This window comes from Lytechinus variegatus, chromosome 7, assembly GCF_018143015.1.
Source record: "Lytechinus variegatus isolate NC3 chromosome 7, Lvar_3.0, whole genome shotgun sequence".
Classification (NCBI taxonomy): Eukaryota; Metazoa; Echinodermata; class Echinoidea; order Temnopleuroida; family Toxopneustidae; genus Lytechinus; species Lytechinus variegatus.
In genome coordinates, this window is record NC_054746.1 from 33,297,966 (window position 1) to 33,370,054 (window position 72,089).

At 36.4% G+C, this 72,089-nt stretch overlaps 3 protein-coding genes across 3 annotated transcripts in view; all 3 read right to left on the reverse strand.

Annotated features, from left to right (window-relative positions):
- Positions 1 to 4,979: 4,979 nt before the first annotated feature.
- Positions 4,980 to 43,519, reverse strand: LOC121418006 (putative methyltransferase DDB_G0268948). Its single transcript, XM_041611711.1, has 6 exons — positions 43,296 to 43,519; positions 17,665 to 17,825; positions 16,233 to 16,461; positions 12,117 to 12,214; positions 10,685 to 10,813; positions 4,980 to 5,669 (listed from the first exon to the last, which is right to left on the reverse strand). Exons 1-6 carry the CDS (start codon positions 43,401 to 43,403, stop codon positions 5,570 to 5,572), a joined length of 825 nt encoding a protein of 274 aa, XP_041467645.1. The 5' UTR covers positions 43,404 to 43,519; the 3' UTR covers positions 4,980 to 5,569.
- A 27,607-nt stretch (positions 43,520 to 71,126) lies between these two features.
- The window catches only part of LOC121418111 (annexin A7-like), a 1,224-nt gene continuing 261 nt past the window's right edge, over positions 71,127 to 72,089 (reverse strand). The window contains exon 2 of the mRNA XM_041611814.1: positions 71,127 to 71,455. Within this exon, the coding sequence (XP_041467748.1) occupies positions 71,127 to 71,455 (329 nt within the window). The remainder of the gene's footprint in view (positions 71,456 to 72,089) is intronic.
- Positions 71,666 to 72,089, reverse strand: part of LOC121419062 (protein SPEC3-like) — a 6,817-nt gene continuing 6,393 nt past the window's right edge. Inside the window, exon 3 of the mRNA XM_041613354.1 lies at positions 71,666 to 72,089. This exon is cut by the window's right edge and continues 604 nt beyond it. The gene's annotated coding sequence lies outside the window, so the exon portion shown is untranslated.

Below are 72,089 nucleotides of genomic sequence, written 5' to 3' on the forward strand. Positions count from 1 at the left end.
TATTGTATTATGAATTTACAAAAACATGAAACAGAAAATACTTTTTAGCCGTATATCAAAACCCTAATTCACGGCCGTACGCAGCAGGGGGAGGGAGGGGGCAGTTGCCCCCCAGAAATTGTGAAAACTTACATTTTTTTTACTGAAAATTTTCACAGAAGTCACCAAAAATATGCACAAAATCCTTCAATTTCACTTGACAGAATGTAATAAGCCCCAATGACAAGCTCGGTCGCTTCGCTCAATCGCTTTGAGCTTTGTCCGAAATTTCAAATTCAACTTATTAGATGCATGGTATCTGTGGTTCAAAATAAAAGTATCAATAAAGATATGATTTGCACTTTCGTTTCTAGTAAAAATAAATTGTAATATCCATTGTTTTTTTATTTTATCCGTCGAATTACCTTTGTTTTAATACGTATTATGCAACTTTGCAACTATGCACAGTTAGCTTCCTCCATCTATTCATAGAATTACTACGCACGTAATATATCCTAAATTTTGACAAACTATGGCTTAAATCTACTTGCAACACTCAAACAGCACGCCCGGCTAACATCACTTTATGTGCGGTCATCCTACCCATGCTGTTAGTGACTGAGTTGTTTAGGAAAATGTTAACGCTAACAGAGCTCTCACTAACCGGCCGGTACAGCAAAGGTTGCCGGTCTTACAACCGGTTACACTTCGTAATTCCGAAACACGTAAATTGCCTGTACCTCGATGTTCGTTAATCCGAAAACGTAAAAGGGTTCGTTAATCCGAACATTTGTGGCGTTATTCCGAATGTTCTTTATTTCGAAGGTTCGATATTCCAAAAACGAAATAAGTTTCGATGTTCCGAAGGTTCGTTAATCCGAGAACGAAATAAGGTTCGTTGTTCCGAAGGTTCATTTATCCAAAAACGAAATAAGGTTCCTTGTTCCGAAGGTCGTCAGTCCAAAAACGAAATAACGTTCTTTAATCATCTCGTTTTCGGACTAACGAACCTTCGGAATTATGAACCTCATTTCGTTTTCGGATTAACGAACCTTCGGAATTACGAACCTCATTTTTTTCCGGACTAACGAACCTTCGGAATTACGAACCTTATTTTGTTTTCAGGTTAACGAACCTTCGGATTTACGAACCTTCGGAAATACAAACCTTCGGAATAACCGAACCTTCCGAATAACGAAGCTTCGGAATTTTGTATGCGCTTACAACCAAGATGATGCTCCCATAGACTTTCGATATACAGCATGGGGAAAGTACTCGCCATACCCCAACTCCTTGAAGAACGGGGAAGGAGGAACCTACTTCATGCTCCCAGAGCACCATGCTTGAGCATTTTTTAGGAAATCTGCAGTAGCATCACAGGAAATGGACGAGTCGCTGCTATCTTGGACAGGAGACTGTCTTGTCAAACCATGTCGAATGCTTTCTGGGCACTCAGAAGAGCTGTGTACAGCTTGGTTGTTTTACTTTAGTGCAGGATTTTCCTTGTTGGAATCCCAATTGCAGAGGATTTGGAATTTGGTGATCTTGCAGGTATTGAACAAGTTTCGACTTGACCAGTAACTTTAACATATTCAGGCAGGAATCAGAGTGATGCCTCAATAATTTCCTGCGTCTGTTGGATCCTTATTCCCATCTTTTAAAAGAGGCATAATAAGAGAGATTGAGACCATCTTTGAGACTGGAAGGAATGTACTTCGGAAGTACCACCCAGTACTTCACGATAAGGATGGGAATCCTAATAGTATTGCAAGTGTATTATTCAGGTGTCCTGGAGATTTATTGTCTGGACCACTACCATTGCCAGTGACAAAATGGCTGAAGACAAATTATTTGGGGTAAAGAGATATTCAAAGCCTTGTGAATGGTATTGCTCACGGGAGAGCAGGTTCTCAGGATGAGCTGGATTCAGAGCTTGTGCAGATCCATTATCAGAGGTGTGGCAAGATCCTCGATGTAATTAGTTCATTCCTGGATGATATCGGACCCAGAATAGAAGAGAGCTCCAAAATTGAGTAGGTGCCAGTGTTGTAGTGCCTTGATGCTCGGCCTTGGAATTATAAGGTGCCTTAATGGCTACTTTTTCAAAGCCTTGGCCTTGAGGATTTTGAGCCTTGAACTCTCAAGGCATTTTTAAGGCATTCTCAAGGCTTTTACAAGGTATTTTGTATTTTGTACTTTCATTTGTTTTTATATAATTATAAATGTTTCAGTTGTTCCGTATATTGAATGACACTAATGGCCAATACTACCAGTCAGCAGTAGCAGAAGCAGCAGTAGTAAGTGTACTAGCATTGCCATCAACTGAAATTATCACCATTATCAAAAATAATCATCACATAATTATGTAACAAAGAAAACAGCAGTAATGAAAAATAAACATTATTTATTGTTAATATGTTGTAATCATGAATAATGATGATAATGACAATAATAATAATGATGATAATGACAATAATAATAATGATGATAATGATAAAGGCTATAGGGATTTTTATGAAAGGAATAATTCTGACAAATCTGACTGCAATTTTGACAACGATTTTCATACTTTGAAAAATAGCTAACTCTTCACAATGATAACAAGGTTAATTTCTAATCCATTAGGATTTTCCTTGTATTATTTTCTTTGGCTGCCAAGCATGTTTTAGTCTTAACGATATTCTAAAAAGATTTTGTGAACGTGAACACAGTCTTTAATATTGTCATATATCCAAATGGGCTATGTCAATGGCATGATGAGCTAAAAATTTGGAGGGGCCAAGCATGGCATATAGAGCTTAATTTTTGCCAAAAAAAGTTGAAAGTGATTGAAGCGAGCAAGTGAGCAAAAGTTTTCACCCTCTTACTCTTAAGGGGCTAATTTTGTGATAGATTGGGACGATATGTTTAGAAAATAATATCACATTTACTCCTTTTCCTTTTCCTTTTCTAAGCTTATTCTTGGTGGTGGAACTTCTATTATCTCTCTTATTTATTAATTTAATTTTTTTATCTTTATTTTGTTTATATTGTTGCATAAAGGGTCGTGATACAATGTCGCCTGGGTTTAACCGGCCATATAGACGATTAATAGCTCTTCACTCACCTCCGTGCATGAATGAACATTACGCACGGCGCGCCCGCAATACCCCCAGATATGTACCCCAATGACCAATTAAGAGTCAGTCAGTGTCAAGGTTAACCAGTGAGAGTTCTGTGTCTGGAGAATGAAGGTCAAGTCAAGTACGTGTTCAGCCGCAACAAACAGGACCTCTAGACCTTCGCTGGACTCTGACACCACGTACTACCGAGGGATAATATACACCTTGGAGCTAGGGGCATGAATTCAATAAGTGCCTCAATTACACTTAATTAATACATTAATATGTTATATACATTTTTTTTTTTTTGGGGGGGGGGGGTTCTGACATATTTTAAACAGGCGAGAAAGAGGAATGGGAAGAGAGAGAGAGAGAGGAGAAGGGGAGAAACATATGATGGCGTAAGAAAGATGGGTGTGACACATTAACTGGTTAGGCAGAATATACTGCAAATTCAATTAATATGTTGATAGGCAGTACATCTTTTCTAAATTTTATATATTTTTTGTGGGGTCTAGTGTCTCAGATTGACATAACAAAGTAAAACAAAATGTTTACTCCTTTTTAATCATATGGTTCGACAGGGAATATAATTTCACTATAATTTCAAGGACATAACATTTGTTTTGTGTCAATATGGTTTAATAGAGAACTCTATTTTACTGTTTCAAGGAATAAGACCCCCCCCCCCACTTAGGGTAAGGGGTGCGCCCCGTTTATTTCATTTCCTTTTGAATAAACTTTATTTTGTATGCCTCTGAAAAATCAGCCTTCTTCTTACCTCATCATAAAGGTTTGAACAAGGGCTGACTGTTTGCTGGCTGTGATTTAGTCAAGATTTTCCTTTATCATAATAGATCCCTGGCACTCCATTTGTCCGAAAACAAAATAAAGTTCGGAAATCCGAATTCCCTAGTCCATCTACAGTGCGTATGAAAAAAGTTTACACTTAGAAAAAATCCTGTAAAATTATAAGATTGTATTATCTTGAAGATTTTTCCACATTTTAACCTTGGTACACATCCATTTAAGCAAATAATGACATTTCTGCATGAGTAAGCACCACGTACTTTTGTAAATGTAGTGAAAAATGATTTGCGCATAACTTTGTAATAGTTATGCAAATAAAAGTAAACCTTAATCATGAATAACACGTGGAATTTAGCTAGTAAAGTTGATTTGAAGATACCTTTTACCTTTTCTAACTTGTTTCCTTGCCTAAAACACTTCAGAGAGTGCATTGTGCCCCACCCCACTCCCCAATACACCGAAGACATCGTGAAGATATTTGCTTTGCACTGATCTGCGATTTACATGAAATTGCTTAGGCTTGATTTTCATTTTGTTAATCATTGTAAAGCTTGGGAAAAGTGCAGAGAAATAAGTATTAAATGAAAAATGAGAGACTCTACTACTCATCATCTCTACTCGCCGACTCAAGCCAGCATCTCCTCATCAGCTCTACTACTCAAGCTGTTCTCACTCAACATTCCTTCTGGTTTACAGTCCTTTTCAGGACTATTTTCAAGAAAGAATACTCTACTCTCAAATCTCCACTTTCTCGCCTATCCACTTCTTCTCTTCTTCTATCCACTGTTTCTATAACACTCCACATGGTGTACCGTAAACCACATCAGCAAATTATCAAAAGTAGGAATTAGATCTACATTTCGAATTACTATAAATTTTCCATTTTTTACGACCTAGTTTATAAATTAATACTATCAGATATTGTTGGTATAAATGATTTAGATAATTATACTAAGATTGGTTTTTGCAATAAAAATTGATTAAAAATGTGATTTTTTAACAATATATCAGAGATTACGCTTTTTCATGTTAGCAATTAGAAATCAAACAAGTTCTTCCCCGAGCTGATTGAAAAAAACCTTTATATTTGAACTATAAATGTTCGATCGTTTCATTTTCTACAATACAGAAAGGAACATAAAGGTATAATTCAGGTTCAAAATATCGTTTAATACTTTGAAATGGAATACTCTGAAGTGTATCTGAATTGTTTTAGATACAATAAACTGACGAGCCAATTCCAAACCTTTATCTGAAAAATCATATCCATTTTCAAGTCAAAACGCTTTCATTAAATCTCATATTTATCTGCATCCTATATAGATAATAAAATGTTTACTTTTTATTTTGTTTAGCTATATCAATTCAACAGGGAAAATGATATTTAAAATAATAGGTTTCCAAATAAGTTGGCATATGATATTTTAGGAAAATTTGTCTTAAAAAACGTAAAGTGTGGTCTTGACAAACATAGAAACGTGACAATTCCCGATCTTAATTTGAAAAGATGGTAAAATTTGAGAAATCCTACGATGCACTGCGTTTCAGGCAAACATGGCTGTCGCTATTTTATAAAGGTGCACATAGTGAATACGTATCATAATTAATTAGAGTGCAGTTAAATGGCCTCGACGGCTGGAATTTAGAGCTTGCACTCATTTTCAAATTGAGATGTTGAATTAATGTTTGTCAGGTTTTCTCGCGAGTCTCAAAAAGACAGGCATTCGAGACTTCACCATGGTGACATCGGGTTCTTCGGCGCCAAGAATGGACATGATGCTGTAAAGAGAGACAGAGAGAGAGAGAGAGATCTGCTGGGGTGTTACACCACAAATTGTCACCCCGCGACAATTTGTGCAAAACCGACACCACAGATTATTACCCACGCATAAATTGTCACCTAATTTAGGGGGAAATTTGCACGATTTGTGGAGGAAGGGACACCAAAAAATTGTCACACACACACCCCCATTAAAAACAAACAAACAAAATAGGTCATGTCCAGTTCGCAAAAAAACTGTGTTTGTTTCTCTCGGTGTGAGTGTGTTCGTACGTGTGTGTACAAGTCTTTGAGTGAAACTGATGGTAGTATCTCACGTTTGAGATTGATTTTTGACTACTTTTAAACGGTTTTGAGATGATTTTGAAACTTGTCGCAGAGACATCTTCTGAGGACCCACGACGTTCCATTAGTCCCGGGAATTTACAAAACCGTCTCAAAATAGTTCAAAATCCGTCTCAGAGACGTCTCCAATACCTTTTTCCCGTCACGAATAGGATACTTTTCGTTTCCGTCGCAGAGACGTTTCCAATATTTTTCCATCGCGAGGACGTCTTTGAAACAGATTTGAGACTACTTTGAGACGGTTTTGAGAATATTTTGAAACTTGTCGTGGAGAAGTCTCCTTAATCCCCGCGACGTTTCATTAGTCTCGAAAAATCTCAAAACAGTCTCAAAATTGTCCCAAATCCGTATCAAAGAGTCTCCAATCCCCTTTTTTTTCATCGGGATACGATACCATATCTTTTACGTCGCAGAGACGTATATGGGACGTATTTTGGATTCAGAAGACGTCTCGGGGTGAATGTTTAATGCGTACAGACGCTCTGCTTCCATTTTTAGTTAAGTTTAGCAAAGAAAAAAAGGGCAGAGGTAGTTAACAAGGTTCTCGATTTGTATATGATTTGTCAATTTCCCTTTTGGTCCAGTCTGGGTCTTTAATGGATATTTAACATAATCTATTTCGGGTTAGAATGTACTAAATTGTACCCTGGGCAATCCATGATTGTTTGTTCGTCTTTTATTTGAATTAGCTCTGATAAATGACACATTTTTATCATGATAACAAAGAGGTTTGTGTACGAAATCATTGTAATTATAACCCCTCTAGTATACCTGGCAAATCCAAGATGGCACCCAAAATGGCTGCCGTAGATTGAAAATCCACAATTCATCTATGTGACTTTAATTTTTTTTTTTTATTCAATGGTTTCTATGGTGATGTAGTACATTGGAGCAAGTTACAAGAACAACCAGTGGTCTGGTGTGTCAAAAAAATCCAACATAGCTTCCAAAAATGGACTTTAAAATAGCTGTTGATAATTAAAATGGACAAGTTCATTTCATATCCGCCTGGGACATAATAATTTTGGTGTCTATACCATGTTTTCAATGGCCAAATAAGACATAGGGCAAATTACAAGACGGTCAGTGGTCCAGTATGTTAAAAAATCCAAAAAATTCTCCCCAAAATGGAGTCTAAAATTGCTGTTACTGCTTTAAAAAACACGACATAGTTTGTTCAATATCCAGAAATATGATTTTTGTATCTATGCCATAGTTAAATGGGTCAAATAATACATTGGGACAAGTTACAAGGAAAGTCAGTGGTCTGGTATTTGCAAAAATCAGCAATTTGTTCCAAAAATTTATTCTGAAATGGCTGCTAATACTTGAAGCGGATATAACTCATTTCATTTTGGCCTGGGAGATGTGACTTCAATGTCTAAACCACTGGTTTCAATGGTCAAACAGTACACTAATTACAGTCAGTGACCTGATATGTCTAAAAATCGAAGAAGGCTTCTAAAAATTGATCTTAAAAAGAGGCTGCTTATTCTTAAAGTGGACATAGCTCATTTCGTATCGGCCTGGGAGGTGTGATTTTGGTATCTAAACCACTGGTTTCAAGGGCCAATTAATCATGTAGAGCAAGTTACAAGGACAGTCAGTGGCCTGGTTTGTCAAAAAATCTTATCTTGGTTTCCAAAAAATGATTCTAAATTGACTGCTGTTACTTAAAGCGGACATAGCTTATTTCATATCGTCCTGGAAGATTCGATTTTGGTGTCTAAGCCACTGGTTTCAAGGGTCAAAATAATTCATTAGGACAAGTCTTAAGAACAGTCAGTGGTCTGGTGTGACCAAAAATCCAATATGGCTTCCAAAATTGATTCTAAAATGGCTGCTGATACTCAATAGCGGCATAGCTCATTTTATATCCGCCTGTGATTTTATTGCGGTGTCTAAACTATGGTTTTAAGGGTCAAATCATATACTAGTTTTAGGACAAGTTAGTATAGTGGTCTAGTGTGTCAAAATTTCCAAGATGGCTTCAAAAATGCCTGATTTTACTTATAAAAGGACATAGTTGGTTCAATATATGTATGGGGAATATGAGTTTGGTGTCTTAACCATGGTTTAAAGGGTCGAATGATACAATAGGATAAGTTACAAGAGACCATTCAATTGTTTGTATGTTTAAAAAAAATCTAAGATGACTTAAAAAATGGGGTGTAATTTGACCGTTGTTACTTTAAATTACACAAATTTTATTAGAAATACACCTCAGAGGTATGATTTTACTGTCTGCACAAGAGTTTAAAGGGTCAAGTAACGGACAGTCAGATATTAGGTATGTCCGAAAATTGAAGATGGCTTAAAAAATGGGGGTCTTAAATGACTGTTGTTACTTAGAATTGGATAAAGAACATTACAAATACACAGTCGGGATATTATTTTGGTATCTACACTAGGGTTTTAAGGGTAAAACATACTATGGGACTGGTTACCATGATATGCAGTTATTCATTTTGCCTTAAAATCCAAGTTGGCTGTCAAAAAAAAAATGGTTTTAAAGTGACTGCTGTTACTTCAAAATTGACATAGTTCATACAATATCCACCTGTGGGGAATAATCTCAGTGCCTATACTTAAATGCATGGGGATAAATTATATTGCTTCTTTAAATGGTAACAGCACCCATTTTGATGAAATTTTAGAATCCGCCATGGACTTTTGGACAAAATGGAATACTGACCATCCTAATTGTTACTTGTCTGAATGTATTATTTGACCTTTCATACCAAAATTCAAACACCAACGTTATTTCTTACAGATAGCCTTTGTAGAAATCTGACCATTATTGAGTGATATGAGTCGTTTTAGATGCCTTTAAAAAAAAACATCTTGGATTTTTAGGCAAACTGGACAACTGCATATCCACGTAACCAGTCCAGACGTATTATTTCAACCATGAAACCATAGTGTGGATACCGAAATCATATCTCCTTGTTGGAATTTCAAATGAACTATTTTAATTTGTAAAGTAACAGCAGTCACTTTAAACTCCGATTTTTAGAAACCATCTTGGAATTTCGAAATAATTGACGACTGACTGTCCTTGTAACTAATTTTCTGACTTTTAAAACCATGGTAAAGACATGAAGATCATATACCCTTGATGGATAGTACATGAGTTATATCCATTTGTAAATACCAGCGTCTAATTTATATTATATTTTAGCCACTGTGGACTTTTGGGCATACTTGACCACCCATCGTCCTTAACTTATCATTTGACCCATTTAACCTCAGTATAGGCAAACACATCATATTCCCGGATATTGAACAAACTATGTTGTTGTTTTATGAAGTAGAAACAGCATTTTTTAAATCATTTTTTTTTAAGCCATCTTGGATTTTTTTAACAAACAGGACCACTGACAATCCCTGTGACTTGTCCAATGTATTATTCGATAATTGAAAGCATGGTCTAGACACCGAAATCATATTTCCCAGGTGGATGTTCGATAAGCTATGTCAATTTTAAGTATTAACAGCCATTTTAAAATCAATTTATGGATTTTTGGACACACCAGACCACTGGCTGTCCTTGGAACTTGTACCTATCTACAACTTCACCATAAAAAACATTTAATAAAAACTTAAATAAGTAATAGATGGATTTGGGGTTTTAGGCCTCTGGCAGCCATTTTGGTCGCCATTTTGGAATTTCTTGGTACCCTGGAGTGCTAATATTGACGCTAACTTGTATCAATAAATTCGTTTACACACTGGACCATGGAATATGAACCCAAATAGGATTCTAGGGTGGATAATGAGTGAATTATAGCTATTTTCAGTGAATGGCGGCCATCTTGGACCCAATCTTGAAAAAAGCTACTTTCCCATATGCGGATTCTGGTAGATTTTTAGTATGTTATTTCTGAGGTCAAAAAGTACAAAAACCCGTTGAAAAATCATTTGTTGCTATTTGTTCCGGGTCAAACCATATATTGACCAGTCTAAATATAAATATTGACACCCCCAGCAATTTCACCATTGATATCAGACACCAAGAAAGTTGCAATTATCGATATTGAAAATAGGTGTGGAGGTCGAATATAGCAGGGTTCCGTAACACAAAGTTTAGCGATTGATTGTACTCTTGATTTTCTCGATTGACAATTTACATTGTAATCATTACAATCAATCGTTTAAAAAAGGCTCTACGATGATTGCTAACCTTTTGTTACGGGTCCCAAGTCTCTGTGAGGCCATTAACAAGAACATGGGAATGTGCTTAATATGGAAAAAAATTCGCAAAGCATATCAAGATGATTTTGTAAGCATTTTATATTTATGTGCATTAAACTCAAGTAGTCGGGAATAAACAGTTTTTAATGTCTTTTATCAAAAGCATTATCAAATTAATGAGCTTATAGTACTTGGGTGAAATGGTTTCACGACAATATAATCAAAATTATGTTTTCTATTCGTTGGAGAAGTGCTTGGTACATGTAAGTGCAAGAGAAGGTGTAGGGTATTAGCATTGAACAAAGTTTTTCATATACGTGAAGAGAGAAGGAATAAAAGAATTGAAGATTGGGTTACGTATAGGCAATGACAGTGACACCTTTACGCTTGATGTTCAATTGGGAGCAGAATGGTTCGTTATACCCCTCCCCCAATATACCTTAGTGCAGCACTTCTGCCAGATTTGCTCACTTACCTGTGTTTAAAGTCAGTAAAATACGAAGTTCCTGGGTTGTCCTTTATGAATTGGACAGCAACGGCAAAAGTTTTAATACACTCAATGAAATTGGTAACCGACAAATCATATTGCAGGTTTACGTTAACACTGAAAGATAAAACATAAGAAATAAACAGGAACATTGTTGCTGTTGATAGAAAAAAGGCATCAAAGATGTTATTGATCCTGTCAAAGTTGATCAACAGTAACCCATATAATTTAAATGTAAAAGAATGTAAATTAAGAACTTCAAAGAATAAGGAAAAAATAAGGTGATTTTGGGAGTTCACTCTAACTTGAGATGTGCACTTTGTGTAATACTGGTGATTTGTCTACGCAAGCAGTCCGGAAAACATGGTGCCAAAAAACTCTTTTATGTCGTTTTTTATGATTCAATTTTACTCTCGCGTTACTCTGCTGAAAGAAGCCTAATGGACATGATGGAATACATTCTAGCATGATATCCAAATTTCCAGTCCCAGAAAATCTGGGAAGGGGAGGGCTGGTTCAATCAATTTGATTGACATTAATTATTTGAAGTAGCAACATCAATTATTTAACATAAGCACCCTCATTCTACGCAGAGTAATTCTTCTTTAGGTCATGTTACTATTCAAATTTGAACATGTCATTATTTTGATAGGTCATGCAGCAATTCAAATTACCAGCTCAAGTAAACGATTACAATTGTAATATCCCGCAAAAGGAGTTAGCTGTACATGACATTGACATAATTCTGTTTTTCATGGGCTTATGCTCCCATATGTAAGTAAATAGCTTGAATTCTTAATGATTATCCAAAATACATATACATAAAATAAACCAATATGAAGAGCATCATATCCAAAGTGATCACTATTTCACCCATTGTTACAGTATAAAAATAGAAAGTTGAATTTGTACAATGTATGTCATTTGACCATGGTAAATTTATTATTCTTTCAGATTACTAATCTGGCAGACAATAGAAATGACAAGCAGTGAGCCCTACATGTAGCTGCATGGTTTGCATACTTTACTGTTATATGAATTTGAACCATGGCCATGTTCGGCTCATACACTAAATAGAGGGATCTTGTCAAAATGTCATCTCAATTGAAAACTGAATAAATCACAATTATTCCTGAATAGGCCCCCTCAACGATTCGCGCAATATTTTCGCCGCGCGAATTTTTTGAGACCAGTTTTGCGTCACCCGGTTACGCGGTTCTGAAATTACGTAACATTATGTAAGTGCATGTCGCACCCAAAATTGCTCAAAAACGTGATTTCGTGTACAAAGTCAATGCAAATTGTGTTTTCAACCAAAAATCATAAATGTATTATTATTATTTGATGAAATGTTCAGTGTCTTCTCTGATTACGTTTCATCTAATAAAAAAAAACCCTACGTTATTCAAGATTTATTTACCATTTTTGGTCATCAAACGGAACTTGTAAAGTTCTGTATCCTTCTTTTAAATGCTGATACTGGATTGGTGTATAGTCCTTCAAGCGTACTTTGTTCTCCTGTACAGAATTAAAGGTACAAACCGATTACCAATTAAGACTGCAATTTCGCATAAATCATAATCATTTCACGCCTATAGCGCTTGCGCACAGATGGGAGAGGGGTAATTTTTTTGGCTCCTTCGAAAAATTTTGGTTCATTACGCTACGGTATTTTTTAACACTTAAAATAAAACTTTTATTGCGGCTTGATGTGTTATTCATCACGCACAAATAATATTGAATAGCAAGAAATTATGACCACATAGAATTTAATTTTAATATTGAAGAAAGAAATCAGTATACATTGTTATAAAACAGACATAGGCCTATACATGTATGTGAATGTGAACGTAATTTAAAAGCTATGTAATTCTGTAGTAATCATGTGAAAGAAAAAAATTATAACTATTGCGATTGGCTGATGCATTATAAAAACTGCCGTCGCGTACTTTGGCTTGTGAGAATGAAAGGCCGTGTACAGGTTTATAAGTTGCGGGTAAGTTTCTTTTATGGGGAGCCGTAAGGGCAAAAATTAAACGACTGGTTTAGAGGAAAATAAGGTAGCTAATAGCCGGCCATTATTTTTACTAGTCTTAAAAAACCCCCAAAGCTTCCACGAAATTACACGAGTGATAAAGATCACCAAATATGCAATGTACCAAAATGTGCCGAAACAGGACCGCGGGTAAAGCATGTAGATCTCATCCCAACTTTTACGCACCAATTGCACTGCACATGGCTTTATAGGAAGACAGCATTAGAATACACGACCATACACACGTATATACCACGGGTGTCGCTATGGGGGTGCCTCATAAAGTAGTGAGGACAAATAACAGAGAAGAAAACGATGAAAGAAAAGAAGAGAAGGGAAGAAAGAAAACAAAAAGACAAAGCCTTATCAAGAAGTCAAATGCATCGTGCTACTCTATTTAATTCTTATATTCAATGGAAAAAAATCAGATATTACTTTCATTTTTATCTCATTTTGAATAGATGATTGATTTAAATGTATTTATGAATTCAATGCCAGGACCATGATGTAAAACAGTTTTTTAGCTGATCTTGTCATCCCGATTAGATATATTTGAATGAATAAATATATAAATAAACAAACATTTGTTGTGTTACTTGTTATGAAAAATAACCTAGAACAAGAGTGTCGTTGCGGCGAACACAATAATACATCTGTCTGTAACGCGGAAAAATCGAGCTATTGGTCAAGCAAGACAAGTTGAAGATGGCGAATTCACCTTTAACATTCTGACCTCAAAATCATTTGAATTGCTAGGATCTATGATAGCATCATACACATCAAATTATATGAGCCTAGATTAAGTTAAACTTAAGTTATAATGTTAACAAGTACTTCAGAAGGGGAAGATGAAAACATATGACTGTGATCGTGACCTATCATACACAGCAGCATGCACACAAAATTAGATGAGCCTAGGTTAAGTTAATTTAAAGTTGTCGCGTTTACAAGGACTGCAGAAGGGTAAGAGGAAAACATGTCAGTGCGACCCTGACCTTTGACCTTTTTACCTCAAAATCGATAGGCTCAGTGTAAAAATGGCAGAGGCAAAAATGGCAGAGGCAAAAATAGCAGAGGCAAAAATAGCAGAGGTAAAAATGGCAGAGAAAAAAAAGGCAGAGGTAAAAATGGCAGAGGTAAAAATGGCAAAGGTAAAAATGGCAAATGTAAAAAAAAAATCCCTCCATGCATACAGTAGATCAAATATGAAAGGTTCTGAGAATAAAATTAGAATTATAATGTTTGACTAATGGAAAGGGTAATATTTTCAAATGATATTGTAGATCTTCTGCACCAAATTGATAACACTTGAGCTGGCATTTCTTATTTTTCCTGGACTTACATCATGCACGGCCTTCTCATGTCAAATCGTTCTTCTTATATTCAAATTTGAAGCACACTTTGGATAATAATAATGATAATAATATAGGTATATTAACCCAGGGTAGCCACTTCATTTTCGAAAACTGTTCTCCCAGCGGGCCCTGCTATTATTATTACCCCGACTTTAGCTGGGCTGCATTGGCGCTCAAGCATTCAAGGAATTTCTTCCTATACCGGGTACCCATTCACCTCACCTGGGTTGAGTGCACCACAATGTGGATTAGTTTCTTGCTGAAGAAAATTACGACATGGCTGGGATTTGAACCCACGACCCTCTGTTTCAAAGTCAGAAGACTAATCCACTGGGCCACATTACTCCACACCATCCTCAGATCCCAAGTATTATCCTTAATTCATTACAGGGGAAATTCACACTGACACAAAGTTTATTGTAGAAATAGAAGAAAATAATTAAAATGATATTGGTGGGGGGATTTAGGGAATCCATCAAAAATTTAAAAAGCTATTAGAATCTTAAATTTGCACGGTGATGTCGTTTCCGAGCAGTTTTTCCCACATATGGTGTAATAAAAAATATATATGAAATGTCACTTAAAAAGAAAATGAAAATGGTTTATATTGTACATTAAGTATATCAACATAAAAATATTTTACATCCGCTCCTGAAAGATTTTTTTTGGCAATCATGAATCACTGATTAGAAAACTGAAATGTATATATTTTGGTGCATAAGATACGGGGCAGTTGCGAGTATATGACGTCACAGATCAAAAACTGAAACTTCCTATAACTTTCTTAATCTTTGATCGACTTTCCGCAAACCACCAATTATTTTTCTGCTAGTTTTACAATTAACCATTTGTCAGGGTGAATTTCCACTTAAAATTAGGTCGATTGAATTGTACCTACGAAACACCTATGAATCTAAATCCCTGAATCGCTACACAATTCAAAATTCATGCGATAACTGTTACCATAGAAACTAGTTAAGGAACCTGACATCCACTTGGACTAGATGCCATGAGGTATTGCTCTGAAAAACTGAAAACTAGTTGCTATTATTTTTTCATTTACATTAAACTTCATTCGTATCATATCAATATCTATTCGGATCAATTATGATGTTGAAATATAAAAATTACATTTATTACAGAGTTTTTTGTTATTTCTCGGTTATCCAAGTTATGCAAGTGGTTCAAAGAAATCCCAAACTTGTCTATTTCAGTGTGTTAATGGTAACGCACATTGGTGTTAACATTAAAATTTGTTGGGTATGTATGGGATGAAGTGCTGTTCCATTATACAAACTAGCCAAGATAAATCCTTTCATCAATCACTAATTAAAATCATTTTGGCATGAAAATGTTTGAGTTTAATCATATCAACGATAAAGTATAGACCTAAAATGATGACAAAAATCCATATAATATCTAATCAGTTCATAATACCCGTTTCGTCGAGAGGGTCGAGTCAATTCAAGTTCAATAATTATGACTGATATTAACCGAAAAGGTTCTGTCTTCCTTGTTGATGTAGCATGTCATGATCTTTATTTCTGTCATTTATGCGTCTGCCATTTTTACCTCTGCCATTTTTTACCTACGCCATTTTTACCTGCCATTTTTACCTCTGCCATTATTTCCTCTGCAATTTTTACCTCTGCCATTTTTCCCTCTGCCATTTTCACCTCTGCCATTTTCACCTCTGCCATTATTACCTCTGCCATTTTTACCTCTGCCATTTTTACCTCTGCCATTATTACCTCTGCCATTTTTACCCGGCACCCTAGTATCATACACACCAAATTATATGAGCCTAGGTTAAGTTAAACTGAAGTTATCATATTTACAACGACTGCAGAAGGGTAATATAAAATGTCAGTGTGAACTTGACCTTTGATCTTTTGACCTCAAAAACATTGTACTTCCTGGGAATCATGTTAGTTACATTCAAACCAAATTATATGAGCCTAGGTTAAGTTAAACTGAACTTATTGCGTTTACAAGGAAAAGTTAACGGACAGGCAGACAGACGGATGGACGCACGCCGAGCGTAAAACCACTCCAGCTTACACTCCAGTTACCCGGCCGTTTAGTGCTATTGATTTGTGTAATCTATATTGAACTTAATAATGACAAAATTGTGTAAAAAACTTACATAGTCTAAATATGACTCAATACAATCTTCCAGTTTCTTCCTTATCGCTTCATTTGGATGGTCGATGTAAAGATTGTCATATCCTAAGACAGCAAGGCATCCGTTAGGTTTAAGGACCCGATCAACCTCCTTGGGAAATATTGACCAGTCAAAGTAATGGCTTGCAGTGGCCGATGTAATGAGATCCAATGAGGAGTCGGCAACAGGTAAATCTTCTGCTTTGCCAACACTTAAAAAGAAATATGAATTTGTTGAATGTTTGCCTTTGTCCTTTGATGAGACTATTTTGTATATTATTTGCCAGAGTGAGTCTCCAACCAGGCTTTTCAAAGAGTTTATACTAGGTGATAAACCATGCCCAATTGCCTAACAAGATATTTCTGTTTCATTAATAAATGTTCGAAAAATGAAAATTACCGTGTTGATAACTATCAGAAGGCAAACGTAATTATGATTAAAGTTACCCAAAATAGTCCAGGCTAGAAGAGGCATAACCTTGTTTTTTTTATATGTACAATATTTCTTGATGGTTTCTTGTCAATTCGAGGGTGCTGATTACGAATCTGAATGATGCCACTCGTGTAACCTTGAGCATTTTCCGCAAATTGGCAAAATCCAATATGGCTGCCAAAATATGCAAATTACCCATGAAACTCATGAACGCTGTGAAATGCATGAAATTGTATGGCAGGAGTGAAATACAATCATAAAACATAATTTTTTGGACAAAAAAATTATTTTCCTGATATTCAAATTGGCCGCCATAGGCCATTGTATAGTCAGTATTCCACTCGTTTATAATAATATACATTTTAATGCTCAATCTTGTCATTTTTTTGGCCCCGGCCATTACCATTGTACATAATACTCTTTGGGCCAGTGGCGGCTATTTTTGATATAAATATATCTCATTAGTAATGATGATATGCATATATTACTTCGTTCATACATCGCGATTTTTGCAGTTTAGTGCTCATTTTTGTGAAAATTAGTTTTACCTATTCGTATTATACATGATGCTGTATACAATGGCCTATGGCGGCCATTTTGAATATCAGGAAAATAAATATTTTGTCAAAAATTATTTTTTAAGATCGTATTTCACTCCTGCCATACAATTTCATGCATTTCATAGCCAATGTAGACAATTTTATGCGTTTCATGGGTAATTTGCATATTTTGGCGGCCATATCGGATTTTGCCAATTTGCGGAAAATGCTCAAGGTTACACGAGTGGCATCATTCAGATTCGTAATCAGCACCCTCGAATTGACAAGAAACCATAAAAAAATATTGTATATATAAAAAAACAAGGTTTGGTCAATTTTCTATGGGGCCTATCCCGGACTAAAATACTGGTGTAAATAAACAAAAAATAAAGACAGCATGACCGTCGACCTCCGACAAATATGCGCCCGAAATGTAAAATTACCTGAAAGACACATTCTGGGGGTTTTGAGCTGTCTTGGCAACACCTATCTGCGCAGGACTAATGTCAACTCCCAATACATCATTGAAGTAAGGTGACAAGGACCGTGTTAATTGGCCAGACCCACAGCCGATATCAAGGGCAGTCTCAAATGGCTTCTTTCTCTGTGAAAATATCGAAAGAAAGATTTTTGTTTTCCAAAATTAAAATGGTATATATCATTAGAGCTAGAGCAGTAGCGTACAGTGCCTAGGATCTTCCACAGGGAGGGGGGGGGGCAAAATTTGACACCCCCCCAAAAAAAACAAAGGTCTTTCGTACCAGAAAAAAAAATTGCCAAGCAAAAAAAAGAGGTCCTCAACAGGATATTAAGGACATTTCACAACCAGAAAAAAAATTGACAAGCCCCCCCCCCAAAAAAAAAGTCTTCACTTTCAAACTCGTCAGGGGTGGGGCAGAGATATGTCCCTTACATGGGTTGTGACTTGTTGGGGGGCAGTCTGTCCCTCTGCCCCCCATAGGTACGCTAGTGAGCCAGAGGTATAATCGTGAAAATGGTCGGTAGTACAGTTATGCTCAAAAGTTAGTGAACCTACCACGAAATATACTTTTTTCATGCTGAGTGATGAATGTAGACAAGGTGAATTATCGGATGGTCTAATACCACTTGATCTACTTATCAGTTTGTCCAACTTCCCGCATAGTCTGAACCCATTTTGTCTACAACCAGTTCGTCCAATATCCAATTCGTCTAATTCCCACTTGATCTGATTTCCATTTCGTCTACTAGTATTTCACTTTTGGTCTAATGACCAGTTGGGCTAATTCTCACTCGGTCTAATATCAAATTCGTCTATAGTGAGCAGTTGGGCTGAATTTAGTCTAATTTCTAATTGGTCTAACACCACCTGGTATAATTTCCACTTCGGATAATTTCCACTTGGTCTAATTTTTATTTCGTCTAATTCTCATATGGTCTAATGACCATTTAGTCTAAATTTCCACTTGGTCTAATATCAATTGGTCTAATGACCACTTGGTCTAATAGTCAAATGGTCTATTGACCAGTTGGAATAATCGTCAATCTGTTAAATTTTCATTTCCTCTCATTGTCATATGGTCTAAGGATCGTTTGGTCTCATTCACCCTTGGTTTAATGTCCACTTTAGATCAAAGAAATCATTCATTATGTTGTATCTGATCTAAAATTAGCAAATATGGTCATGAATAAATAAGTACATCATGCATCAGTTGATATATGTCGCAAGGGTCCGGAGGGGTAGAGCCGGGGTAGGGCTGGTGGCCATTGTGGCGGGCGCGAAACCTCTCCGTGAAGGACTATCGATGACGAGATGATCGCTCATAGTCGCTCATGAATTATTCTACTCAAAAATAATTCTTATAGTTAGGCCCATGTCGATTATATCTATGAAGCTGAAAATTATATAAAACTCATAATCATTACATCGATTCTAAAATATTGGGTGAACAATAAGTTGGGGACCTTGTAGCTTATAATGGCCGAATAGTGGGGGTTGTAGCCATCAGAACAACATTATTATAAAGAAAGGAACGAAAATATAATGTAATTGATGGTGTGGATACGTATCTGGTAAACATGTTTATTCATCTTTTATAATTGTCATGCAGCATTACGGCCGATACTTGAACTTGACGGAAAATAAGCAAATAGTTCGTCGCTGAATTCACGAAGTGGCACAACGTCCCAAAATCACGTGAAAGTCAATGTTTACTTTCTTTCAGTTTTAGTATTCTTTAGTCATGGTCTATTATTTCACCGAAATTTAGGACCCAATTCTCTCTAATTAATGAGATAATTAAAGTGAAAAGGCGACAGAAGCCCTTAAATCCACGAAGTGGCACACAGGTGCGCGCCGTCTCTACGCACAAAACGACACTTGTGTTTAAATCACTGCTTTGTCAAGATTTGATGCTCATTTGATACATTTTCGTTAACATGGAATGCAGCAGTAGATACCTGGATTTTGGTGTGTGCATTCTTCATTCCGATAAACTTCACAATCATAAAACAATGGGCAGTTGAAAAATGTGAAAATGTTTATTCGCGTTTATCTCGATTATTGATTACGCGCATCAACTATTAGTCTGGTCAGTTAGCGAAATTATGTGGACACGGTGGACAAAAGCATGATTTTTTCTCCAGACCTTTATTTATGTATAAGAATTAAGAATGGGGTATGCTCCAAAAAATCTGGCTGCAGGAACAGTGAAAAAATGGGTGAAAATGTCAGAATTTATGAGTTCAGATTTGTCTGATATATAGACTAGCGCTAGTGCAAAACTCAATAGCAGTGCATTATTTTGCATTGGATTAGTTCTTGAATTCAGACCCATTTTGAACAGATCTTCTGTTTGTCCTTGCATCTCAATGCACTAAATATTTAAAGCAGATGCTAAACAAGCCGAAGGGTGACGGTGGAGGGGGTTGAATGTCGATGTGTATGTACATATTTTGGTCTCTGGAAGATTTGCAACACACATTTTTTGCATGTGTTGGAAATTGTGTTGCCATGGTAACAGTGTATTGCAAAAATAAGGTAAAAATCTTGCAGTTAGAACCACTTCCTCTGTTTTTAAACGATTCTCATGAAATTTGGCACACACATTGTTCTTGAGGTGAAGATGTCTAAGACACACTTTTGTGTGTCTTTCAGAAATCTTGTTGCCATGGTAACAACATATTATATGGTCAAAATTGAGAAAAAACTTACAATTCAAACTGCTTCATCAGTTTTCAATCAATTTTCATGAAATTTGGCACACACATTGGTATTGAAGTAAAGATCATGTACTAGGCACTTTTTTAGGGTGCTTCAGAAACTGTGTTGTCATTGTAACAAAATATCATGTGGCAAAATTTAGGTAAAAAACTTGCAATTTGAACTACTTCATCAGTTTTGAACCAATTCTCGTGAAATTTGGCTCACACATTGGCCTTGGGCTAAAGATTTGCAAGAACTTTTTTTTTGCATTTGTCAGAGAGTGCATTACCAGGGTAGCCACATATGATAGCCAGAAATGTAGGAAAACTTATTGTAGATCAAACTTCTCCCCCTGTTTTTAGTCAGTGCTTATAAAAATTGGAAGAAATATTCATCTTGGGGTAAAGATTCATATTAAATTCTAAATGTCTTCTCTGCATTAAAATGTGGGGGTATTAATCACCTTCATTAATATTTCAGGGTTTGGGGGAAGGGGCAGGATTAGTCCTTTAAATCTGACATCAAAGAAGGTTAAAGGCAGTGGCCATTAGAAACATAAAAATGATAAACACTCTTAAAAACGCATCCCCTTAAGGGCATATAGACTGGAGGTACACTGGGTGAATATGAAACCTTCCGCTGAAGCAGGGGAGTTCCAACACTGGCAAGCAAAACAAAATGTGTACCCCTTCTACTTTCAACAGCTGATTTTCCAAACCTTAGTTCCACCTCTCCAAGATGTGCACCCCTCCCCATACCACTTTTAGTTCTACTTCCCCATGCTCAAACCAGTCTACACCTTTGTCCCTCAGGGGTCAATGCATTTTTAAAGCTAGACATTACTCTTTTTTTTTTTTGGGGGGGGGGGGGTCTTTAGAAAATGGCCTCATAAAAATTACAGTTAAAGGATTATGACTAGGAACTTAACCCCCTCCCCGAAAAAATAGGGGGCTGATATACTTTTTAGCAGAAAATGCCCCCCCCCCTCAAAGGTAAGAAGAGTCCTTTGCACTTCAGACCATTCATTTGAAGTTTAATGCATTCAGATTTGATAAAAAAATTGTTTACAGTACCCAATTAACCATTGTTTATTTATATTCTCCTACTCAGTCTTTTATTCATATTCATATTCCGTTCCTACTCTTTCTTTTTAACTTTCACATCACTCTTGATTTTGAGCTTCACCATGCCATCTCCTGTTTCCTGTCTCTCTCTAAGTATATTTTTCTGACATATTTTAAAGTGTACCATTAATCATGCAACTAATTATAGAAATATAAATATATACAAAAATCTACTTGTTTTAGAAATTCACTTGCAATCCATGACTCAGTAACATACCATATCAAAAATATACCTATGTGCACAATAGATTTTAGCCTTATATTTTCTTTCATTTAATTTTTTCAGTATATTTCTGTGTCAGCCCCTGCTTCATGCTTCAAATTAAACATTGATTAATTGGACACCGGAAACATTTTTTTTTTTCAAAGCAGAATGTTTGAGGCTTTAAATTAATATGCTGAAGTGTAAAGGATTCCCCCCCTTTTTTTTGGGGGGGGGGATAAGTTCCTAGTCGTTATAATTTCCTTTTACTCTTTATGTGGCAATTTTCTAAAGCCCCCCCCAAATAAAAAAATGTAAGGTTTTTTTTTAAGAGTGTTTAAGTTCCTCATGGTCATGGCCTTTAACCTTCTATATTTTTATGTTGCCAGTTTTTAAGGACCTTCTCCGCCCCCCCAAAAAAGCCTATAAATATTATTGAAGGTGATTAATATATATATGACGTTATAAAGGGGAATCAAACCCAAATAAACACTTGCTTTTAGAGGAAAATGAAAAATCAGACAAGTTTATAGGTCAAAGTTTGAACAATATCGGACAAACCATAACAAAGTTGTGAACATATTAAAGTTATAAACATTGGTAATCACTATACCCATGAAGACTTCAAATTGACCGCATATGTGATGTCATAGTGATATAAGAAGGCAAGGACCACTCTTCCATGTACTGGAATAATTAATTAGCTAAAAAAAATTTTTCAAAAGTTTTACTTCAAATTATATCTTTCTTTCATGAGGACATAAAACATACTACCGGCTTTATATTACGGCCCCAATGGAATAGGGATTTAGGAGAAAACCAAAAATCCTGATAACTAGTGTTATGGGAACGTTGTCCTTGCGGCCTCACCCCTTGTCATAATTTACTTGAACCCAGTTGCCAATTTGAATTCTACATATACAAGTAGCCTTAGGGATCTTAATTTTATAGCATCCATAGCTTTATTTTGCTTGTCCGATTTCTTTAAAACTTTCACCATTCTTATTTTTCTCCTTTTCCATGCACACAACATTATGACCAATTAGGCTTGATTCCCTTTTAATACTGAATATGAATCTTTACCCAACATGAACATTTGTGTCAACTTCTATGAGCACAGGCTGAAAACTGAGAAGTAGACTGATCCACAATGAGTTTTCCCCATATTTCTGGCCAAATGTGGTTACCAAGGCAATGCACTCTCTGACAAAGGATCTTGCACATCTTTACCTCAAGGCCAATGTGTGAGCCATAATTATTTCACGAGAATTGGTTCAAAACAACAACAAAAAAAAAACTGATGAAAAAAGTAGTTCAAATTGCAAGGTTTTTTTTCCCCTAAATTTTGCCATATAATATATGTTGTTCCCATGGCAACACGATTTTGGAAACACACACAAAAAGTGCCTTGTACATCTTTACTTCAATACCAATGTGTGTGCCAAATTTCATGAAAATTGATTGAAAACTGATGAAACAGTTTGAATTGTAAGGTTTTTCCCCCCATTTTCACCAGATAATATGTTGTTGCCATGGCAACAAGATTTCTGAAAGACACACAAATATAAGTCTTGGACATCTTCACCTCAAGATCAATGTGTGTGCCAAATTTCATGAGAATTGGATGAAAACAGAGGAAGAAGTTCCAACTGCAAGATTTTTACCTTATTTTTGCAATGGTACACTGTTACCATGGCAACACAATTTCCAACACATGCAAAAAATGTGTCTTGCAAATCTTTCCCCCAAGACCAAAATATGTACATACACATCAACATTCAACCCCCTCCACCGTCACCCTTCAGCTTGTTTAGCATCTGCTTTAAATATTTGGTGCATTGAGATGCAAGGACTTGAAAGATCTATTCAAAATGGGTCTGAATTCAAGAACTAATCCAATGCAAAATAATGCACTGCTATTGAGTTTTGCACTAGCGCTAGTCTATATCAGACAAATCTGAACTCATAAATTCTGACATTTTCACCCATTTTTTCACTGTTCCTGCAGCCAGATTTTTTGGAGCATACCCCATTCTTAATTCTTATACATAAATAAAGGTCTGGAGAAAAAATCATGCTTTTGTCCACCGTGTCCACAAGTAGGGCATTTTTGACGCTAACAGACCAGACTATATTGGGTGATCCACTTCGTGGATTCTTTGACGTCGCTGAATCCACAAAGTGGCACAACGTCCCAAAATCACGTGCGCGCCGTTTCTACGCAAGCCGCTGAAGTAATAGTTTCCACAAAACGACACTTGTTATGCTTGTGTTTGAATCACTGCTATGTCAAGATTGTTCATTCGATAAAATTTTGGGGAAACAGGAGTAAATACCTGGCTAGTGGTATGTGCATTCTTTATTCTGTTAAACTTTACAATCATATAGCAACTGGCAATTGAAAATATAAAAAATATTAAAAAAAAAAAAAGTGATTTCGCGCATCAACGGTCGCGTGTGCCACTTCGTGGAATCAGCGACGAGTTATGCAGTTTGTGGAATTCCAAAATATACAATGCCATATTAAATCAAGTCATTTCGTTTTGAATAGTTTGATAATAGTCATTCATCTTATCTTATCTTCTCATTCTTTTTTTTCTGTTACTCCTTCTTCGCCCCTCCTTAAAATGGGAGGGGGTCAATGGCACGCGCCGATATTGTTGTCTCCAACAAAACCAAAAGAAATTCCAGTTTTGTACGTGGTAGCAAGATCTATTTTTTTTTCCTTTCCCTCTATTTTTTGGTTTTCTTTCTCCTCCTACCATTTTCCTTCCTTTCCTACCCCTCTCTTTCGATTTCTTTCTCATTTCCCCCTCTCATTTTTGTATTCTTTCCTTCATTTTTTAAAATCTTTCTCCAATTCCCTTTTTTCTTTCTCTCTTTTTCCCTTCCTTTTCTTTCTCCTCTCCTCTCTTTTTTGCTATTACCTTTTCTTTATTTCTTTCTTCCTTTCTTTCTTTCTTTCTTTCTTCCCTTTTTCGTCCTTTCTTTCGTTTTCTTTCTTTTTTCTTAGAAATATAGAAATAAAGAAGAAACGAAGGAAGGAAGGAAGAAAAGAAATAAAGGGAAAAACAAAGAAAGGAAAGTGGTTCATTACTCCACTTCGTTGAAGTAATATTTTGTGTATAACCTGTACCCGTGATTTGATTAAAAATAGAAGCCATCTTTGGGTTTAAAATGGCTGAATCTTGAGGGGCTCCGGACCCCACCCGCATTAATTGGCATACTGATTAAATGGTTTAGGACCATGATCCAAAAAGTACTTCAACCAAGAACCAAAAAGGAGAGAAGAAAGAAAAACTGACCGATCAGTATACAGAAAATAAAGAGGATACAAGAATATGCTCTGCTCTAGCTGCTCTGAACTTGCTCTTAACCTTCTTGTTAATTTGTGATTTTATCTCCCTTTTACATCACCTGAACATGCTATAACTTACTTCGTGTACTTTCTCCGTTCTAGAGGAATATTTGGATCACCATGCTGCTTTTAAAGCTGTATATTTAATGCCATATTATGACATGCTGAACTAGACTTCAAGCTTTTTCTGTCTACAGTCCCACAGCCTTGATTCTTACGTAAGTTCAACTCTGATTTTGCACAGTTGTGGTATGCTGATTTGACTTAGCTTATACCTTATTACCTGTCCAGTAATCTCTATTCATCGAGCTTACAACTAATCTGCTTATTGTTAATGACAAAGACTGAGGTGTAGTACTAACAATGCCTGATACTAGAAGTACAAAGCCCCATTCCCAGGTGCCTGTAAAGGAAATTATAAGAGATGCAGATTTTCGGGAGATTTTCTAGCTGCTGTGAAAGAAGCAGTCATACAGACATTAAATGATAAATTCAAAAACTCTGAGAAGCTTATAAATAGAGTAGAGCAACAAGAAGGAAAGATTCATGAACTTGAAAATCAAGTGGATAGAGTAGAACATGAAATAAAGAATCTCAGAGCGCAGGCAGAATGTCAAAATGAATGCATAAAAAATTTGCAAATGGCCCTGAATGACCAGGAACAGTACTCGAGAAGGAACTGCAGTCAGTAGGCAGGTAAAAAACGTGGCTTCTTTCATCCAAATGATATTCATGACTTGAGAGGTTTTGCATACTTAATGAGCTTGATGCGGACCAAAACATCTCTTTTCAGTCGGTCATTGCTGCTCTAATTGGGCATCGAATTTCATATTGGTAAATTTGTAAAGAAGAAGAATCATTCTTTCAGGTCATGTGTTTGAATTTATTCAAAGATTTTGTAATATAGGTTAAAATTTTGATCTAAAATATACTACAAAATAATTATTTTCACCTGACAAAAGCTGTTATTTTCACACATTACTTTTGTTTGAGCCCAAATGATTTTTAGATCATGATAAAGCTGAATATGTATGCTTTAAAATTATATAGGTTTCAAAATAAGAATTGGTTTAATCGGGTCAAGATCACACTTTTCATTTGCCAAGTACATAAAGCAGCTTGAAAACAAGAATACTGCACTCTAATTGGTCAAAGAGACCACACAGTAGCAAATTCTAACGGTTCCAGTGCCTGGGTTCATGGGAAGGTCACACTTCCCACGTGGTAATTTCCTCAAATACCCCGTGCCTGTTGTTCTGTGGAATCCATGACACATGTTCCGGCGACGATTGCTCCTCGACATTTGCTCCGCCGAAATTTGCTCCGCCGACATTTGCTCCGCCGATATTTGCTCCGCCGAAATTTGCTCCGCCGAAATTTGCTCCGCCGAAATTTGCTCCACCGGCAGTTGCTCCGCCGACAGTTACTCCGCCGACAGTTGCTCCACCGACAATTGCTCCACATTTAGCGACAAATGCTCCGGCGACAAATGCTACCCGAACGACACATGCTCCGGCGACAATTGCTCCGCCAATATTTGCTCTGCATGTAGGGACAGTTGCTCCACCGACATTTGATCCTCATGTAGAGACAAATGCTCCGCCAATGGTTGCTCCGTCCACAATTGCTCCATCGACAATTTCTCGGCATGTTGCTTTAAAAAATAAATATAAGACCTACATAAAATACCTGCGACAAATGCTCCTCGAATAACAATTGCTTTGTTCACAATTGCTCTACTTACTGTTACAAGGCCTAAAAGAAAACAAGACACTTGCTCTGACGAAAATATTTGTTATATCCTTTTGCGTTACATACTTTTTGTATTGTTTTGTTTTACCATTCAAATTGTTGTACCACTTTATATCATAGGCAAATCCAGGGGGCGAGAGGCCCGGGTCCCCCCTCCCCTTATTGGCGGAGCAAAAAAAAGATAAAAAATGGGGACAGGGGGAAAAAGAAAAAAAACAGGGAAAAGAGAGAAAAAAGAAGAGGAAGACAGGTGAAAGACTTGGAAATAAAAATTAATCTCTCATATTTCACTATATAAAATTTTCGCTCGCACTTCGTGCTCGCATTGCCTGTTAGTTGATTACATATCTTGTTTAATATGGAGCTTAAATATCAGTTTGGAAATCAATATGCAAAAGATATTTCGCCGCGGAAATCGAACTTTCATTATTTTGTTTCATTTACAAATTGATTGCTTTAATTTGATTTTTAAAAATGTTAGTTTTACGATCTGAACATTAATATTTTCTGCTGGTGCTACACGCTTGCAAATGTTAACTTACCTTTATTATTTTCGTGTATTCCATAAAGTTTTCAAAATATTCCTTTGCAGATCTGATTGTTAAAACGTATTAGCTAGCGACATGCTCGCATTTTGATTGGCAAGTAATGTATGTACCAATATTGATTATGCATCAAACTTCTTAAAATTCCACATTTCGTGACAGTCTATCAAAAGTTTCGGCTCGTGATTTGCGCTTGCATTAATTGTTAAAAATGTATTTACTCATGCATCTCATTCATAATTACCAAAGTTCTTAAAATGTCCAGTTTTCAGGCCATAATTTCGTGCCCTACTCAGGCATATTAGCTTAATGAATAAGATAAATAATTTTATAATTAAATTGTCCCTTTTGTTTCATCTCGCACTTAGCAAGAGGAATAGGTAGATCATGTGATGACTTGTCCTAATGACGTCCCGGTCTCTTGTCAAAACCTAAAGTAATAATAATGAAAAATATTAGCTGTTTTTTAAGTACGATCCATATCCACCTCACAATTTTCCTACAAATTGCTTGAAATATAGAGCTGAAATACACTCTTTTTTATTGATTTTCATGATAAAAGATATATTTAGAATGCCTAGTTTCTAGGTCTAAATATGAAACACACGCGAGCATGTTTCATCAGATACGCAACTTGTTCTCTATTTAAATCATTTTCCAGTTTCAGATTAAAATATCAACAATTTTCCGCTCGTGCTCTGTTCTTCCATTATTAATACAGGAAGATCCCCTATTACTCATCCTATTCATGATTTACAAAACATGAATAGAGTGTCCCGTTTTTGTCTCACCTGCGAAGCAGAGTGAGACTATAGGCGCCGCTTTTCCGACGGCGACGGCGGCGGCAGCGGCGGCGGCGTCAACATCAAATCTTAACCTGAGGTTAAGTTTTTGAAATGACATCATAACTTAGAAAGTATATGGACCTAGTTCATGAAACTTGGCCATAAGGTTAATCAAGTATTACTGAACATCCTATTAAAGTTTTATGTCACATGACCAAGGTCAAAGGTCATTTAGGGTCAATGAACTTAGACCATGTTGGAGGAATCAACATTGAAATTTTAACCTGAGGTTAAGTTTTTGAAATGTCATCATAACTTAGAAAATATATGGACCTAGTTCATGAAACTTGGACATAAGGTTAATCAAGTATCACTGAACATCCTGCATGAGTTTCACGTCACATGACCAAGGTCAAAGGTCATTTAGGGTCAATGAACTTTGGCCGAATTGGGGATATCTGTTGAATTCCCATCATAACTTTGAAAGTTTATGGATCTGATTCATGAAACTTGAACATAATAGTAATCAAGCATCACTGAATATTTTGTGCAAGTTTCAGGTCTCATGATTAAGGTCAAAGGTCATTTAGGGTCAATGAACTTTGGCCAAATCGAGGGTATCTGTTGAATTACCATCATAACTTTGAAAGTTTATTAGTCTAGTTCATTAAACTTGGACATATGAGTAATCAAATATCACTGAACATCCTGTGCGCATTTCAGGTCACATGACCAAGGTCAAAGGTCAATGAACTTTGGCCGAAGTGGGTGTATCAGTTGAATTACCATCAAAACTTTGAAAGTTTATGGATCTGATTCATGAAACTTGTACATAAGAGTAATCAAGTATCACTGAACATCCTGTGCGAGTTTCAGGTCACATGATCAAGGTCAAAGGTCATGTAAGGTCAATGAACTTTGGCCATGTTGGGGTTTTTTGTTGAATAACCATCATATCTCTGTAAGTTTATTGGTCTAGTTCATAAAAAGTGGACATAAGAGTAACCATGTATCACTGAACATCTTGTGCGAGTTAGAGTAGTATTCAAAGTCAGCACTGCTGCTATATTGAACCGCGTGATGCAGGTGAGACGGCCAGAGGCATTCCACTTGTTAGGACTAAATTTCGAATTTTTTCGCTCGCATCAATCGTTTAGTTATATAGCTATCCTTTTCATGATTAAAGAAATTGATTTAATTTTTTCATTCTTTATGTAGAAAGGTAAAAATGTTTAGCTTGCGCTTCGCGCTCGCATTATTTCATCGCTTAAATATGTAGTGTCTTCATGGCTAACTGCAAGCAGTCCTTAACAGGTACCTTTTCGATCAGTTCAAAACGTATATATGAAAAAATTGCTTGCGTTTTGCGCTCGCATTATTACTGTTAGGAAGATCCCCAATTACTCATCCTTTACATAATTTACAAAACGTGAATAGAGTAGGCTATGTCGTTTTAGGTCTTAATCTCGAAATTTTCCGCTTGCGTTTGGCGCTCGCATCAATCGTTTAGTTGTATACCTATCCTGTTGAAATCACAAAAAGTGTTAGAATTTCCATTTTTAGAAATGTCAAACAAATTCAGCTCGCATTTCGCGGTCGCATTATTTGATTGTTAAAATATGTAACTCCTTCATGGCTAACTGCAGGCAAACTTAGGTACCTTTTTGATCAGTTCGAAGCGCGTATTAACAATTTCTGCTCGCGCTTCTCATTTGTAGTTTTTATCCAGTTGCATACACATCTTTTCATGATATCATTGTCCAGAATGTTCAAATTTTAGGACAAAACACATACAATGAAAAAGAAATTGTTCGCGCTCGCGATTGCATTATTCAAATAAGGATTATGATATCATATATTTATGTTGATTTATAAGAATAAAGCTAAGAAATGACTATTAGGACTACCCCTTCAAAGAAATGTTAAACAATGATAATTCCACATGTTCAAGGAGAAATACGACTTTTTTTCACAGGAAAATGAGGAGAAAATTTGAATATTGTATATTTCTTATAATAAAATACAAAAGAAATAGTGAGTGAGTGATGTCATCATTTCTCTCATTTGAATACCAACCAGGATGTGCATGTAACTATTTTGTGAAATTAAGCGAAACTTAAAAATATCATAGCTTTCTTATTGTACATCCAATTTCGATGAATTTTCATTGTTACGCTTGTTTGATTTTTCTCTTTTATTCAAATCAACTTTTTATTGGGGTGGACATGTCCTTCAAGAAGAGAGTTGTCTTCACACTGCACGTAATTGAAGGGAAAAAGTAATGAAAAAAATGGAGTGAAAGTGACAGGAAACACCTTTCTAACAAGATTGTAAAACTTTATTAGTTTTCAATACCATTAGAGGGGGTAGGAAAAAGTTTTTAAAAAATAAAGAGTGAAAACAGACGAAAATAGCATTAGAGCGAGAAAGGAGAAGGGAGAGGTTGTAAAAGAAATAGTAATAGAAGTTACTAGGAATCCAGAGAGAGAAAAATAAAATAAAACAGGAGAGAGGGACGGGGGAGAAGGTTGTTTTCAAGGAAAGAAAGGGAGAAATAATCGAAATAAAAGCGCTGATGGGAAATTTAATTTGAGCCAAACTATTTCTTTCCGCTGAACAATTCAATTAGGAATGTTAAAAATATATAGAATAATGATAATGACCATACAGCTTTGGAGAAGAAGCGTTGTTAGTTTTACAAAAAAAATAATTTTTCGGTGGATGGCATTTTCGGCGGAGCTATTATCAGCGGAGCATTTGTCCGTACATGCGGAGCAAATTTCAGCGGAGCAAATATTGGCGGAGCAATTGTCGCCGGAGCATGTGTCGTTCGGGTAGCATTTGTCGCTAAATGTGGAGCAATTGTCGGTGGAGCAACTGTCGGCGGAGTAACTGTCGGCGGAGCAAATATCGGCGGAGCAAATGTCGGCGGAGCAAATGTCGGCGGAGCAAATGTCGGCGGAGCAAATGTCGAGGAGCAAATGTCGCATTTTGGGGGGCATTTGTCACCGGAGCAATCGTCGCCGGAGCATTTGTCGGGTTACCGTTCTGTGAACCTTATCCAGCCAATCAGAACTCTGGGTTTCATGCAAGTACAAAATTTCAGAAATCTCGTCTTGTACCTTTGTTTGAAAAGTGTAATCTTGACCCGATTAAAAGGTGCCGCATATCAAGAGTGGCATTGTGAGAAAGTACAGAAGTTCTGCTTTATAGTGATATTAATAGATATCATTCAGGCTCAAAATAAACAGATTTGCACAATGTGCAAAAGAAAACAGAGGAAGAAAATTCAGTTTTGAGGCACATTTTCAGCCCAGAAATTTACTTATTTAACAAAATATTGCATACAAAATAAATGACCAATATGAAAGAGTAACATTTACTCTATCTGATGGTGCGATAATTTTTCATTTAACTTGACGTTAAAACAGGTAAATTCTTAGAGAAAGATAATCTCATGAATCACGAGATTTTGCAAGGAGGAGGATTCAGCCACGAGATGATTTGGATGAATCTGGCCTTTTTGCTCATTAGCATAGTATAGGGACCTGCGGTCTGTGTCAGGATTTTTGGCGTTAAAGAACCCCTAAGTGAAACTACAGCTATGTGTACTGCTTCTATGTCAGTTAGCAAGAGATAGATTGGGCTATGATCTGAAATCTGAGCACATCGACAGATGTCATCGGGTAAGACGGCGATTAACATCTACTAACCAAGATGGTGCAGCTACATGTACATCAAAAGACATCAAACCTAGACCGATCATCGTGAAGCTGACTTCCTACCAACATCGACAGTCACTCATTCTAAATAGAAGGAAACTGAAGCATAGTGGAATCAATATAAGGAGGATCTTACCAGAACATATCGCAATCTTCTGAACAGTGCTTACATGGCCAGTAAACAACAAACAGTAAGATTTTGGCAGCATGGTCATCTGACGGACGCATTCTCATTTCTCTGTAAGCAACAGATGGTAGGACAGTGAGGAAACAAATAACAACAAAATTGGACTATGATGGATACTTTGACTCTTCTTACATGTACCTACCTGAAAGTTAACTGAGAGGGGTTGATGAATTCTTACTTCGTGATTGCTCTCTTGTATGTCATATTTGTATACTACAAACCTATTTATATTCACATGTACTCAATTCTATATTTAATTTATCTGAATATGAAATGAAAGGGGCTGATTTAATATTATTTCATGGAGGGATTTCTCTTAAAGATTATATTACTCTTTAGGAGACCCCTGTTTGATTTTGAATGCGTATTGAAAATATTTGTAGAACATTCGTGATTTTTTTCTCTCTCTTCTCTCTGAATTCTTTCATATAAAAAAATGTAGTAATAATAGATAAGAGACATATAAAGAAATCACGAATGCTCCCTATACTTATATATCATGTTGGTATAAACTTATTTAAATTAACTTACTCAATGTATATAGTCTCTAGACGTTTATGTAAATACGGTGACTTATTACTCTTTATTTTCTCTTTGTCACAATCTTTGTTGTTGTTGATGCTATATATCTAATTGAATGCATGGGGCGTGTGCAATCAGTGGTGAATGTATGAGATGTGCAAACCCTACACAAGATATGTTACATTATGATATGCGGAACTTGTATAGACATTTTTCCTTTTAATCATTACAAATGTGATGATGATTACATATTGAATATGCATGCTTTTTTTCCATTTGAATATTGACATTGATTCTAACCACTTTGAAAATATGAAAATCAATCCATTTTTATTATGTGAAACTGATGATAATGTTAAATATATAAATGAAAATTTGCATTTAAATACTGACTTTGAATCTCCTTGTGATATCGAACCAAGGAAATGCTCATATACTGTTTGCGAAGAATTCAGTGCCAATTATAAAAAAAATATAATAGTTTTTCACTACTCCATGTCATTTGTAGGAGTTTATGCCAGAATTTTGATGCATTTTGTTCAATGTTAGCTTGAATATACATGTATCATAAATTTACAGCCATTTGTGTGACAGAGACCTGGTTTCAATCAAGTAAAAGAACTGAGATGTATAATATAGATGGTTATAATCCTGTATATATAAACAGACAACATAAATTAGGAGGTGGTGTTGCCATTTATATAGATGAAAGGTATGATTTTATTATACGATCAGATCTGAATTGTAGCATGCCTGAATGTGATATGTTGTTTTTTTAAATTAAAATGTAAGAATTATAAACCAACTGTGATCGGATGTGTGTTTAATTGTATGATTGTTACTATGTTTTTATATCAATATTCCACTCAATTTATGATACATGTTTTCCAGAATTGAAGTCAAAATCAAACGCGAAAGTTACTTTTAAGAAATCTTGGCTATCAAATGGCCTCATGAAATCCATAAATAAGAAGAATAAAATGTATAAAAAGTTACTGAACAAATATTCTGACAAGCAAAAGAAAAGTTACATTAAGTACAAAAACAAATTGATAAACTTATTACGCAGTACTAAATCTGAATATTATTCTAAACTCTTTAATCAAATTAGAGGAAACACACAAAAGATTTGGAATAAAATAAATAATATACTGGGTAATAAACGCTTTAAGAAGTTACCATCAGTTATGCATTGCAATGATTCAAAGTTAAATTCATCAAAAGATATAGTAGAACATTTTGATTCTTACTTTTTGAATATTGGTAAGAATATTGCTGACAGAATTCCTCCTGTGCGTGTGTCATCATTATGATTCATTCTTAACCGGAAACAAATCACCGAACTCTGTTTTTCAGACCTACTTCTCCAAATGAAATATTAAAGATTGTCCTTTCTTTAGATTCTTCAAAAGCAAGCGGCCCTAATGGTACAGGCCCTAAAGTTATAAAGAAATCTGTACATTATTTCATTGAAACACTATGTTTTATATTCAATACATCAATTTCTACAGGAATAGTGCCTAATCATCTGAAATTTGCCAAGGTAGTACCAGTTTTCAAAAAAGGAAATGCAAACGATTTAACTTATTACAGGCCAATTGCTATCCTTCCTCTTTTTGCAAAGATTCTTGAAAAAATCATTCATGAACGTTTTACAGATGAATATTTTTTTTAACTGATGCTCAACATGGTTTCAGGAAAAAAATTCTCGACTTCATTAGCTGTCTCTAATTTATGTACTTATATTCAAAATGAACTTTAAAATGATAATTTTTGCATTGGACTTTTTATGGACTTGTCAAAGGCATTTGACACCATTGACCATCACATACTGCAAAAAAAAATTGACTCTTGTGGTGTCAGAGGCCTTGCCCTTAAACGGTTTAAAGATTATCTATCTAACAGAAGTCAATATGTGATGGTCAATGGTGTCAAATCCTCAATACAGCATCTCAACTGTGGTATCCCTCAAGGATCTGTCTTGGGCCCTCTCTTTTTCCTTATATATATGTCAATGATATCATAAAATCTTCTTCTCTTCCTCAAGTTTTCCTTGTTTGCCGACGATACTTGTGCACTCATGAGTAGCAGTAACATTAAAACACTTGTCTTGTCGGTGAACAGGGAAATAGCAAAAGTATCTACATGGTTCAAAGCAAATAAATTATCTCTGAATATAGCCAAAACAAACAACATTATATCTAGATCAAGGAACAAGAGAGTGCCCCATGACCTACCACATATTATAACTGATAATCTTGTAATTTCTAAATTGAAGAATATAAAGTTTCTTGGAGTTACTTTTAATGAGCTCATGGATTGGAGCATGCACAAATCAGAAATTTGTAAATCTCTATCTAAATATGCTGGTATCTTATATAAATTGAAATTCATATTACCTTCTAATGTTTTAAATATCCTGTATAGTCGCCTTATCTCGCCACATCTGAATTATTGTAATTGTATTTGGGGTGATACATACAAATTACGCCTTCTAAAGCCATATATCCTACAGAAAAATCAATCCGGTTAATTACAAAGTCCCATATGCAAAGTGCTAGTAAACCCCTTTTCAAAAAGATGAATATTTTACCTCTCCATGAACTAATTACTTTAAATACTAAAATCTTTATGTACTCAGTTAAAAATCACATTTTTCCATTGAAGTATTGCAATATGTTTTCACTCAATTTAAATGTTCATTCTTATGCTACTAGACAAAAAAATAATTTCCATGTTCCGAAAGTGAGACTTTCTTCTTCTTTAAATTCACTAGCTTTAGTCGGTATAAAAAAATGGAATCAACTCCCAACTTCACTTAAGGATTGTTCAACTGTATCCCGTTTCAAAAAAATGTGTAGGGCCTACTTAAAGGAAAGTCTATTAAAACACCAGGATCTGTGTGTGTGTGTGGGTGTGTGTATGTGTGTATGTTTATACATTTATATATCTGCTGATAAAATTTTGTGTTTTCTTAGTTTTCTGTTTCTGATTGTAAATTATGTCAATGCTATTGTTTTGGGGGCCATTCTCTACATGCAGTTTGCTTTTTTATGGTCCTAGCCATATTTTGTTGCATAATTATGTATGATTTTATATACACATTTTTATGGTTGAATAAACCTGAATTGAATTGAATGCTTTTCCTGCATAAAGCTTCGCGTTATCGATGGCGTACAATCCAGTGTTGTAGTCAAGGCTCAACCCTCAAAGGTCAAGGCCAAGGCATGGAAACCCAATGCCAAGGCCTGAAAGCCTCAAGGTCAAGGTATTTCAAACTTTCGATGTAATGGAACAATGAGCCAACAATGCTTAGACGCCGGCAGACATGCATGACATGGCACACAGGGCAAAATGTATAAAAGGTGTGAGCGGGCAAAATGAGCGAGCAAAAATTTCGGCCCCTGTACATGTAAAACAAAAATAAATTTATGATAGATCTCGACATAATGTCAAAATTATAATATAATTACCTTTGTAGATTTTAATACATTATTTTCTACGCGATTTACATTGCAATAATTGGTATTACCACAATTGGCAGGCCCATTTTCAACGTACTTTTATCTACTCCATGGGACAGGGGCGGCAGAACGTATTTTTGTTTGGGGGGGTATTCAAAGAAAAAAGAGCGCTTATGTCAAAATGGATATTTTGGTAAAAACAGATATTTTCAAAATGTGATTATCAACTATGTGAAGTAGTTGTGTTTTGTAGAATCAAGTTGAGCAAAGCCTTTATTAAGTGATTTCTAATTGATAAGATAGATATTTTGAATTAGACTTTGATTTTCCGCGAAAAAGCGTAGCGAGCAATCGGATTTGGAAAAAATCAATTCTGGAGACTGACTGAAGTTGTAAAACTTGATTTTGGGTCAAATGTGGCGCTAGTAACTGTTAAAAGGGCTTCTTTTGTGAGATGTTGTCAGCGGGAATCATGAGCTCATACTTCAAGACATTTCGTGTAAAAAGACATGAAAATTAAATATTTCGAGCTAGCTGAAAATTTTAACACAATGACCAGAAAAGGAAGCTGTTAAGGACTGCATTTAGCGACTCATATAGTAGGATACATAACTCACTAATCAAATAATGCGAGCGCAAAGCGCGCGCTTAAAATCTTGTGGTATTACAACCTGAAAAACTGGACATTCTAAACATTTTTGTAACCATGAACACGATTTGTAACGTACTAAAAAATAATTGATGCGAGTGCAATCCAAAATTGGGTGATTTTCGAATCTAAAATGTATTATGTTTTAATATAAATTTCATTTTAAAAAATGTATATTTCATTTGGAAAAAAGGGCATTTTCAATTTTGGGAAAGGGGCATTTTTACTGTACAGGTAATTTTTCGGGAAGGGGGGCCAAAAGAGCACAAAGCGCAAATTAAAATTTTCAAATACTGACCTGAAATGAGTCATTTTTAGGACTCTGGTCAGTTTTCATGCTTCTTTTTCTGCTTATTTCAATTCTCATTTTTTGTATCTTCTACAATTATTTTACCTCAAAAACCAGAATAAAGAATACTAACAAATACAGTTAGGTTCAAAAGGATATTAAATAACGGGGTGCCACCATATCCTTAGTTGGCGGAGGGTAAATACTAATCATTTCTGGAAACAGTTAAATAGAGTTCTCTATTGAACCATTCCGTAAAATTGTAGTGAAATGAAATTCACTGTCGAACCATATGATTAAAAAGAAGTAAACTTTTTTTTACTTTGTTTTGTCAATCTGAGACACTAAACCCAAAACACAATATGTAAAATTTAGAAAAGATGTACTGCCTATCATAGTCTGGTCTGTTAGCGTCAAAAATGCCCTACTTGTGGACACGGTGGACAAAAGCGTGATTTTGTCTCCAGACCTTTGTTTATGTATAAGAATTAAGAATGGGGTATGCTCCAAAAAATCTGGCTGCAGGAACAGTGAAAAAATGGGTGAAAATGTCAGAATTTATGAGTTCAGATTTGTCTGATATATAGACTAGCGCTAGTGCAAAACTCAATAGCAGTGTATTATTTTGCATTGGATTAGTTCTTGAATTCAGACCCTTTTTGAGCAGATCTTCTGTTTGTCCTCGCATCTTAATGCACCAAATATCTGAATGAAGATGCTAACCAAGCCGAAGGGTGACGGTGGAGGGGGTTGAATGTTGGTGTGTGTGTACATATTTTGGTCTTGGGGTAAAGGCGTGCAAGACACATTTTTTGCATGTGTTGGAAATTGTGTTGCCATGGTAACAGTGTATTATTTCAAAAATAAGGTAAAAATCTTGCAGTTAGAACCACTTCCTCTGTTTTTAACCGAATCTCGTGAAATTTGGCACACACATTGGTCTTGAGGTGAAGATGTCTAAGACACACTTTTGTGTGTCTTTCAGAAATCTTGTTGCCATGGTAACAACATATTATCTGGTGAAAATTGGGAAAAAATCTTACAATTCAAACTGCTTCATCAGTTTTCAATCAATTCTAATGAAATTTGGCACACACATTGGTATTGAAGTAAAGATGTACAAGGCACTTTTTGTGTGTGTTTCCAAAATTGTGTTGCCATGGGAACAACATATTATATGGCAAAATTTAGGTAAAAACCTTGCAATTTGAACTACTTCATCAGTTTTTTTTTTGTTTTGAACCAATTCTCATGAAATAATTATGGCTCACACATTGGCCTTGAGGTAAAGATGTGCAAGAACCTTTTGCCAGAGAGTGCATTGCCTTGGTAACCACATTTAGCCTGAAATATGGGGAAAACTCATTGTGGATCAGTCTACTTCTCAGTTTTCAGCCTGTGCTCATAAAAGTTGACACAAATATTCATTTTGGGTAAAGATTCATATTCAGTATTAAAAGGGAATCAAGCCTTGGTCATAATGTTGTGTGCATGGAAAAGGAGAAAAATAAGAATGGTGAAAGTTTTAAAGAAATCGGACAAGCAAAATATAGTTATGGCTGCTTTAAAATTAAGATCCCTAAGGCTACTAGTATGTAGAATTCAAATTGGCAACTGGGTAAGTAAATTATGACAAGGGGTGGGGCCGCAAGGACAACTTTTCCATAAGACTAGTAGTTTTCAGGATTTTTGGTTTTCTCCTAAATCCCTATTTTATTGGGGCCGTAATATAAACCCGGTAGTATGTTTTATTTCCTCATGAAAGAAAGATATAATTTGAAGTAAAACTTTTGAATTTTTTTTTAGCTAATTAATTATTCCAGTACATGGAAGAGTGGTCCTTGCCTTCTTAAATCACTGTGACATCACATATGCGGTCAATTTGAAGTCTTTATGGGTGTAGTGATTACGAATGTTTATAACTTTAATATGTTCACAACTTTGTTATGGTTTGTCCGATATTGTTCAAACTTTGACCTATAAACTTGTCTGATTTTTCATTTTCCTCTAAAAACAAGTGTTTATTTGGGTTTGATTCCCCTTTATAACGTCATATAATAGCACAGGGTATTAATCACCTTCAATAATATTTATAGGCCTTTTTTTTTTGGGGGGGGGGGCCGAGAAGGTCCTTAAAAACTGACAACATAAAATATAGAAGGTTAAAGGCCATGACCATGAGGAACTTAAACACTCTTAAAATACACCCCTTACATTGTTTATTTGGGGGGGGGGGCTTTAGAAAATTGCCACATAAAGATTAAAATGAAATTATAACGACTAGGAACTTACCCCCCCCCCCCCCAAAAAAAAAAGGGGGAAATCCTTTACACTTCAGCATATTGATTTAAAGCCTCAACCATTCTGCTTTGAAAAAAAGTTTCCGGTGTCCAATTAATCAATTTGAAGCATGAAGCAGGTGCTGTCACAGAAATATACTGAAAAAATTGAATGAAAGAAAATATAAGGCTAAAATCTATTGTGCACATAGGTATATTTTTGATATGGTATGTTACTGAGTCATGGATTTGCAAGTGAATTTCTAAAACAAGTGCAGATATTTTTGTATATATTTATATTTCTATAATAATTAGTTGCATGATTAAAGGTACACTTTAAAATATGTCAGAAAAAATATACTTAGAGAGAGAGACAGGAAACAGAAGGAGATGGCATGGTGAAGCTCAAAATCAAGAGTGGTGTGAAAGTTAAAAAGAAAGAGTAGGAACGAAGTATGAATATGAATAAAAGACTGAGTAGGAGAATATAAATAAACAATGGTTAATTGGGTACTGTAAACAATTTTTTTATCAAATCAGAATGCATTAAGCTTCAAATGAATGGTCTGAAGTGCAAATGACTCTTCTTACCTTTGAAGGGGGGGGGGCATTTTCTGCTAAAAAGTATTATCAGGGGGTAAGTTCCTAGTCATAATCCTTTAACTGTAATTTTAATGAGGTCATTTTCTAAAGACCCACCCCCCCAAAAAAGAGTAATGTCTAGCTTTAAAAAATGCATTGACCCCTGAGGGACAAAGGTGTAGACTGGTTTGAGCATGGGGAAGTAGAACTAAAAAGTGGTATGGGGAGGGGTGCACATCTTGTGGAGGTGGAACTAAGGTTTGGAAAATCAGCTGTTGAAAGTAGAAGGGGTACACATTTTGTTTTGCTTGCCAGTGTTGGAACTCCTCTGCTTCAGCAGAGGATATCATATTCACCCAGTGTACCTCCAGCCGATATGCCCTTAAGGGGATGCGTTTTTTTAAGAGTGTTTATCATTTTTATGTTTCTAATGGCCACTGCCTTTAACTTTCTTTGATGTCAGATTTAAAGGACTAATCCTGCCCCTTCCCCTCAAACCAAGAAATATTAATGAAGGTGATTAATACCCCCACATTTTAATGCAGAGAAGACATTTAGAATTTAATATGAATCTTTAGCCTATGGGCTATTCCACGGTTACTCACGTTACATTTGGAGACACCTTGACTCATACTTGGAGCTGTAACTCCATTATTATTGATAGGAACTAAACATCTCCTTATCACAACAAAGTACACAGTCTGACTATCCTTTGTATAAAAACAAAACTTGGGAAATTCTATTATGCTCCTGGCAAATCTTTGGAATGTGTCGGTTACTCACGTTACATGATTTGTCCCAACCTGTGGAATTGCTGCTATGATGAATATTTCTTCCAATTTTTATGAGCACTGACTAAAAACAGGGGAAGAAGTTTGATCCACAAGTTTTCCTACATTTCTGGCTATCATATGTGGCTACCCTGGTAATGCACTCTCTGACAAATGCAAAAAAAAAGGTTCTTGCACATCTTTACCCCAAGGCCAATGTGTGAGCCAAATTTCACGAGAATTGGTTCAAAACTGATGAAGTAGTTCAAAAATTGCAAGTTTTTTACCTAAATTTTGCCATATGATATTTTGTTACCATGACAACACAGTTTCTGAAACACACACAAAAAGTGCCTAGTACATCTTTACTTCAATACCAATGTGTGTGCCAAATTTCATTAGAATTGATTGAAAACTGATGAAGCAGTTTGAATTGTAAGATTTTTTCCCAATTTTCACCAGATAATATGTTGTTACCATGGCAACAAGATTTCTGGAAGACACACAAGTGTGTCTTAGACATCTTCACCTCAAGACCAATGTGTGTGCCAAATTTCATGAGAATCGGTTAAAAACAGAGGAAGTGGTTCTAACTGCAAGATTTTTACCTTATTTTTGCAATAATACACTGTTACCATGGCAACACAATTTCCAACACATGCAAAAAATGTGTCTTGCACACCTTTACCCCAAGACCAAAATATGTACACACACACCAACATTCAACCCCCTCCACCGTCACCCTTCGGCTTGGTTAGCATCTTCATTCAGATATTTGGTGCATTAAGATGCGAGGACAAACAGAAGATCTGCTCAAAAAGGGTCTGAATTCAAGAACTAATCCAATGCAAAATAATACACTGCTATTGAGTTTTGCACTAGCGCTAGTCTATATATCAGACAAATCTGAACTCATAAATTCTGACATTTTCACCCATTTTTTCACTGTTCCTGCAGCCAGATTTTTTGGAGCATACCCCATTCTTAATTCTCATACATAAACAAAGGTCTGGAGAAAAAATCACGCTTTTGTCCACCGTGTCCACATAATTCCGCTAACTGACCAGACTAATTAACTGATTTTGCAGTATATTCTGCTTTACCAGCCAAAATATGTCGCCCCCATCTTTCTTAAGCCCGCACATTTTTCCCCCTTCTCCTCTCCCCTCTCTCTATCTTCCCATTCCTCTTTCTCGCCTGTTTAAAAATTTCAGAACCCCCCCTCAAAAGAGAGAGAGAGAGTTCCACTACCAAGAATAAACTTAGATAAGGAGAAGGTGTAGATATCATATCGATTTTTATACATATTGTCACAAAATTTGCTTTTGCTATAGTAAGAGGGTGAAATCTTTTGCTTGCTTGCTTCAATCGCTTTTCAACTTTTTTTGTAGAAATTTAGCTCTATATGGCATGCATGGCCCCTAAAATTCTTTGGCTCATCATGCCATTGACATTGCCCATTTGGATATGACAAAATTGAACATTATGTTCAAGTTTACCAAATCTTTTCAAAATAAAGAAAACAATAGAAGGAAAATCCTACTAGAATAGAAATCAACCTTGTTCATTCATTGGAGTTTCAGTTAGCTGTATTTAAAGTGTGAAAACTGTTGTCGAAATTCAGATCTGTCAGAATTATTCCCGTCATCAAATCACTATTATCTTTATCATAATCATTATTAAAACCATTATTATCATTATGATTAACATTGTTATTATCACCATTATTCATGATTACAACTTACCAATATGTTATTTTTCATCACTGCTGTTTCCTGTATTACATATATGATAATTCTTGATTATGGTGATAATTACTATTATTTATGGCACTGCTAGTACACTTACTACTGCTGCTGCTACTGCTGACTGGTAGTATATTGACCATTAGTGTCATTAAATATACAGAATAATAATATTAGATATTTGTAATTACTTATGTAAAAACAAATGAATGTATTAAATACAAAATGCCTTGAAAAAGCCTTGAAAATGCTTTGAGATTTCAAGCCTCAAATTCCTCAAGGCCAAAACCAAGGCACTCTCAAGTTCAAGGTATGAATGTTCAAGGCCAAGGCTTTAAAAAAGTAGGCCTTAAGGCCAAGGCCGAGCACCAAGGCACTACAACACTGGTACATTCATGAAAAGTCCTGTTTACATCATGATGTGACGGGGAAATTTTGGGCTCTTGTCAACCAACCCCTCCCCCCCCCCGTCCTCTATTATGCCCTCGGAAAATTACAACATTAAGTGTAGCCATGAGGACTTATTTTGATTTCAAGCCCGAGTCTGTGAGGCAGTATTCATGTTTGATCAGTACCCAGTTTACCAAAGTTTTGAAAAAAGTGAAATCTGCATGTGACCTTGTTTTCATATGAATATACATGCGACTGTTGACAACCAAGAACAACTGAAAGGAAAGTAGTTTCCCTGAAATCACATGAAATAAGGCAAAATTCATGACATTTATTTGTATCAAGGCTGAATATCAGACAAAAAAAAACGCATTACATTTTCGATATGCACATTGTCACAGTATAGGCCAGCATGATCAATGCTCTTGACTTTGAACTTTCTCTTTGATGGAACGCAATGCGCGAGAGAAAATACTACCCTATAACACTAAACGGGTACCTTTAGCCAAAATTAACTGTACTCACATATTCAGCGAGGTAGTTTACGATTGCTTCAGCAACCTCCGTGGAATAATGTGGTCGATATTGGAGATAGTTGATAGCGACCTCTTTGTCTTCAAAGAAACGACTCATACTGGAAACAATACTGCGACAATAAGGATAACACAACGATCACAATAATTACATTTGCGCCTACCATATACTGAGGAAGCAATGTCTTTCACAAGGCGCCGAAAGTGACGAGAATAATATTTTGGCAATGATCTAGCTAGCGTCGCGTCACAAGGCGGCGCGATAACACATCATACAATGGCGCAATACAGTGTGTCCCACAAAAAAAAACGAAATCGAGATTTAGCGATGACTTATCATAACTTAATCATAAATACATTAGACAAATGGCCTATCATTGTAAAGCTTAGAGTCCTTTCCTTTCATCTGGTTTAACAAAGAAGATTTCATATTCACGCATGAGTGAGCAAAAACAACGTGAATAAAGGATACTAAAAATTATTTGGCGGGCGTATATCGGTTTCAAAAAGATAATTACATTTTTTTTACCGTTCACTTTAATTTAATACCTCAATCACAGAAAATGGTCAAGGAATAACAAACTTCTGTTTGTATGAAATATGGCTTGAATTTAGAAAATTTCATAAAACGAAGAGGATTTACTCCGTTTTGTTGACGATCAACCATGCATAAAGTCTTTTGTTTACCACCATACTTGGAAATTGATGAAATGACGTTTGTTTAAGGAAATTATGGCAATACAAACATTATTTCGAAGGAACAGGACCTTGTTATTTCTTTACCACTCCATCTCATTGAGGCATTAAAATAAAGAGCAGATATTAAAAATTTTAAGCATGTGATTTTCTTTTTGAAATTCAGATACCCCCCCCCCGCCAAATGGCTTTTTGGTATCATTTCTTGAAATTAGTTTTACTCATTTCATGCGAGAATGAGAAATGTTTCATGTTGGACGAGATTAGTTTTACAATGATATTCTATTGCACTCATGATCAAGTTATGATAAATCATCGCTAAATCTCGCGGTTTTGTATTTTGTGGGACGCACTGTATAAAACAAATCTGATCACATATATTTATAACCCTGGGAGTGGGTCAGAAGGCGTATTGCAACAATTATTCAGTTAACTATTTCTGCTCCTGGCATTCAAGTGAATATCTATTCATATTATTCATTCTTTGATCCATGAATCGTACGTTTTTCTTTAGGTTATTTCAATTTTGCCAGATAAATAATAATTAATACAGTGCATATCAAAAAAAGTTTACACTTGGAAAAAACCCTGGGAATAAAAAAATATACAACTTGTGGGTATTTTTTTGACATATAATATTGGGTTTGGGTCTCATCCAATGAAAGTAAAAGTTTTGACAGAATGTTACACTTGAGTAAGCACTGTCCATTTTTGTAAAGCTCGCAGAAATCTCGTTTTCACGATGTGTCAAGGGGAAAGGCCGAAACAAAACTTACCCTGCGAAACATTTGTCATACATTTCCCTTGCACTTTTAGACAATTGAAATAAAACGGATACATTCAAGCATTTTGTAACAAATTTGCCACCCAAATTGAAATTCCAACACTTAGTAAGCACAACCTTTACCCTTTTTGTGCCAGCTGAATCTGAGGACATAACTGAATATGAACAAAAGTTTTAATCAGACATCTCTAGCATTTTTTTCACTTAGTTTTTATTACTTAAAGTGGGTTTACATTTCATTTTCATTTAATACCTGTTTCTCCACATTTTTTCCAAGCTTGAAAATGATTAACGAAATGAAAATTAAACCTAATCCATTTCATGTAAATCACAGATCAGTGTAAAGCAAATATCGTCACGATGGCCTAGGTAAGTGGGGGAGTGGGGTGGGGTGCAATGCACTCTTCAAAGTGTTTTGGGTAAGGAAACAGGTTTAAAAAAAGAAAAGACATCTTCAAATCTATTTTACTAGCTAAATTCCACGTGTTCTTCATGATTGAGATCTACTTTTATTCGAATAACTATTTCAAAGTTCTGCAAAAATCATTTTTCACTAACTATTCAAAAGTAAGTGGTGCTCACTCAAGCGGAGATATTTTTTTTACAGTTATATCGTCATTTGCTAAAATGGATATGTACCAATGTTAAAGTTTCGAAAAACCTTCAAGATATTATAAATGTATAATTTTACAGGATTTTTTCTAAGTGTAAACTTTTTTTTTTGATACGCACTGTATAAATAATGCAGCAATGAAATCATAACATTGGCTTATTGCTTTTATGTCCAGACATTCCAGAGAAACTATTCAACATGCGAACAAAAGAATATGCGTATGGCTGTGAACTGTGATATAGGTGAACAGTACAAAAATGCATATAATAATAACACAAACCAGGCTTTGAGCAAGAATAACGGGAATTATTTGTCCGAGGTTGGACTGGTATTACTATCTTTCCCGGGGGGGGGGGGCGAAGCCCCAAGGAAAAAAATTGTCCGGGGAGGGCAGTCAAATGTATAGCTGTACACACGCGTGGCCAAATTATATCCAAACACCCTCTAAACGATTTTTTTTTCGCGGGCTTTATTTATATATTTTGGCCCCTAAACAAGTTGTCGCCAGAATATGACCCACATACGATCCCGGGGAAAAAGCTTGGGGGAAATGGTTCAGTTAGTCTTCAACCGGGGTGCGGCCGTAGAATCGGTCGAGTACAATATCAGTTCCTTTGATCTAACTTCGTTGGGGATAAACCGGATTATGACAGTGTATTTCCTGATTCAGTTCCCATCCCAGGTGCTTACGCGTTATACCCCCTTTACATGCACCAGATAAAGTTCAGTAGAATCCCAGTGGCGCCAGTTACATGCATGTACGACTGGTCATCATAACGTATGCCCACCTGAGCCCGCGGCGGGCCAGTACTTTGGCAGATAGCTGGAGATATGCGAAACGTAGATTTTGACATGGATAAGAAAGTGTTTTTCAAACAAATCGATTACGTATTGAGTGAGGAAAACCTTACTGAATTCAGGCTTAGATATAAATCATTACAGTCCATCGAATCGATGTTGCATCTAATGTGGATTATTGATGGATCACTGGCAATTGATTCCATGGATCAGATCACCTCTCCAGCTAAACCATTTCGCATGCGTTGATATGTACATATAGCAATAGTAATAGGCCTATCCATCTGAAAACCATCCGAATTTGCATTTTTTTTCTTTTGCTTTCTCCTTCACAAACAGTAAGCCATCTAGCACACATTGTGATGGGCATTATGTTTTACTTTCCCCCGAAATGGAGGATTAGATTCGAATTCCCTGGGGACCACTTTCATTGTCGAGTGGATATCAGGCGCGACCATGGGGTTTCGAAAAGCACCCAAAACAGGGGAAGTAAGTCTTTTCCAGATTACGAAAATGCATCCCTTAAGAAGTATTGGGCGTGTGAAACCCTACCCTTAACAAGTACTGAAAAATATATTTTTTTTTTCAGGATTTTAGCATAATTTTTGACACACTCATAACGTTATATAGGTGTATACGTAACGTGCCATCTCTGTCCCTTTTGACGCGTGGTCGCGCCTGGTATCTACTCGTCAATGGAAATGTCCCCCCCCCCCCCCCGGCGGCCTTTCGAGCTCTGGGAGGAACAAAATATGGCTCTGGAAACTCGTCCTTAATCTGATGTATCGCTGCTATCATAGTGCCAGCCAGAATTTTGCACACACAGCGTCAGTTGAATGTTTCCGTTGCGGGTGCAAAACGTAAAACACTTCTTGTCGCTCAACTTGCATTGCAGGGCGGGCCCAAAATTATCTACCAAAATCAATAAACCGTGGAAATTAAAGTCCGTCCGCGTTGCACAGCGCCGTCTGAACAGTGCGTAATGTCGCAGTAAGCACCTTCTAACAACTCGGCTGACGTAGCATTAACGTTGGTTGAAGACGTTTGTACTGGCAAATTACTATAATAATAATAATAATATTGATAATAAGTTTAATGATAATAATAATAATAATAACAGGCATTTATAAAGCGCCATCTATCTAGATATATTCTATTCCAAGACGTGTTATTATTATTATTATTATTACCCCGGCTTTAGCTCGTGCTGCCTTTCAGCGCTCGTGCATTCTAGGAAGTAATCCTGCCAGGTACCAATTCGCCTTACCTGGGTTGAGTGCAGCACAATGTGGATACATTTCTTGCTGAAGGAAATGACGCCATGGCTGGGATTCGAACCCACGACCCCCTGTTTCAAAGTCAGAAGACTATTCCACTGGGCCATAACGCTCCACGTGTAGTAATGCCAGTCCAACCTTTGGGTTTCACTGGCCTAATACAATTGACAGGCAAAAGATATTCATTCGAGCCAACCCATTCTCGATTTTTAAATTTGATATTGCTGATTGACCAAAATGAATGAATATGATTGACAATCTAACACTGATTCTTTATAAATGCCGATTTATTTTTAAAATGAGCCGGTCAAGGTACCTCTTTTGGTCAGGTATGGAATGTCAGACACATCTTATCCACTGGTAGTAAACATTCAACCCTCGAATTTCATCCTTATTTTCCATGATTTTTTTTAAGTGCCACTTTAACACACGAGTCTATGGGAAATGTTTTTAGGCATGTGATACCTTCGATGAATAATTCCCGCTATATTTGTATTTCATTGGCATTTTTGTACTGTTCACCCAGAAAATACCACAGTTCACACAGCTATTGTACTATTTTGTTCGCATGATGAATCATGTTTTCATTTAGTGAGATAGCAATCAGTCATGGTATGATTTCTTTGCTGTATTATTATTATATTTGGCAAAATGAGAATTACATAAAGAAAACGTACATTCAAGTATTAAAGAATCATTGTCAGCCATGTTCAGCCCACTGCAAGGCGACGGCCTCCTCAAATTGGTGCCAAAAGTGATTGTCTTGTGCTGCTGATGCAATCCAATTTATGCCAATGAACTTCTTGAGCTCGTCCCTCCATCTCATTTTTGTGATCCTAGCCATGGTGTTAATTTTGTGATGCGTTTGGCCCATCTATTGTCATGTGATCTTGCCAGGTGGCCTGCCCATCTCCATTTCATTGATTTAATTGATTTATGTCTATATTATTCTATTCTGGCTCCTAATCCATAATATGATTTTCTTGTCATGTTTTGATTTCCGTAGCATTATACGTTCTATTTTTAATTTCTGTTCCATTTTCTTTGTTACAGACCAGGTTTCAGAATCATAGGTCATTGCCGGTATAACACATTGCTTAAAGATAAGGAAAATTGGCATATTCCCTCTTCATAATGTCATTAAAATTCCCCAAAAGCGATCCATCCAGCTCTTGTCCTCCTTTTAACTTCTTCCAGTCGTTCATGATCCATTTTAAAGTGTTGCCCAACGTAGATTTAGTGATCTACTCTCTCAATTTCAGAATTATCCAATATGATTCTTTGCTCCGTAGCAAATTTGCTGAACATTACTTTTGTCTTTTTCATGTTTGATGTTTAGGCCTACTTTGTTACTTTCAGTGTTGAAATCGTTGAGTATATTTTCTAGCTTGAGGCCATCATCGGTGATGAGAATGATATCATAGGAAAATCTCAGGTGGTGGAGACACTCACCTTCAATGTTTAGCCCCGTAGTTTCCCTGTACTGGACATATTACTGTTTAACTCTTCCAAATAAAGTGATACATACTAAATGTGCTTTCTAAGGACTACATTCAATATACTGATAACTGTTTTCATTAGAATACAATGGGCACGAAACATTTCCTGTACGTGCTATAGTTCAAATTTGTTGCTTGGTGAGATGTCCGCTCTTTATGAATTCCTAAAATCAGTTCTTAAAATGTCCATATTTCTGATCTCAATATAAAACATTTTCAGCTCGCGCTTCGCATCACTTGGTTAGTGAAATACGTACGGTCTAATTAAATTCCTGCAAACATGCCTTAGAATGCCCCCCTTCGGGTTTGAATTTCCTAAATTTTCAGTTCGCGCGTCGTGCTCGCAGTATTTGATTAGTGAGATGCGTATGATTATCATGATTACAATGACTACAAAAAGTGCTTAATGTGTTTAGATGTAAATCCTAACAAAATCAGAAAGTGCTTGGCACTCGCATTAGGTAACTATGGTGAGATACCTAAAAAATAGTCCTTAAAATTTCCCCGTTTGGAGTCAATATATACAAAAAAAAAATCAGCTGGCGCTACGCGCTCGCATCATTTGGTTACAGAATCTATTAAAGTACACATCTTCCCATTGTACAAGTAACTTTCGAACTAGTGTAAGGCATCCGCCGAAACACCAATTCTTGACATTTTTCTAATAAGTATTGTAGTATCTGTCACAGCCATGGGGAGGTTGTGATGACTTGTTGGTCCAGTGGCAACTTCTTAAATACAGAACTCAGACAAAGTAACAATGGAGACAATATTTTAAGGAAATTAAATTTAATTTCAATCTTCAAGTTCAAGTGTTCCTTGAAACAACAATGACGATACTTCGATACATGAAATAAGGACAATTTTTCAATATAAAACAATCAAATTAAACAGAGATCATACCTTGCAATACAATCCAGTAATGCAACCATTAACTATTCCTGATCAATTCATTACATAAATGATCAATGTATCCAAATTATAACCAAACAGTTTACTTTGTCACTGCTTAAAGTCCAAAAGTTCTTTTATTTCTATATCTTCATTTCTTTAAAATGTGGAACCTGATCTGAAGAACTTCTTGGGAAGATTTGAATCAACTCGTTGATCGTCTAACATGGCCAAAGTCCTTCGACGTTCGCCATGCATGCCATGACTGGCTCAACTTGACTAGTGTAGACTTTACATCATACTGTAGTTTACATCGGGTTTACACCTCTATGCTTGAGAAACGCCTTCATTCAATGGACATCATAACGTCGTCCTTAAAATTGTCGACATCAACGTCAACGTGGTCAACGTCTACGGGGTTAACGCCATCTACAGATAATAAAACACCAAGGCATAAAAACTACCTTTCCCTAACAAAACATAAGCTTCACCTTTATACCATAAATATCTCAAATCACAAGAACAATCAAGAATATTCAGGCTCATGCTATTTCTATAAAACTTCTGACTCCTAGTAACATGACAAGCAAATGTTTATACTAAGCAACATCCATCTTGGAAAAGAACAATTAATATCTTTAACTTAAAAGAATTTATTGTTTAAAATGTTTGAAATAATATACCTCAGCTTGAAGTTAAATGACCTTTTAGTTATCTATAATCTCTTTATTCCACTTTGGGAGAGCATACATATGTTATACTACAAATTCAAATCAATCATTAATGATTTGAATGATTGCAATGATGCCAAAATCTTGATTTCTTTCTTCATAAATACATGTGTCTCTCAACAATCTGCCTAAAATAAAGAAGTAACAATTCAAATTCACTTACAGTTTAACTGGTGACAAGAAAGCTTGGAAGACCGGAGCAGCCTATGTCCAGTACAGACAAATGTGGTGTAACATAGCTAGAAAAATATAAGAAACTACCACGCCTTGTTTCTAGATGTACAGTCTAAACATGCTGTCGTCGCCCGATCCTGTCGGCCTAGCTAATGCTACCAAATCCTAGCAGGCTAACTGCTCACCTGCTCACCTGCTGCGGCTGCTCTTAGAGAGAACTCGGAGGTCTTGCCTCTCTGATTCCTTAGCTTCAAGTGACAACTATCAATTCTAACTAGAGTTCCTCCCATATAACCCATATAAGAATTCCAATCTAAACCCAAGCTACTTAAATATTGCCTTCACCTGCTTATAACAAAAACCTTGCAAGAAAACTATCTGAACCATCCTAGCATTGAATAGGGATCAGAATTTAGAACTTGCAAGTGAGTCTATTTAAAGCTACCTAACACTGAGTTATGCAAGGTATGAAGCACACAAATGGAAAAGTGCTAATAGCCAACTTCACCGTATAACTATGGACAAAAGGAAAAGCTTCATGACCAAGACAACATATTTGGGTCAATGGCATAGATAGACATGACTTGTAACAGTATCTACGGTGTCAAAGGCAACACAGCACCGGTATAAAGGCCATTATCCATTGCTTTCAACCATTCATCGGTAACTTTCAATAAATGTGTTACAGTCGAATGCTTTTCTCTGAAGCCCGACTGTTCGGTACAAATTATATTGTTTTTCTTTCATGTAAGATTTTAATTGATTAGTAACAATTTTCTCAAAAATTTTCGAAACAGTTGGTAAAATTGATATGGGTCTAAAATTAAAAGGGTCATCCTTTTTACCAGATTTAAATAATGGTATTTCTTCAACAGTTTTAAACTAATTAGGAAAAACACAATCTAGCAGTGACTTATTAAAAAGATAAGTTAAAGAACTATAACAACAAAACGTTAAAACTGTGCAGTAATTCCGTCAATGGCGTCAGGCGCGCCGGAACACTTTCAGTTTTGGGGGGGCAAAATCCCGAAGGGGGCACAATATTTTTGACAGCGTGAGATACCGAAGCGATCGAGTGGGAGAGGGTGTAGGACCCCCCCCCCCTATGAAATCTACGCGCAAAACGATCGCTTCGGAATGTGTTTTTGTGTCTGATTGACTCAAAATACCAAAAATTACATTTTTCATGCAATATCCTTTCAGTTATATTTATTTGTATATTTACATACACGGACGACACGAGAGAGCACAATCATCATAATTTTCAAGTAATTCCTGTCAGAACAAGGAGTGTATAAAGCAGAAGAAGCGCAACAACAAAAACAAAATAAATTCTAATGAATGTCTTTTCAAGTTCAAAATGTCATACTGTTCTGACGTGGCAGACGTCGATAAGCACTGAAATACACATTCTATGCAAATCACTTCTGAAATCAGCATTGGAGATAGTCCCTGATTATCCATGCATGGGCAATACATTTCATATTTTATAACTGAAGGAAAAAGAAATATGTCAAGCTTAATTGTCTAACAATTTAAAACTTTTCTGAAAATCCTTAAAGTTTAAAACATTCATTACTCGATTTATGTGTTTCCTTTTGCATGTTTTGTATGGCTGGGAAGCACTTTTAGATGACCCCTTCAAAATCCTTTTTTTGGGGGAAAATGTGACCATTACTAGGAAATGATGATTATCAAATTCCAGGAAATATTCATTTGTAAATAATCATGAACTGATTAAAGGGATGGTCCGGGCTGAAAATATATCTTAATACATAGGGTAGAATTCATTCAGCAAAATGCCGAAAATTTCATCAAAATCGGATAACAAATAATATAGTTATTGACGTTTAAAATTTAGCAATATTTTGTGAAAACAGTCGTCAAGAATATTTATTAGGTGGGCTGATGATGTCACATCTCCACTTTCTGTTTTCTTATGTTATTACATATTATTAACCGTATCAGACATCTGAGCAGGGCAACTTTGAAACATTGTTGCCTGCTTAAGACTGGGATCAAATCGCCGGTCAATAAAATTCCAATTGTTTATCCACGGGCCCAATTTATTGCCCGCTCAAGAAAGTCAATGAGAAAATGCGTGGAAATGTGGCGGGCAATAAAAGGCAGCGCTAACATCCGGGTATTCTACGCGCTTTTGTACGCGTCCTTGAACCGCGCAGTGCTATACGTCATAATGGTAATCAAGTTGAGCCAACGCTGGATACTGCGTCCCTAGGCCAGGGACGCGTCATTTCAATTACGTCACAATGGTAAAGTTCAGAGGCCCAGTCTGCTCAACATGAGAAACTAGATTCTCATTCTAAAAATTTTAAATATCTAAATTTTATCGATTTATTTGCTCTAGATGTCTGATTTGGTTAATAATAGCAATATTGACTGGCCTGGGGGCGAAAGGACATATATCACCCTCACTAAATTGATATCACCCTCGTCTACGACTCGGGCGATATAAATCTAGTTTGGGCGATATATGTCGTATCGCCCCGAGGCCAGTCAATATTGCTTTAATATCATATTTTTTCATTATCTCATACTTGTGTGAACAATAATGTCTCCCTTATAATGACATCAGTTGCAGCAATAAATATCTAATGCACTTAATCGGATGTCAATCCAATTTTTCGAGTTCTTGGAGGAAAAAATGAATAAACCTAATAAAATACAAAAGAACAAGTGGAGATGTGACATCATCAGCCCACCTAATGAATATTCATGACGACTGTTTTCACAAATATTGCTAAACTTTTAAATTCAATAACTTTGCTATTTGTTATCCGATTTTGATGAAATTTTCAACATTTTGCTCAGTGAATTCTACTCTATTTATTAAACTATAAATACTTTCAGCCCGGACCATCCTTTTAACAAACTACCGCAGTTCATAATGTACATTATGTAACATTATTAGAAGAAAACAATTACATTCCAATAGCGGATATGGTTGTCGGTACACCATTCGGAGTTTTCGAAAAAGTGGATAGAGGAAGAAGTCAAATTGAAGTTGATAGTCGAGTAATTTTTTGTTTAAATGCGCGTAGTCCTGAAAAAGACAGTAAACCAGAAAAGGTAGAAGATGATTGAGTAGTTGATAGATGAGTACTCCTGCTCTGCACTACATTCACCGACTCAGGCTAGCATCTTCTCATTTATCCAATAATTCAACTACTCAAGCCTCTTTAACTCTTTAACCTTTTCTGTTTTACAGTCATTTTCAGATTCCATATGTTGTTCTAGTAGCTAGCGTTCACGCGCGTTAGTGATATCGGGTCCGATCTGAGCGTTTCTGGACGACCGCGCGTTTGTTAGCCGACACAGCCAGCACTGCATTGGTGAACCACATTCAATTTGCCATTCGGTTTTAGTCTGAAATGTATTCATGAAAAGGTTAAACGTTATCACACTGTAGAAAGATGGAAAAGGGGCTTATCAAAGGTATGTTTCACAGAGGGACATGTTTGTCAAAAGACGTGAGGCTTACTATGATTATGTAATTGCCCCGTCAGGGGCGAAATTTTTTCATTTTTGACAATGGAAATGACAATTTTTAGACAGAAAAGTGCCTTCATCGTTTACATTTGTCCTTGAATAATTTATCATTTTTTTTTCTTTAGGGGGGCACATTGGGGGGGGGGCAAAATCTCGTTTTGCCCCCCCCCCCAAATTTTATCTGGGGGGGGAAGTGCCCCCCTGCCCCCCCCCCCCGCTTCCGGCGCCCTTGAATGGCGTGCAAATTAGAAACGAAGACGAGGGAATAGATCGGGCGTTCTTGTATTTGCGTCATCGTGTTTCTTCTGTAAGGGTTCTTTCGAGATCGGTCCATTTTGGCATTAGCGCGATGAGGGACTATGCGCGACAATAAAACACGTACTGACGATTAACGCAGACTAAATAAGAGATGCGAATTCAAACAGATGACCAACGATTTACCAATTCGTCGGGAAATTTTAAACATGCTAAAAATTTCGCCGCGAATTTGAATAATCGCAGCTGTTAGTTAAGAAGGTGTAGGAACCATTGGCGGCGGAAGCAAAAAATTTTAGGAGGGGACAACCAAAATTTTTTTGACAAGCCAAAAAAAAAAAAAAAAGGTTCTCAACCCAAAAATTTTAGGGAGGGCGTAGGGAAATATATTGACAAGCAAAAAAAAAAAAAAAAAAAGGTCATCAACTACAAATTTAGGGGGGACCGTCCCCCCTCCCCAAATTTAGGGGGGGACACGTCCCCCCTGTCCCTGCTTTCGCCGCCTATGGTAGGAACCCAAACTCGAAGGGTAAATATGATTTACTCTCAGTTGCCATTGAAAGCGATTTCTTAAAAATGCTTTTCGCCCAGGCATCGCAAGGCATATTTCAGGCAATTCGGTTAGGTGTGAGGGGGCTTTTAATACCGGAATGACCAATGGTTCTGAAACCTGGTCTGTAACAAAGAAAATGGAACAGAAATTGAAAACCACTTGAAACAGTATGGAACGTATGATGCTACGGATATCAAAACGTGACAGGAAAACCATACAATGGATTAGGAGCCTGACTAGACATAATCAAAACAATTAAATCAATGAAATTGAGATGGGTTGACCACCTCGCAAGAACACATGACAATATAGACCCACCAAACGCATCACAGAATTGAGACCATGGCTAGGATCACGAAATCTGGGTAGACAAAAATTGAAATGGAGTGACGAGCTCACAACGTTCATTGGCATAATTATTGGATTGCATCAGCACAAGAAAATTAAGCACCTTTGGCACCAGCCTGAGGAGGCCTTCGCCTTGCAGTTTGCTGAACATGGCTGATATGATGATGATGTACAGTGTGCTAAACCTGATTAGCAGCTATTGCTACTTTGTGGTCCCCTTTTACCAAAGATTATTTTCTTGTTGTACATCAAGAACATTGTCTTTGCAATGCATATTTATATTTTTTGGTAATAAAGTTTCAACTTCAATGATTGCTGCTCTTTGAGTGCAGCATATCTTTTGGGTGCGTCCCTTCCTTTATTATTTTAGAGAGATTTCACCTTCGTCATGTTGTTTGGCATGTTTTGCTCCAGTGATCCCTTTACACTAAACCTGTTTAAATATTTTCCATGCTTTACTGCAATAGACCAGCTCGTAGTTACTTCAGGGACAATTTTGGTCAAATAACCTTTCATTTCTTTCATTATGATAGGCAGATTTCAAAGCAAGATATTACGTAAGCATGCCTTACATAGCAGGATGAAGAAATTGAATGGACCAGGTGACTAGAATAGCACATCAATGAACACTTTATGAAGGTATTTGTTGCATTCCTATTTTGAATGCATATCATAGCATGTTGCACAATGTGCTTGGCAAACTATGAAATACCAGTCGTTCGTGGACGCATTGTTGTTTTTTTGTGGATGTACATGAAAAAACCCCATTCAAAAGAATATATACATAATCAAGACATCATAGTTGGTGCTTATCTCATTAGATTTAAACCACCATGTCACTTTAGTATAAATAACCTTCCTCTGATCATGCGCAGAAAGGAACTACGAACTGGCTTATTTATAATAATTCGTAAAGAACTCATGGACCATGCACAATGCGACGTTTACTGTATCTGTTTGATTTTGACCAGTTCATACTTCATGATAAATTTAAGTTGAATCCGTTTTTTCTATTATCCAGGTTTTTTTTATTCGATTGTCACATGGCATCTTTATAATTCTTGGTTTCATTTAATTTTAATACATGTACTTATTTTCATGATTTATTGCGTTCATTTGATTTGTTTTTCTGTTCAAATGCTTATTATCAAAGATACTGGTTCGTGAATATGACAGTCATCAGTGAGAATTAGTTGATATGCTGATAGGGGGAATATCTTTTCTTATTGTATATTTTCATTTCAGAGTCTCATTTTGACAAACCACAAACCAGGTCAAATTAATGTTTACTGTCTTGTTCTTTTGTCAATTTAGTTTGACATTTAACTTCATTGTACTATGGTTTAAGGAAGAATAAAGGTGAAATATATCAAGAAAGCTGTATTATTTCATACATTTTTTTCTTTATCGTTTCCTAATCGAATGCATGCGTATAATGATGTACATGTGTTGAGTATTTTAACTGTGCTTCTCTCTCTCTCTCTTTTACGCAAGCTAAGAGATAGAACTACAAGTTAACTAGATTACAAGCATAACGTCAGCTCGCCACTAGTTACATGTAAATACATTTTGGATCCGTGCAAATAACAGCCAACAGAATAAGGAAAAAAGGTCAAATCGTTGCACTTAAAAACAACTCGGTGAGTTTCAAATGAGCAGGCACCAAATATATCACCTTTATCTATATTTTGTACACTCTTAGCTTTATTCTGTTATCCCCTTGTTCTGTACATTATAAGTTTAAATCCCTTGGTGGGTTTTCGCGCCCTTGCCTCGCTGTTCCACTCGTTGACCTTGGCCTTGAGGGTTTGAATGCAAAATCGATTGTTATGGGAACAGAGCGGAGGGACCGAGCGAACAAATTAATCACATAACAAAATATTTCTACAGTCCAATAAGACTGTATTTTAGAATCATTTCCTGTATTTCAAATTTTCAACCAGGGACTAAAATAATAATAATAATAGTACAGTTCTTAATACGCATAACACCTACAGGTCTCTATGCGTGAGGAAAGCGGAAGGTGCGGTAATTAAAAAAAAAATCGACATCAAATAATCATACATAACATGAAAGAATATTTATACAATGCTATTCCAGGCAAGGGAAAAGATGTGCAATGAGGAGAGGGTCTCCATGCGTTTTAAAAATATGTATATGAGTGAGATAAATCCCCACTTTCAAGAGCAAAACTTAGCATTAAGAGAACTTCTAATAATTAAGACAAGTAGGCCTCCGATGTGTGACAGAACATCTCATGGGATTCGGATGTTAAGGTGAAAGACAACCTCCGATACAAAAAAAAATATTGTTTTTCTCATGTATGAGTATGTGGCCACCGATGAGAAAACAATTGGAGCGCCTCTGGCAATCTCACCTGCATTACGCGATTCAATATACATGTAGTAGCAGTGCTGGCTTTGAAAACTACTGTAAAATAATTATTCACAAAAAACACCATTCATCTGATGATACAAGTCTATACGTTCATTGACCCTAAAAGATATTTGGCCTAGATCATGTGACCTAGGACTTGTCAGTGATACTTGAATATGTCCACAATTCATAAACTATATCAATAAACTTTGAAAGTTATGACAGCAATCTAATAATTACCTCCAATATGGCCGAAGTTCACTGACCTTAATGACCTTTGACCTTGATCATGTGACCTGAAACTCGCACAGGACGTTCAGTGATACTTGATTACTCTTAAGTTCAAGTTTTATGAACGAGACCAATACAATTTCAGAGTTATGATGGTAATTCAACAAATGCCCCCAACTTGGTCAAAGTTCATTGACCTTAAATGACTTTTGACCTTGGTCATGTGACATGAAACCCGGGGGGGGGGGGGGCTCGACCCAAAAAGTGGTAGGGGTGTGCCGCGGGCGAGACGAAAAACGGGGGCCTTGGAGCGGGCTTATTGTTAAAAGGAGGGTCCTCGGGACGGGCTTCGGAACTACAAATGTTTGTGAAAACGGGGGTCCTTGGAACGGATCGCCGAGTCCGTATGCATCCCCATGGAACGGAAATGCGTGCATGATGCAGCTAGCGCGGCCTCCGCCGGGTGCGCTCGCGCAGAGGCAATGGTCGGATAGCGCTCTGCGGCCGCTTTTCACCAAAATTGCAGCTCACTGCAGCATATCAATGAGACCGGAACGGCGTAACGAAAAATATGCGAAGCTTCGGAGCAGATTTCTGTCTTATTTTTTTCTTGATAAGAAGAAAATGGTATGCCTTGGAGCGGCTTTCTTTGTGCTTTTTCTCAATAAGACAAAAATGCTATGCCTTGGAACGGAAATTTGAGTGTAAAAATGGGGGTCCCTCCGCGGCACATACCCACTATGCATTATATACTGAGTGCCCCCCCCCCGGGCATGAAACTCGCACAGGATGTTCAGCTATGCTTTATTACTCTTATGTCAAAGATTTATGAATCAGATTCATAAACTTTCAAAAGTTATGATGGTAATTCAACAAATACCCCAACTTGGCCAAAGTTCACTGACCTTAAATGACCTTGACCTTGGTAATGTGACCTGAAACTCAGGCAGGATGTTCAGTTATACTTGGTTCATGAACTAAGTTCATATACTTTCTAAGTAATTCTGTCATTTTAAAAACTTAACCTTCGGTTAAGATTTCATGTTGACGCCGCCGCCGCCGTCGGAAAAGCGGCGCCCATAGTCTCACTCTGCTATGCAGGTGAGACAAAAATGAAAGACAAAAAAGGAAGAAATGATTAATAAAGGAAACAACTGAAACTCGGTATTTAGAACACTTTATAACACTTATGAAATGTTTATACAACAAATACCCGTTTCCTGGACGCAAAGTTCCCGGAACGCCGAAGGCGCCCGCACTCGTCGAAAACTCTATCGGAACACTCCGAAAAGCTTTCAGGCGTAAGGAAATATCAGGTTGCGATTTGGCTTTATTTGGCTCGATGACGTAAGCCACTTTCCCGAGTGAGATTTTTTGGCGAGTTCTAGCCTTAATGATATTTCTTCAAAGCCTAAAAAAAATGGGCGTGATTTGATGACGTCAGTTGTTTGTATAAAGCGACTTATAAGCCTTTGACTTTTTATAAACCATCATTCTTTGTGCGATTTGGTCTAGTCCATAGTCGGATGGGACAAGGGCAGGTTGAGAGACAGGGCCATCTTTCATTGCTAGGTTGAATACTTGTGCCGACGGATTGAATACTATAGTGCCAAAAACCGTTGCCGTATAATTCGATCGCCCGCGCACACAGTCGACTGATTGAAGAAAAAAATAATGGAAAAAAATAACCAGCATTTGCTCTTGGAAATAAGACGGGTATTAAATTCAAGTAAATTCTACTTTTCTATATATTTGAGGAAACTCTCCAAACGGGTTGAATACTAGTGCCCTTACGACAGGCGCACCGGAACACTTTCAGTTTGGGGGGGGGGGAATCCCGAAGGGGGCACAATATTTTTGACTGTGTGAGATACCGAAGCGATCGAGTGGGAGAGGCTGTAAGACTCCCCCCCCACGGTAAGGACTTTGTGTAAAAATGGAGTATAAAAGTTGCGTTTCTGATAGCATTCAAAAATAAATTTCTTGAGAATTAAGCAGTCTGGGAGTTCTTTTTGCTCCTTCTGATTCCTCCCTTCTGACCCAGACTGGTGTTTCTTCATGATCAGGGTCGCAGTTCCAGCAAATTACGAGCCTTATTGCAAACGAAATTGTTTCAAACCAATGTAATATAGGCCTTTTAAAGACTTTAAGATGGCAAACATGACAGTGAGCTGCCGGGGGTCACCGATCGAGAGGGCAAAATTTACCAAAAGTGTGCACGAAATCCTTCAATTTTATTCAAGAAAATTTTTACGCTCACCCATCACAAACCCCCTTGCTCTTAAGTTTCTTCGAAAATTTAGGTCTTGCAGCCCCACCCACTCCCGGATTTTTTTTTTTTTTTTTGCAAACGTCCATGAATAACAAAAGCTGGGATGAACCAGAGAACATAGCTGCCATCTCGATCTGATTAGTAACAGGTAATGGGAAGAAGTTTTGGAATCTAAAATACATAAGTGCTATATCATATGAGCTGAAATAGTATCAGACAAAACGCCTTCCAATCATGCCAATGAAAAGGAATAGAGGAAAATACGGGGCTGTGAAAATATCTTAAGATTTTTTTTTTATAGTAGAGCAGTACTGTAACGCTTATTTTTTTTCTTTTATATTCTTTATTTACATCTTTATTCATATCTCGGATAATATGAGTCCGGTCAAGAACACACTTTCACAGATTTTATTTTTTTCATGTCTAAACATTATCTCAAGTTGCTTTCGAGTGGGATTCACCATTTTCACAAATTATAAATTATAATCCTCTACACATGATTATTCTGCGTGTAATTTTCTGATGACATGTCTATATTGAGTTGAAATGACCTTGGTATTTTCTTTAGGGCACTGACTTGTTAGCTCTGTATTAACCCAATTTATATTTAGTTGAAAATGAAATAATTGAAACAAGTTTCTCGAGATGTTATGGTTTCTGGGCTTGACAGCTATGACATAGATTCCATATGTTGCTCGAGTAACTAGTGTTCACGCGCGTTAGTGATATCGGGTGGGTGTTTCATAAAGCTGTTCGTAAAGTTACGAACGACTTTACGCACGACTGGAACATGTTCTTAGGCCATAACTCAATAACATAAGGATATCACATAGCACAAGAAAGGATCACCAGTCGTTCGTAAAGTCGTTCGTATCTTACGAACAGCTTTATGAAACACCCACCGGGTCCGGTCTGAGCGTTTCTGGGCGACCGCGCGTTTGTTAGACGACACAGCCAGCATCATAGAGTTATAAACCTAATAATTGCTGGACCACTATCAATTTGCTATTCGCTATTAGTCTGAAATGTATTCATTAAAAGGTTAAACGTTATCACACTGTAATAAGATGGAAAAGGGGCTTATCAAAGGTATGGTTCACAGAGGAACTGTTCGTCAAAAGACGCGAGGCTTACTATGATAATGTATTTGCCCCGTCAGGGGCAATTTTTTTTCATTTTTGACAATGGAAATGACAATTTTCAGGCAGAAAAGTGCCTTCGTTTGTTTTTGTCCTTAAATAATTTATCTTTTTTCTACTTTCAGGTGGGCACATTGGGGGGGGGCAAAATCTCGTTTTGCCCCCCCCCCAATTTTATTTGGGGGGCAATTGCCCCCCCCCCCCCACTTCCGGCGCCCTTGCCTTACGGTACTGGGCAAATTAATAACTGTGCAGTCCCTCGTGCATGCATGCATGCAAACTAGCTAGTTTTGGGTTTTCGCAACCATCAAAGAGAAGTGAAAAATGAAAGTAATCTCATGTGTTTGTAAGTAAAATGATTTCATTTTTTATTATTACAAATTTTCAAATATAATCATGGTCACGCTGTCGCACAAACATTACAAAATCAACGGCGATTTCGTGGTTTAGGTCCCCACTCGCTGGCACCTGTACATCTCTGTGCCACTAGCAAATAAATATTCGCGGAAAAAGCAACCATGGCATCGAGTCGGGACACTGACTTCAACCATGCCCGGTGGTCCGGCAGGGAAGTACAGCTGTATGCCGTTAGAGGAAAAATTGGCATGCAGATTTTTATTTTAAATATTACAAATGCAATTGAAATTAAAGAAGATAATCGGAACACTCCAAAAGCTTTCATGAGGAAATTACTAGTTGCGAATTGGGCTTGTTAATGACATTTATCGGCAATTATAAGCGGTGTAGTGTGATTTTTTGGCGATTTATAATTAAATTAGCCCAAATAATATTTCTTAGCATTATATTAGGCGTGATTTGATGATGTCAGTGACTATTTATAAGCCACTTTGCAGGCGCGCCGGAACACTTTCAGTTTTGGGGGGGCAAAATCCCGAAGGGGGCACAATATTTTTGACAGCGTGAGTGACCGAAGCGATCGAGCTGGAGAGGGTGTGGCGCCCCCACGCTAAGGACTTTGTGTAAAAATTGAGTATAAAAGTTGCGTTTTTAAGAGCATTCAAAAATAAATTTCTTGCGAATTGAACATAGAATTCAATACGAAAACTATACTCATAATTTATGAGAACCTATGAAATCTATGCGCAAAATGGTCGAACCGGAATGTGGTTTTCATGTCTGATCAATTAAAGGGATGGTCCGGGCTGAAAATATTTATATCGTAATACATAAAGTAGAATCCACTGAGCAAAATGCCGAAAATTTCATCAAAATTGGACAACAAATAATAAAGTTATTGAAGTTTAAAGTTTAGCAATATTTTGTGAAAACAGTCGTCATGATTATTCATTAGGTGGGCTGATGATGTCACATCTCCACTTCCCGTTTTCTTATGTTATTACATAAAATCATAATTTTTTCATTATTTCATACTTGTGTGAATATGTCCCCCTTATAATGAAAAAGTTGCAGCAATAAATATCTAATGCACTAAATCAGTTGTCAATCCAATTTTTCTAGTTCTTGGAGGAAAAAATTTGAATAAACCTAATTACATATTATAAAATACAAAAGAACAAGTGGAGATGTGACATCATCAGCCAAGCTAATGAATATTCATGACGACTGTTTTCACAAAATATTGCTAAACTTTGAAATTCACCAACTTTGTTATTTGTTATCCGATTTGATGAGATTTTCAGCATTTTGCTCAGTGAATTCTACTCTATGTATTAAGATATAAATATTTTCAGCCCGGACCATCCCTTTAAATTACGTATCACGCTTATATTGACTCAAAATACCAGAAATTAAAATTTTCATGCAATATCCTTTCAGAAATATTTATTTATGTACATTTACATACACACCGATGACGCGAGAGAGCACAATCACAAGGTTCAAGAAATTCCTGTCAGAACAAGGAGTGTATTAAACAGAAACAAAAGAAATTCTAATGAATGTATTTTCAAATTTAAAATGTTATACTGTTCTGACGTGGCAGACGTCGATAAGCACTTAAATCCCCATTCTTACAAATCATTTCTGACATCAGCATTGGAGATAGTCCCTGATTATTCATGCGTGGGCAATACGTTTCATATTTTGTAACTGGATCGAGGAAAAAGAAATCTAACAATTTAAAACTTTTCTGAAAATCATTAAAGTTTAATACATTACTCGATATATGTTTCCATTTGCATGTTTTGTATGGCTCGGAAGCACTTTTGGATGACTTCAAAATCTTCTTTTTTCTTTACATATTTTCTGGGGAAAATGTGACCATAACCAGAAAATGATGAATATCAAATTCCAGGAAATTTCATTTGTAAATAATCATGAACTGATTGACAAACTACCGCAGTTCATAACGTACATTATGTAATATTATTTAGAGAAAACAATTACATTCCAAAAGCGGATGTGGTACACTTTCAATTTGCCATTCAGTTTTAGTCTGAAATGTATTCATTAAAAGGTTAAACGTTATAACACTGTAATAAGATGGTAAAGGGGCTTATCAAAGGTATGTTTTACAGAGGGACATGTTCGTCAAAAGACGCGAGGCTTACTATGAATATGATACGTAATTGCCCCGTCAGGGGCGAAATTTTTTCATTTCTGACAATGGAAATGACACTTTTTAGGCAGAAAAGTGCTTCCATCGTTTACTTTTGTCCTTAAATAATTTATAATTTTTCTACTTTAGGGGGCACTTTGGGGGGGGGGCAAAATCTCGTTTTGCCCCCCCAAAAAAATTTTATTTGGGGGGGCATGTGCCCCCCCCCCTGCCCCCCCCCCCCCCCGCTTCCGGCGCCTATGCCACTTTGTTCATAAACCATTATTCTTTGTGTGATTTTGGGGGGATAAATAACGGCTTGTCTTTGACTTTTTGCGTTTTGGGGAGATTTTTACCACAAACGAACAACTTGGTCTTGAAAACCATCGACAGAGTTCGGTTGTGTTACATTCAACAGTACAGACAGGCATCAAAGAGAAGTGAGAAATGAAAGTAATCTGGTGTGTTTGTAAGTAAACTGATTTTTTTAATTATAAATTTGTAAATAAATGTAAATGATTACAAAATCAACGGCGATTTCGTACTCGCTGGCACCTGTACATCTCTATGCTAGCAAATAAATATTCGGGGCCGGGATTCGGGGAAAAGCAACCATGCACTTCAACCATGCCCGGTGATCCAACAGGGAAGTACGCCTGTATGCCGCGCCGTTTAATACAGGAAAAAATGGCATGCAGATTTTTTTTTTAATATTACAAATAAAATTTGAATAAAATAAGAATAAAAACTTATCACTTAGACATACCCCAAATAGTTGCGAAGTTATGTCAATAATATATTCAGAATTTATTGAAGAAATTTTATATGTCCTTTACGCTTTAAAACGCTTTATAAAAATAATATTCATCGATGTAATGTAACTATTGGCGTGAATGACACTCCGAAATTTCCATCATTTCAAATCATGCACATGAATGTTCGGATCTCCTTGTCTGTAGTGCTTAGTGTCTGTGCCATCGATAGACCACCTCCATCGGCAAACACCGATGCTATTTTTTGAAAAATGGCATTCCAGGGCAAGCAAATAATTTTTTGTTCTTGAATTTGCACATTGAAGTCAATAGGTGAGAGGGTGCATTCCCCTTAGGTAATGCATCCTCTCACCTCCAAACAACCAGGAACATAGCCATCCCCTGATATTGCTAGAAAGTGAAAGGTCATAATATATCTCTTGTGGAGATAAGTTTAATATAATCACATTTTTGATGTTCGAATGTCTCTGTAAAATGGAGTTTTTAATTTTGTGGAGTCCTTAATTTTTTACAAATTTATCTCCATTTACTCATTATTGGTGTACACTAGCTAGCTGATCTTCAGAATTTGAATTAATAAGTTTCATTTTTTTACGCTACACTCACTTTTATGCTATTCTAACACCTTTCTGTCGGGAACATTTACCTAAAAAGTTAAAGCCTCTCTACAGGGCAGTTGACGAACTGTACACGTGTCAAGTAAAGTGCTAATTCAGTTTTCTTACACAACATAAAAAATGACACCGTCTACGAACAAGACAAAACAACAGATTTCTCATTGGCATTTGATTATATTAAACTTATCTCCACAAGACTATATTATGACCTTTCACTTTCTAGCAATATCAGGATGGAACTTCACTAATGCAATTCAACTGTCTATATCTTTGGCCCAATAATCATTCTCAGGAAATTTCAGTCATTTCAATGCCCATTCATCTCAAAATTATTGTGTCACAATTGAGCAAGAACCAAGACACAAACTAATGTGATGGACTCAAAGCACTATATCGGAAACTTCAAAGCATATCTTCTGATCAGTCCACCAATCTACTCTCTGCTATACCAATATCCAACCCCGGGGGGCCACTTCCATTCACGAGTGGATACCATGCGCGACCATGGGGTCTCGAAAAGCACCCTAAACACGTAATTTCCATATTCTGAAAATGTACCCCTTAACAAGTACTGGCATGTGAAACCTTACCCTTAACAAGTATTGGAAACAAAACGATACTCTTGGCAAATATTCCCTGAAATGAACCCCTAAACAAGTATAGGAATGTTTTATTGTTAGGGGTCCTTCGGTCGTCAGCTTTACCTTATTTGGTTTAGTACGACCCCACCTTCTACACCTCGCGGAAATCGGACTCTAAACACGAATTGTTAGGGCAAAAAGGACATCCTTTATAAAACATTTCAATTTTGTTTTATCATCCCCGAAAATTCGACCCTAAATACGTAATTTTCCTAGCGAAATAGATACCCTTTTTTCATTATTTTTGTGTTTTTGACACCCTTATCACGTTACGTACGTAACGTGCCCTATCGTGAAAAAGACATCCTTTTTACGTGTTTTTTGGGTCGCGCATGGTATCCACTCGTCAATGTAAGTCTCTGGATCATCGCCTAAACACATAACACACACGGTGAAGTTTTGGAGACATGGTAGCTAGAGAACAATGTCATTATCAACCTACACTGTACCCTCACATAAACAAAGACGGTTATAACATAATAATGTTTATTTCGTCACGTATCGGGTCACAGATGTCAATAGTACTGATGTACCTGGAGGAGTACACATCATTGTATAGGGCGAAGCAAACTAAATGTAACATGAAAACGTCAACAATAAATGCTCTGAAGCTCCTTCCTGCTTTCTTCCTTCAAACTGTTTTCCAACTTGGTGTCATCAAAACGTTTGGTGTCTTTCTTCCAGAACTAAAATCAAACTTGGGTTTGACATCAGCTGACATTGGCATCAGCCTCGGTTTGTTCCAGGCCTTCAGTTTTGGTATGAGTACGTATCAGTCATTGTTAATACTTTTTTAAGAAACTTAATTTTAATGATGGCTTCATGAATGTTGTCTTTGAAATCGCAGCGCGGTATAATTTTATGTCCCGAATTCACAAAGGTGGTTTTTGTGGATTTGGGCCGACATGCTCGCATTTCTATCACTGACGCAAAGGCATTTTATTTGATCAAATTTTACACCCGCAAGGAGCCAACTACGCGCTCGTCGACACAATCATAACAACATGCAAAACTCATTTAGGGGGCAGGAAGGACACGAATCCGCACGATTCAGACCTCGTGAGTTTGTTCTGATTTACAGGTTATGAATTAATATCTTTAGTAGAAGTGGAATAATAGAATATTAGATAGCTTATTTTCATTACATATATATTTTGATTGGCAATTTAAACAAAATGCTTAGAAAACAGAGAAAAGCTTTGAAATTAATAAGGGAGACGGCGACCCCATGTATGTATTTACTTATTTATTCGGTATAAAACAAAAATGCTTAACCTATTGACATCTAAGATTTTAAAAGCGCTTCACCATACAAATATTGGTTTACGGGAAATTCTGAATGTCCCATAAAATTTTTCTGAAGGAAAAATTAAAATGATTGTATTTTGCCAATATTGTCGGTTTACTGAAATATTCTCCAGTCTTTGCTAGATCGGGCCCGTTTCCTAACGATGTTTATTTATAACTCAAAATAATGTACAATGATATAAAGCCGGATTAAGTTTAGGTGTATATGGATCACACTTAGCAAAGAGCTGATATTTGTCATTATTATTACTTTGAGTTTTGACATAGACCGGGGACGTTCAAAGGACATTTTGTCTTCATTTGAAAGTGATGACTATCTTACTACTCCTCGTCCTAAGCGCGAGGTGAAACCTGTCGATATTTCATTCTGAAAAAAGGGAAAATTCAATAATTAAATCAATATATTATTTATTAATCTAATAAGCCTAATGAGTGTGCAAAATAATATTTCGCCAGAAAACCTGACATTTCGAGCTCTTTCGTAATTTTGAATATGATGCATGAGTTGATATATTTTTTGACAATTAATGCGAGCGGAAATTGCAAGCCGAAGTTTTTGAAAAATTGTCATGAAATAGGGGTTTTGACAGATCGGACCCGTTTCCTAACGATGTTTATTAATTGTTCAAAATAATGTTCAATGATAAAATTTAGAAACCGGACTAAGTTATTTTAATATTATTCTGTTATAAACAGCAGCGTCATGAGCCAAACATTTTGAGGGGGGCAGACATGTAAGGAACGAAAAATCTAAAAAGATGCGATCAAGCAAATAAATTGACTTTGTCAATAAAAACCGATTTCCTGATAGATTTTGATATAATATTCAGAAAATAGTATCATATTTCACACTTTTAACAATTTCTTTGTTTTCTCCTCTTCCCTTTTATTCATATTTGGGGTAAGGGGGTTGGGGGCCATGATATTTCTTTTGTGCAGGGTACATGGCCCCGATCCTTCCATCTGTACACCAGTGATTTCAAAGTTTGAATATAAAATGAAATAGTTTCTGGAAATTCTAAAACAATAATCATGTGACTAACTATCTGTTGATTCTTTCATTTCTCTCTGGTATATATATATATATTAAATGATGTACCTGTTATCTGCGCCAAATTGTTTTAAGGGATGTTATAAATCCACTTCGTACAAGCCCAAGGATAAAATGGTATAAAGGCTTGAAAACGCATCAGTTATTATTATAGCCCTCTTATGAATATTCATGAGTATTCTAGATAAACGACTGGTCAATTAGTGATCATGTGACATAGTATAATTTCAATAGGAAAACACATCGCTGCAAATAGCTCCGTATAGTTTTCTTGTAGCTCCGGTATATTGAACAAAATTGTGTACGGCCTCCAAAGGAGGTGGTTGGATCTCTGGTTCCAGAAGTGACACTGAAATGCGACTATTTTAATGGATGGGTAATGGATAATGGATGAATTTTCTTCAAGAATCTTAATTTAGAGCAATGTAAAAAAGTGGGCGTGGCTTATGACGTCAATATAAAAAAATGCCCAATGGTGCCCCGATGACACCCTTCGGATTCTTGAAGAAGACATCCTTTACTACCACTTGCATTGCATATATATATATATATATATATATATATATATATATATATATATATATATATATATATATATATATATATATATATATATATATATATATATAAACATTGCGTGGGTGCTTCAGTGAGTATATATATTGGCGAAGAAGCCCAAAAAGCATTGAAGCTAGAGACGTTGCCTGGATTTCTTCAACTTTTATTAGTACAAGCTTTCGGCCATTTAGTTCGGCCTTCTTCAGGTATCTGAAGATGTAAAAGACATAATGGCTTTACATGTAATATGCATATATTTGGATTAATTTACTAAATAGAGGTATATCTTAAAAGAAGATGTTTTACATCGGAAATGTTTAATTAGGATTATCCAATAGCTATATTGAAATTAATTAAGTTTACGCAGATTTTTATTACGAACATTTTTTGATAGTATGTATATTGGGTTATGTGTGTTGTATAATACATATATCTCAAAATGTATAATAATACATATATCTCAAAAGAAGTTGTATTGCATTGGTAATGATTAATTAAGATTATCCAAAAGCTATTAAAATATATTAAGTTTGCACAGATTTTTATCACAAGTATTTTAGAAAAGTATATAGACATATTGTAGTGTGTGTACTGTATAATATATATTGAGTACATATTAGGGAAAGGTATTGATTCATATACTTTCGCGTTTAAGCACGTGAACTTATGCATGTAATCACACTCGCAGTCACATACACTCACACACGCGCGCAGACACCCAAACCAACCCTACTCCTATATAATTATGTGCTAGTAATTACAAAAATTATCATATAAGGTAGAGGTAACAATAATATATGTGGTTCTGCGATGAATTAATGATGTATACAATAAAAATACATTATAAATATATTATAAATTTTAATAGCTATTGGATAATCCTAATTAAACATTACCGATGTAAAACATCTTCTTTTAAGATATACCTCTATTTAGTAAATTAAGATTGGCCTGACTAGCCATCTGCGGACCCATCAAGCTAATGATCAAACCCCAGGATGATTTGATGGTCCTCGTCGCATCGACGGACAAACAAGAAATTAATCCAAATATATGCATATTACATTTAAAGCCATTATGTCTTTTACATCTTCAGATACCTGAAGAAGGCCGAACTAAATGGCCGAAAGCTTGTACTAATAAAAGTTGAAGAAATCCAGGATACGTCTCTAGCTTCAATGCTTTTTGAGCTTCTTCGCCAATATATATACTCACTGAAGCACCCACGCAATGTTTATATATATATATATAGAGAGAGAGAGAGGGAGAGAGAGAGAGAGAGGGAGAGAGAAAGAGAGAGGGAGAGAGTAGATAGCTCTGGGGAACCTTGACTTAAGCTACGCCTACCATTGTTCTCTTCTCCATTTCTTTACACAATATATACATATTTAACAAGACACATTACATGTTTGTAATATTTCATTTAACTTCTAGTAATGTTGAACAGTTCATAGGGCATTCGGTTATCCTACCTTGAACGTTATAACAATAGCAATGATTCCTGTTTGGTTCTAATGAATCAAAGCTGTGATAAATGTACAACATATCAATCAATTCGGTGAATTACCACTTGGTCTCGGTCTACTCACCCAGTTTATCTACTTCCGTTTCGATTTCGTCTCACTTGGTCCAGTCCAAGTTCATCTCCACCCAAATTGTCTATTCTGTCCATTTACCATTGTGTCTCATTTTATAGGTTATGCCCATCACGTCTAATATTCATTTGATCCAACTCCACTTACTCTATTATTACATGAACTGTTTATGGATCATATTCTTATTCAGAGTTGACAAAGTGCAGAATAATAGTGGGAAGTAGACGAATGAAAAACAGTTGGGTATCCTACAAATTGACAGTCAAACCAAGAGAGTATTAGACCAAGAGGTGGCTAAATCAAAGTATAATTAGACCACAATGACAGTACACCAAGTGTGTGTAGCCGTGGTGGTGTTAGATAATAGAACTGGACTATCTGCTAGGAGACCAAATGGATACAAACCTGAAATTTTACTTTTCATCCTGATACCAGTGTTATGCGATATCAAAGTTACACATAAATTTGCTGATATGTGTATTTCAAAATCATACCAATGTGTGAAAAATATTTCTTGTTGAATATTTTAATCTCCTATAGCGCATTGAATAGTTATTGGTGTTGACCAAAACCTACAAGCGTTCCGGCAGCGGTTGTCCATGGGGTTTTTATTCTTTAATGTTTCTCCTCTTCATTTTTTTCTGACAGAGCCGATGGTTGCGGTGTACTATCTTGTTGTGGTGGAGCTTGTTGCGGGTAACTTTGTTGTGGGTAACCTTGTTGTGGGAGAGGTTGTTGCGGGTACTGAGGCGGAGGCTGCTGTGGGTAACCCTTTTCTTGCGGAGGTTGTTGTGGGTATTGTGGTGGATAGCCTTGTTGTGGTGGGGGTTGTAGTGGTTGCTGCTGCACACCAGTTGTCAGTGGCGGGACGACCACAGTCTGATTGGGGACAGCAGGTTGGTATACCACACTGGTGGTTGTTGATCCTGGGTTGTGATATTCGACTGTGATGTGGTAGAAGGAATGGACAGTGAAAGAATGTGAGAAAATAATTCAATATTTGAAGGATTATGCCACCGTATGACAGAGGTAGACATGGTCCCGGGGACATGCATATTCTTATCTCTTTTGTATTTGGTCTCGCTAAAAAAATCTGTTAACAATGTAGATGTTACGTTTATCTAACCTTTTCTAGGATGCAAAAGTGAAGAAAACTCATGAATCAAAGCTGTGATAAATGTACAACATATCAATCAATTCGGTGAATTACCACTTGGTCTCGGTCTACTCACCCAGTTTATCTACTTCCGTTTCGATTTCGTCTCACTTGGTCCAGTCCAAGTTCATCTCCACCCAAATTGTCTATTCTGTCCATTTACCATTGTGTCTCATTTTATAGGTTATGCCCATCACGTCTAATCTCCATTTGATCCAACTCCACTTACTCTATAATTACATGAACTGTTTATGGATCATATTCTTATTCAGAGTTGACAAAGTGCAGAATAATAGTGGGAAGTAGACGAATGAAAAACAGTTGGGTATCCTACAAATTGACAGTCAAACCAAGAGAGTATTAGACCAAGAGGTGGCTAAATCAAAGTATAATTAGACCACAATGACAGTACACCAAGTGTG

Bases quoted from the DNA above. Each gene is read 5' to 3' on its own strand.
- LOC121418006 (XM_041611711.1), bottom strand. From the start codon at position 43,403: ATGAGTCGTTTCTTTGAAGACAAAGAGGTCGCTATCAACTATCTCCAA. The intron at 17,826-43,295 runs GTGAGTACAGTT...ATATTTTCACAG, and splicing joins TAAACTACCTCGCTGAATAT to AGAAAGAAGCCATTTGAGAC. The intron at 5,670-10,684 runs GTAAGTGAGCAA...CTCTCTTTACAG, and splicing joins TTTACTGACTTTAAACACAG to CATCATGTCCATTCTTGGCG.